Source organism: Oncorhynchus tshawytscha, linkage group LG09 (genome assembly GCF_018296145.1).
Source record: "Oncorhynchus tshawytscha isolate Ot180627B linkage group LG09, Otsh_v2.0, whole genome shotgun sequence".
Classification (NCBI taxonomy): Eukaryota; Metazoa; Chordata; class Actinopteri; order Salmoniformes; family Salmonidae; genus Oncorhynchus; species Oncorhynchus tshawytscha.
In genome coordinates, this window is record NC_056437.1 from 18,174,925 (window position 1) to 18,245,887 (window position 70,963).

General features: G+C 46.1%; 4 protein-coding genes and 1 long non-coding RNA gene across 7 annotated transcripts in view; 3 read left to right on the forward strand and 2 right to left on the reverse strand.

The window, feature by feature from the left end:
- The window catches only part of LOC112257493 (serine/threonine-protein phosphatase 2B catalytic subunit gamma isoform-like), a 12,381-nt gene extending 8,665 nt beyond the window's left edge, over nt 1-3,716 (reverse strand). For 2 of the 3 annotated variants that reach the window (XM_042326651.1, XM_042326650.1), the window contains exon 1: nt 3,116-3,716. In XM_042326651.1, the coding sequence (XP_042182585.1) occupies nt 3,116-3,176 (61 nt within the window). In that variant the 5' untranslated portion in view covers nt 3,177-3,716. The remainder of the gene's footprint in view (nt 1-3,115) is intronic. The other variant, XM_042326649.1, reaches the window with a different exon arrangement.
- Nucleotides 3,717-25,991: 22,275 nt separating this feature from the next.
- LOC112257495 lies at nt 25,992-27,403 on the forward strand. The gene is made up of 2 exons (XR_006084044.1): nt 25,992-26,271; nt 26,383-27,403. It is a non-coding gene; the product is annotated as an uncharacterized LOC112257495 (long non-coding RNA).
- A 587-nt stretch (nt 27,404-27,990) lies between these two features.
- LOC112257494 (dentin sialophosphoprotein) lies at nt 27,991-32,795 on the reverse strand. Its single transcript, XM_024431103.1, has 7 exons — nt 32,659-32,795; nt 30,071-30,184; nt 29,902-29,964; nt 29,707-29,760; nt 29,496-29,570; nt 28,915-29,226; nt 27,991-28,791 (listed from the first exon to the last, which is right to left on the reverse strand). The coding sequence occupies exons 2-7, from the start codon at nt 30,167-30,169 to the stop codon at nt 28,321-28,323; spliced, it is 1,074 nt and encodes a 357-aa protein (XP_024286871.1). The 5' UTR covers nt 30,170-30,184; nt 32,659-32,795; the 3' UTR covers nt 27,991-28,320.
- A 19,964-nt stretch (nt 32,796-52,759) lies between these two features.
- LOC112242568 (coiled-coil domain-containing protein 8-like) lies at nt 52,760-54,443 on the forward strand. Its single transcript, XM_042327911.1, has 3 exons — nt 52,760-52,908; nt 52,999-53,054; nt 53,150-54,443. The coding sequence occupies exons 1-3, from the start codon at nt 52,880-52,882 to the stop codon at nt 54,055-54,057; spliced, it is 993 nt and encodes a 330-aa protein (XP_042183845.1). The 5' UTR covers nt 52,760-52,879; the 3' UTR covers nt 54,058-54,443.
- A 7,625-nt stretch (nt 54,444-62,068) lies between these two features.
- Nucleotides 62,069-62,954, forward strand: LOC121847300 (coiled-coil domain-containing protein 8-like). The gene is made up of 3 exons (XM_042327912.1): nt 62,069-62,215; nt 62,306-62,361; nt 62,457-62,954. Exons 1-3 carry the CDS (start codon nt 62,187-62,189, stop codon nt 62,924-62,926), a joined length of 555 nt encoding a protein of 184 aa, XP_042183846.1. The 5' UTR covers nt 62,069-62,186; the 3' UTR covers nt 62,927-62,954.
- The last annotated feature ends 8,009 nt before the right edge of the window (nt 62,955-70,963 follow it).

Genomic DNA, 70,963 nt, shown 5'->3' on the forward strand with positions numbered 1-70,963 from the left:
TCTGACAAAATTAATGGATTCTATTGTAATACCAATTTATCATCACCTCCATGCTGCCACTGTTTGGGTACACAGAGAAGGCGTCTCTTTTAATAAACCTGATTGGCCTAAAAAGCAGTTTGTTAAATGGTTGAAAGTAATAAGATTACATTTTGGCCTATTCTAATTTGATGTAGGGAATGGGATATAAATAAGTTGTTTTTGTGACCAGTAGGCCTAATTGGTTAGTGTAAATTACAAACAAAACAATTGGGGGGAAAATGTGTGAATCTTCTAGTGGTTTAGATCTGCCTTGGTAGGCTTCCACACGGACTCATTTCTCTTCAAAAGTTGGCAAAACAACATTTGGTGCAACAGGCCTAGGCCTATACAAAATTAAGCAAGCACAGGCATGCTAGATCTATTGAATGTACAGTTGGCCCAGAACAGAGCAGCGCAGCTGGCCCTTAAATGTACACGGAGGGCTAATATCAAGAACATGCATGTCAAACTCTCCTGACAAAGTTGAGAGATTGACTGCATTACTACTTGTCTTTGTGACAGGTATTGACATGTTAAAAGAGCCGAACTGTCTGTTCAAACATCTAACACAAAGCTAATCCCCAAGTCCAGAACAGAGGCAGGGAAACGCACAGTACTACATACAACTCTATTCCACATCAAGTAACTCAAGTTAGCAGTAAAATTCCACACACACAAAAAAAAGACAACGCGGACTGTGGACACACATTGTATTGTTGTAATATTTTACATATTATATTCTAAATGTGTAATGGTGGAACAGTGTAAATTTGTACAGTGCACAATGTCTTGTCTGATGTAGACTATTGTTTTGTTTGGACCCCGGGAAGAGTAGCGGCTGCTTTGGCAGCATCTGATGGGGATACCAATAAAATACTAAATGAGGGTAATGTCTACCGGTAATGTCAGCAGATGAACCTAATTTGACTTGTCACACAATTGACATGCCATTAAATGTTTTTTCCATTTCATTTCATGTTTACTATGTCAGCTAAAAGCTGACTTACAGTAACACATACAATAAACAGATTTAAATGAATAAGATACAACCAAATCTAAATGTCAGGGAGTTGAGACAAGAATGGAGGTTGACCGATCTGAACGGTGGAGGGAGGAGGGAGGGAAAGGGGTGTATCTTGGTCAGTGACAGCCACAGCGAGGGGTGTATCTTGGTCAGTGACAGCCACAGTGAGGGGAATATCTTGGTCAGTGACAGCCACAGCGAGGGGAATATCTTGGTCAGTGACAGCCACAGCGAGGGGAGTATCTTGTTCAGTGACAGCCACAGCGAGGGGTGTATCTTGGTCAGTGACTGCCACAGAGAGGGGAGTATCTTGGTCAGTGACAACCACAGCGAGGGGTGTATCTTGGTCAGTGACTGCCACAGCGAGGGGAGTATCTTGGTCAGTGACAGCCACAGCGAGGGGTGTATCTTGGTCAGTGACTGCCACAGAGAGGGGAGTATCTTGGTCTGTGACAGCCACAGCGAGGGGAGTATCTTGGTCAGTGACAGCCACAGCGAGGGGTGTATCTTGGTCAGTGACAGCCACAGCGAGGGGTGCATCTTGGTCAGTGACAGCCACAGCGAGCGGAGTATTTTGGTCAGTGACAGCCACAGCGAGGGGTGTATCTTGGTCAGTGACAGCCACAGCGAGGGGAGTATTTTGGTCACAGTTGCAGCCAGGGAGGTCAGTGGGCATAGAGTCAAGCTGTAGGCCTATGTATGAGTGAGTGTGTGCGTGTTTAGCCCAGTGCTGTCTGTAGGATGGTTAACCTGGCGGCATCAGAGAGGCAGGTTTAATGACCTCAGCAGCTTGATGCTCCTAACCCACTGAGCCTGTCACACACTCACACACACACACGTTGGGTCCACAACAAAGTATATTGTCTTAAAGAACAAGGTCATCACAGTTCTTGGAGCTCCTCAATCCTACTTGGTCCTCTTCACTCCCTGTGGAGCGTAAGGCCTTACCCTCAGTCCTGTGTTGTTTTCATAACATAGACCAGGGTTACAGTTAGATCAGGCAGCATACAGTAAGCCTACCTGTTACCATTCATAAATACCTGCTACAGTGTAGACAGAGCAGTGGCTATGCACTGTTAGGCTTGCCATTTACATGCTGCACAAGTCCATTACAAATTTCAAATAGAAGCTGATATTTCAAAAGCAAATGTTGCAAGTTGGTAGCAATACCCCCCACACCCTAATAGGCCACCCAGGTTGTAAATCAAAAGACCCACTCCATGCCACTCAATCCACTGACAGTCATTCAGCATATGCCGCAGGGGCCCTGGTTGTGTGTGTATGCTGTGGTATAACCCACCAGTGCGCGTACACACGCACGCACGCACGCACACACACACACACACACACACATCAAGAGGTTGATGGCATCATGGGGAGGACAGGATCGTGGTAATGGCTGGAGCGGAATTGGTGGAATGGTACCAAATACATTAAACATATGGGTTCCATGTGTTTGATGCCATTCCATTTGTTCCCTTACAGACATTATTATGAGCCGTCCTCCCCTCAGCAGCCTCCACTGACACATACACTCTCTCGCCTCACTGGTCTACTGACCCAGACACACATCAAACAGACAGACAGTTGAGAACACACACGCTTATTTCAGTTCAGTCAGTGTGACAGTCAGATAAAACTAAAAATATAATCTAGGTAGGAGTCTCAAAAACATCTGACTTTCTAGCTAGTTTGTTACAACACGATTGATGGCAAAATCGAAGTTATTTGAAGTAAAATATTTATTAGCTTGATATTATACTTTATTCTCTCACGACGTGACATCCGAGTGCTGCAGACTAGCAACCGAACTAGGGAAGCTAGCTTGTAAATGAACAAACCATTAACATGATCCCACTTGTTCCAAGCAAGCCAAATACGATGAGCACCTGAACGATCTAAGTAGCTTGCTAACGTTAGTTGGCACGAAGCATCTTGTCCGTATCGGTGCATCTACAGCCAATCAAGCTAGTTAGCTTGATCGCTAGCTAGCGGTTTTCATCGCGAATTAGCTGCTAGCCAACTTCCAGGAACCACTTGCTGAATTAATAGATACAATTGCATAGCTACCTTTAATGGGCCGATCGGTGGTGGACAGTTTGGTTGGTGTTTGGTCTTTCGTCACCGACATCTCGGCGTATCTGCCCCAGGAGGAACCAGTTAGCTAATGATGTGAATTCCAAGGCGTAGCTAGCAGGCTAGCTAGTGAAATGAACTAGCCGTGCTAGCTAGCTACCTCCAACAGCACCTCTGGATCCGCAGCCGTCCTCTCCGGCAGGGGGTTAGCAGACTAGGGAAGTGCAGATCAACTGGGCAGGAACGTAATTTAGCTAGCTAGATGTGGGGAGGGAGGGAGGGGGGGGGATCACTTTAACCACTAAATGAAAGCTTTCTTCCTGCCTTGTCGAGCCAGAGGTAGCTAGTAAACCAACTGCTGTCAAATTATCTGTCAAATGAACAGACTGCTCCGGTCCAGGAAAAGGTTTCAAACCGATCTCTGTTTTCTCTGGTTTACACACCGCAGCTCAATTCATGTCTTAATTTCATCTGCTTCTTCTTGGCTGTACCTAATCTGATCCAGGCCTCTAGTTTTGGGTTTTAGTCGTGATCAAATATATCGTCCAGACTGCTGTAGGATTACTGTAGCAATCCACCACAAACGGATTTCCTACAACATGGCTGTGTCTGTCAAACGCATGGTATTGTGGGTAGTGTAGTATTATTGTCATGGCCCGACACCTGTGGGACACACCTGTCCACAAAACTGTCTGCTTGTCGGCCGCCTATACAGACACATAAACACACACACATTTTTATCTCAATAGCCACAAATATACTGTTTCCTTGAGGTCAAGACCCTTGGTGCACACTGTTGAGTCTGTTGAACCTTTATTTAACTAGGCATGTCAGTTAAGAACACATTCTTATTTACAATGACAACCTACTAAAAGGCCAAAGGCCTCCTGCGGGTATGGGGGATGGGATTAAAAATAAAAAATAAAAATATAGGACAAAACACACATCACAACAAGAAAGACACCACAACACTACATAAAGAGAGACCTAAGACAACATAACATGGCAGCACCACAACATGACAACAACATGGTATCAACATAACATGGCAGCAGCACAACATGGAAGCAGCACAAAACATGGTACAACAGTTTGTCTTTTAGTTAATGTACTTTTTGAACACTAGATGTCAATAGCCACTAGTGATATACAGTAACAGTGAAATGTACATTGTCAAAAGTATGTGGACACCACTTCAAATTAGTGGATTCGGCTATTTCAGCCTCACCCATTGCTGACAGTTGTATAAAAATCGAGAACACAGCCATGCAATCTCCATAGACAAACACAGACAGTAGAATGGCCCGAACTGAAGAGCTCAGAGACTTTCAACGAATCTGGGGTGTCTGTCCTGTATTTGAGGGATGTGGGAGGGATCGGGAGACATTTGTTGCCACCTTTCCAGCAAGTCAGTTTGTCAAATGTCTGCCCTGCTAGAGCTGCCCTGGTCAGCTGTAAGTGCTATAATTGTGAATTGGAAATGTCTAGGAGCAACAACGGCTCAACCGCAAAGTAGTAGGCCACACAAGCTCACAGAACGGGACTGCCACGTAACGCGTAAAAATCGTCTGTCCTTGGTTGCAACACTCACTACCAAGATCGAAACTGCATCTGGAAGCAACATCAACATAATGACTGTTAATCGGGAGATTCAGTAAATGGGTTTCCATGGCCAAGCAACCACACACAAGCCTAAGATCAAGAGTTGGCTGGAGGGGTGTAAAGCTTGCCACCATTGGACTCTGGAGAAGTGGAAGCACATTCTCTGGAGTGATGAATCACACCTCATCTGGCAGTCCGATGGACTAATCTGTGTTTGGCGGATGCCAGCAGAACGCTACCTGCCTGAATACATAGTGCCAACTTTAAAGTTTGGTGGAGGGGGAATAATGGTCTGGGGCTTATTTTCATGGTTCGGGCTAAGCCCCTTAGTTCAAGTGAAGGGAAATCTTAACACATATCGGCCACACAATGCACAGTACCCCTTGTGTAAGGAGGCGGATGCAGGAATTAGCAAAATACTGACCTCTCTGCTGAACAGGGGGGGGTTGTTGTCACCTGTACACCATCACCTTGCAACACACCAATTTGACCTGTTAGAAAATAATCTAGTGAATGCAGAACGGTACAAGATCTTAGAGCTGTTAACGATGCAGTGTACGCCAGGGCTCCAGTTGTGCCCAACCCAGACACTATCCTTTCTTCTGTCCGGACAGATTCAAATTGGTTTACAATTGTTGATTTGGCTAATGCGTTTTTTATCATTCCTGTGGACCCAGATTCTCAGTATTGGTTTGCGTTTTTCTTTCAAAGACAAGATTATGTTGAAAAGCCCGACAATTTTTGCGGATGAATTGGGTGCCAACTTGCTGTCATTTGTCCCCTAAATGGAATACACTTGTTCAGTATGTTGATGACCTCCTTCTTTGCTCTCCTGACAGAGAATCATGTGAAATTGATACTGTTGCACTGCTAAATATTCTAGCTGATAAGGCCTCTAAAAACAAATTGCAATATGTTCAACAGACTGTTAAATATTTGGGACACGTTATCACACCAGGGGGCAGAAGCTTGGCTACAGACAGGGTTAAAGTTATTTTACAAGTTCCAAAACCAAATCCCAAAGAACAGGTGTTGTCACTGCTAGGAATGGCTGGCTATTGTAGAGTTTGGTTAATTGATTACGCTGAAGTTGTCCAACCTCTCTTTGATCTCATTCATTTGAAACCCATGGCCACGGGGGATCAGACTGAGTGGACTAAAGATGACGAAGAAGTGCTAATTCGGCTGAAACAGGCACTCTCGTCGTCGCCTTGTTTGGGGTTACCTGATCACTCCAAACCTTTCCATTTGTTCATTTCAGAAAATAAAGGATTTATGTCATCAGTACTGACAAACTGTGGGTGGTAAAATGAGACATGTTGGTTTCTACTGGAAATGGCTCCATACTGTTGCGCGTGCACTGCTCCCTTGCCTCCGCTATGTGGCGGCTGCAATGGAGGCAGTATTGGCCTGTGCTGATATTGTAGATATGTGGCCCTTAAAGAACTGCTTGAGGCAGTACTCCTACCTTCCACACTTGCTATTTGTAAATGTGCAGCTCATACTAAACACTGATGCATTACCCCTGTCACCCCTATTTCCTTTAATGCTATCTCTCTGCTACAACAAGGGGCTGAGCAAGCAGAAAAGAGATATTGGCAGCCAGCATGCATGTGTAACCCCTTTGATGGTGTCTGGAAGGGCCCAACGAGCCTCCATGTACTCCCTCAAGTGGCTTTTCCCAACCTTGCAAAATTGTCACATGGTTTGGACCATGTGTCAAAAGGGGGGGGTGTGTATATACAGTTGAAGTCGGACGTTTACATACACTTAGGTTAAGACTTGTTTTTCAACCACTACACAAATTTCTTGTTAACAAAATATAGTTTTGGCAAGTCGGTTAGGAGATCTACTTTGTACATGACACAATTAATTTTTCCAACAATTGTTTACAGACAGATTATTTCACTTGTAACTCACTGTATCACAATTCCAGTGGGTCAGAAGTGTACATACACTAAGTTGACTGTACCTTTAAACAGCTTGGAAAATTCCAGGAAATGATGTCATGGCTATAGAAGCTTCTGATAGGCTAATTGACATAATTTGAGTCAATTGGAGGTGTACCTGTGGATGTATTTCAAGGCCTACCTTCAAACTCAGTGTCTCTTTGCCTGAAATCATGGAAAAATCCAAATAAATCAGCCAAGACCTCAGGAAAAAAAAGTCTGGTTCATCCTTGGGAGCAATTTCCAAACGGCTGAAGGTACAACGTTCATCTGTACACACAATAGTACGCAAGTATAAACACCTTGGGACCACGCAACCGTCATACCACTCGGGAAGGAGATGCGTTCTGTCTCCTAGAGATTAACATACTTTGGTGCGAAAAGTGCAAATCAATCCCAGAACAACAGCAAAGGACCTTGTGAAGATTCTGGAGGAAAAAGGTACAAAAGTATCTATATCCACAGTAAAGAGTCCAATATCGACATAACCTGAAAGGCTGCTCAGCAAAGAAGAAGCCACTGCTCCAAAATCACCATAAAAAAAGCCAGACCACGGTTTGTAACTGCACATGGGGACAAAAATGGTACTTTTTGGAGAAATGTCCTCTGGTCTGATGAAACAAAAATAGAACTGTTTGGCCATAATGATCATCGTTATGTTTGGAGGAAAAAGGGGGATGCTTGCAAGCTGAAGAACACCATCCCAACCGTGAAGCACGGGGGTGGCAGCATCATGTTGTGGGGGTGCTTTGCTGCAGGAGGGACTGATGCACTTCACAAAATAGATGGCATCATGAGGGATGAAAATGATGTGGATATATTGAAGCAACATCTCAAGACATCATGTCATGTTATCACACTATTACTGTGTCTGATATGTGTATGAAAAGAAAGGGAAAATCTGTCCAAGTTAAAGCTTGGTCGCAAATGGGTCTTCCAAGTGGACAACAACCCCAAGCATACTCCCAAAGTTGTGGCAAAATGGCTTAAGGACAGCAAAGTCAAGGTATTGGAGTGGCCATCACAAAGCTCTGACCTCAATCTCATAGAAAATCTGTGGGAAGAACTGAAAAAGTGTGTGCGAGCAAGGAGGCCTACAAACCTGACTCAGTTACACCAGCTCTGTCAGGAGGAATGGGCCAAAATTCACCCAATTTATTGTGGGAAGATTGTGGAATGCTACCCAAAACATTCGTCCCAAGTTAAACAATTTAAAGGCAATGCTACCAAATACTAATTGAATGTAAACTTCTGACTCACTGGGAATGTGATGAAAGAAATGAAAGCTGAAAAATCATTCTCTCTACTGTTATTCTGACATTTCACATTCTTAAAATAAAGTGGTGATCCTAGCTGACCTAAAACAGGGAATTTTTACTGGGATTAAATGTCAGGAATTGTGAAAAACTGAGTTTAAATGTATTTGGCTAAGGTGTATTTAAACTTCCGACTTCAACTGTATGTTAATAGATATTGACATACATTTGGGTTTACAAATTTTGCTGACATTTTTTGTAAACAATGTTTCATTGTATAATGTCGGAAGACCTGCACCCATGCCTATTTCAGCTCACCCCACACCTGAGATGCCTTTCAGTCACTTGATGATGGATTTTATCGAACTCTTGCCCTGCCAAGGTAAGTACTTACAGGAAGGCAGATGAAGTTGGACAACACGCCAGTGAAGCAGGCCCAGTTTACCTTGACCGGTGGGGACGACCAGATGGTAAAGTATATGATAGAGCTAAACAAAACTCTGAAGTCTATTTATACACAGGTGCCGAGCTACCCTGCCCAATCCAAAGGGAGGACAGCTGCATAACATCTCCCTTGTCGACTGGATCGTGGTTAAGGATCTGAGATGAAAGCACTGGCACCAACCTCGGTGGAGGAGACCATACCAAGTGCTGCTGACCTCTCCGACTGCGGTCAGGATCGCTGAAAGGGACAACTGGATCCACGGATCCCACTGTCTGAAGGTGGGCAACCCTGAGGACGATCAGATCTGAGGTGATGGCGCAAATCACACTTTTCATACTGGGTCTGCTGCTGCTCTGTTCAACAGGACAGATTGGTGTCAGAAGTGCGATGGTAGGGTTGAGTGGTAATGAACATTTTGACAATTCATCAGCTCACCCACATGACCCTACTTTGCATGAACTTTGAACTCTTATTCACTAAAGAAGTGATACCTCCTGGCCGTTGCGTTAGCAACCGCAGCTGTAAACGTGGGCTAAGAAAGGATGGACAAAGGATCTGTTCTAACAAACTACACGATACTACCAAGTAGCCAGTTCACCACCAGAGACACTCTTCAAAGGACAAGGAAGATCTCTGTTGGGCAACACGGCCAGCATCTATGACCAACCTACCGAAGCGCAGCTCAGAGTAAATATATATTGCATTCTCCTTTTTCAAATGGGCGGTAATTATAAGACACTGTATTTACGATAGCATAGCTTCTCCCTTTGTTCCTCAGTCTTCCCGCTCTTTTACTCAAACCCAACCCCCTTTCCTTTGTGTAACCAGCTGTCATGTTGGCTCCGTCCACCAGGGACGTTTTCTGTATGACATAATATCCATTCTGTGTTTATGTAATTCTGTGTAATTATTTAAGTTATTTAAGTTAAGAACAAATTCTTATTTTCAATGACGGCCTAGGAACAGTGGGTTAACTGCCTAATCATGAGAAGACACTGGAAGTTAGAACTGTATGTGATGTATGAAGGGTTGAAGGTTTTAAACTCAGTCTCACAACGGATGAGACTTACATGGTAGAATTTGTGGAGTACAGGATATTATGCCTTGAGAAGCTTGCTGCATTTAAAACGGATTAAATTATTGTTAAGGAATTAACAACAGGGAGGAGTGTAATGGGACATTGTAATTGTATGTGTCCACATAATTGAGAATGTGACTAACCTTGTGAAATTGTGTGAAACTGTCCTATTATCTCCTATTCTTGGGAGTATCATCCTGTGTTGCAAACCAGCCTGCACCTGCGTCCAATGTTTGGTAACAGAATGACGGCACAAACAGCACAAACCACTTTATTCAGTGTAAATTACACCTTCTGAAGGCTCAGATGGCGTCAACAGAGATGGTTGCCTCGCTTCGAGTCCTTAGGAAACTATGCTGTATTTTGTTTTTTTAATGTTTTGTTTCTTACTTTGTTAGCCCAGAAAATCTTAAGCGTTACTACATACAGCCGTGAAGAACTATTAGATAAAAGAGCGACGTCAACCTACCAGCAATACAACTTTCCCGAAGCGGATTCTTTTTTCGGACCACCACCCAGGACATTGAATCTAGTCCCAGAGGCTGACACAAAACAACGTTGCCGCAGAAGAGGTAGTCGGAGCGGCCTTAAGTCAGACTTCAAAGGCATGCGCACCAATCACAGCTTCCGAGTATATTACTCGCCAATGTCCAGTCTCTAGACAACAATGTGAATGAAATTAAGGCAAGGGTTGCCTTCCAGAGAGACATCAGAGATTGTAACATTCTCTGTTTCATGGAAACATGGCTCACTCGGGATATGTTGTCGCTACAGCCACCGGGTTTCTTCATGCAGCGTGCCGACAGAAATAAACATCTCTCTGAGAAGAAGGACAGGGGTGTATGCTTCATGATTAATGACTATCATAACATACAGGAACTCAATTATTTCTGTTCACATGACCTAGAATTCTTTACAATCAAATGCCGACCATATTAACTCCCAAGAGTATTCTCGTCAGTTATCGTCACAGCTGTGTATATCCCCCCTCAAGCAGATACCACGACGGCCATCAATGAACTTTCCTGGATTCTATGTTGTCACGAGTCCGACCGAGGGTGGCTTCCCTTCCCGGTCGGGTGGCGGTCGTCGTCACCGGCCTATTAGCTGCCACTGATTGTCTTTCCTCCCCCTCCTTGTATGTTTATTGGTAGCCCCTGTTTGTGATGATTAGTTGAGCTTCTTTAGACAGCCAGCCCGCCTGTTTGTTGTGCGGGATTAATTATTGTAACCTTCGGCTCTGTAGTAGAGGAACGTGTTTGTTCCTGGTCGTGAATTTTCAGTTGTACATTTTTCATTCCCTGTGTTTGGGGCCGTTATTATTGTGAGCACCCTGTGGTGCGTTAGTGCATTAAAGAGCACAGTATTGCACTCTCTGTCTCCTGCGTCTGACTCCACACCCACGACACCCGGAGCATTACATATGTAAACTGGAAACCATATATCCTGAGGCAGCATTTATTGTAGCTGGGGATTTTAACAAAGCAAATTTGAGAACAAGGCTACCTAAATTCTATCAACGTATCAATTGCAGCACTTGCGCGGGCAATACACTGGACCACTACTACTCTAACTTCCGCAATCCTGCCGTCCTATAGGCAGAAACTCAAACAGAATGTACCCATAACTAGAACTATTCAACACTGGTCTGACCAATCGGAATCCACGCTTCAAGATTGTTTTGAGCACGCTGACTGGGAAATGTTCCCGGCAGGCTTAGAGAATAATATCGATCTATACAATTGTGCAATTGGGTCCTGGACAATTGGGCAATTGGGTCCTGGACTTTCAGTTGGTGAAGGTAGGAAACAACATCTCCACTTTGCTGACCCTCAACACTGGGGCCCCACAAGGTTGCGTGCTCAGCCTCCTCCTGTACTCCCTGTTCACCCATGACTGCGTGGCAATGCACACCTCCAACTCAATCATCAAGTTTGCAGGTGACACAACAGTAGTGGACTTGATTACCAACAACAACGAGACAGCCTACAGGGAGGAGGTGAGGGCACTCAGAGTGTGATGTCAGGAAAACAACCTCTCACTCAACGTCAACAAAGCAAAGGAGATGATCGTGGACTTCCGGAAACAGCAGAGGGAGCACTCCCCTATCCACATCGACGGGACAGTAGAGGAGAAGATGGAAAGTTTTAAGTTGCTCGGTGTACACATCACAGACAAGCTGAAATGGTCCACCCACACAGACAGGGTGGTGAAGGCACAACAGCGCCTATTCAACCTCAGGACGCTGAAGAAATTTGGATTGTCACCTAAAACCTGACAAACTTTTACAAATGCACAATTGAGAGCATCCTGTCTGGTTGTATCACCGCCTGGTATGGCAACTGCACCACCCTCAACCGCAAGGTTTTCCAGAGGGTGGTGCGGTCTGCACAACGCATCACCGGGGGCAAATTACCTGCCCTCCATGACACCTACAGCACCCAATGTCACAGGAAGGCCAAAAATATCATATAGGACAACCCCGAGCCACTGTCTGTTCACCCTGCTACCATCCAGAAGGCGAGGTCAGAACAGGTGCATCAAGGTGGGACTGAGAGACTGAAAAACAATATTTATCGCAAGGCCATCAGACTGTTAAACAGCCATCACTAACTTAGAGAGGCTACTGCCAACATACAGACTCAAATCATTGGCCACTATAATAAATAGGTCTCTAGTCACTTTAAATTATGCCACTTTAATAATGTTTACATATCTTACAGTATATACATATGAGATGAGTAATGTATCTTATACCATCTATTGCATCTTGCCTATGCCGCTCGGCCACCGTTCCATATATTTATATGTACATATTCTTATTCCATCCCTTTAGATTTGTGTGTATTAGGTAGCTGCTGTGGAATTGTTAGATATTACTGCACTATCTGAACTAGAATCACAAGCATTTCTCTACACTCGCATTAACATTAAGTCAGACTTAAGGGTAGCCTAGTGGTTAGAGCGTTGGACTAGTAGCCGGAAGGTTGCAAGTTCAAACTGAGCTGACAAAGTACAAATCTGTCGTTCTGCCCCTGAACAGGCAGTTAACCCACTGTTCCTAGGCCGTCATTGAAAATAAGAATTTGTTCTTAACTGACTTGCCTGGTTAAATAAAGGTAAAATAAATAAAAATCTGCTAACCATATGTATGTGACCAATAATATTTGATTTGAGGTAGTTCTGTCTGGTAGTGTAATTCTGACATACGTGATTCTGATTATCATTCAAACAGGTAGTCTTACAATAAGGAGTGTTATTCTACTGATGTGTCTTGTGAGCTTCTGTCTGCTGCCCCGGTAACTGCCTGATTTAAAAGGATACAACACATTTATCAAAATGGTACATCACCTGAACATCAGCTCTGATACAGCCAATTACTTTCTCTCACCGTACAATAGGTGGACCACAAAACAAGTGGAGTGGAAGAACCTGTCAATCTTTGGGTGAGTGTCTGTGATTTGCTTCGAATACATATGTGCTTTGAATATTTCTCTGCTTGTGCTACGTTGACAGCATACAACGTAATAATGACAATATCCATGATGTTTCTAGCATGTTTCCTGCTAAATTACAGGACTGTTTTGCTAGCACAGACTGGAATATGTTCCGGGATTCTTCCGATGGCATTGAGTACACCCCATCAGTCACTGGCTTCATCAATAAGTGCATCGAGGATGTCATCCCCACAGTGACTGTGCGTACATACCCCAACCAGAAGCCATGGATTACAGGCAACATTCGCACTGACCTAAAGGGTAGAGCTGCTGCTTTCAAGGAGCGGGACTCTAACCCGGAAGCGTATAAGAAATCCTGCTAAGACGAACCATCAATCAGGCAAAGTGCAAATACAGGACTAAGATTTTAATTGCACTATTCCGGCTCTGACGCTCGTTGGATATGGCAGGGCCTGAAAACTATTACAGAATACAAAGGGAGGCACAGCCAAGAACTGCCCAGTGACACGAGCCTACCAGACAAATCTAAATCAATTCTATGCTCGCTTCGAAGCAAGCAACACACATTTTCTATAGGATTGAGGTCAGGGCTTTGTGAAGGCCACTCCAATACCTTAACTTTGTTGTCCTTAAGCCATTTTGCCACAACTTTGGGAGTATGCTTGGGTCATTGTCCATTTGGAAGACCCATTTGCGACCAAGCTTTAACTTCCTGACTGATGTCTTGAGATGTTGCTTCAATATATCCACATCATTTTCATCCCTCATGATGCCATATATTTTGTGAAGTGCACCAGTCCCTCCTGCAGCAAAGCACCCCCACAACATGATGCTGCCACCTGTGCTTCACGGTTGGGATGGTGTTCTTCAGCTTGCAAGCCTCCCCCTTTTTCCTCCAAACATATGGCCTAACAGTTCTATTTTTGTTTCACCAGACCAGAGGACATTTCTCTAAAAAGTATGATATTTGTCCCCATGTTCAGTTGCAAATCGTGGTTTGGCTTTTTTATGGCGGTTTTGGAGCAGCGGCTTCTTCCTTGCTGAGCGGCCTTTCAGGTTATGTCGATGTAGGACTTGTTTTACTGTGAATATAGATACTTTTGTACCCGTTTCCTCAAGCATCTTCACAAGGTCCTTTGCTGTTGTTCTGGGATTGATTTGACACTTTTCGCACCAAAGTACGTTCATCTCTAGAAGACCGAATGCGTCTCCTTCCTGACCAGTATGACTGCTGTGTGGTCCCATGGTGTTTCTACTTGTGTACTATTGTTTGTACAGATCAACATGGTACCTTCAGGCGTTTGGAAATTGCTCCCAAGGATGAACCATACTTGTGGAGGTCTACAATTTTTTTCTGAGGTCTTGGCGGATTTCTTTTGATTTGCCCATGATGTCAAGTAAAGACTCACTGAGTTTGAAGGTTGGCCTTGAAATACATCCACAGGTACACCTCCAATTGACTCATACTATGTCAATCAGCCTATCAGAAGCTTCTAAAGCCATGACATAATTTTCTGGAATTTTCCAAGCTGTTTAAAGGTACAGTCAACTTAGTGTATGTACACTTCTGACCCACTGGAATTGTGATACAGTGAGTTACAAGTGAAATAATCTGTCTGTAAACAATTGTTGGAAAAATTGCTTTTCATGCACAAAGTAGATCTCCTAACTGACTTGCCAAAACTATAGTTTGTTAACAAGACATTTGTGGAGAGGTTGAAAAACAAGTTTTAATGACTCCATGTAAACTTCTGACTTCAACGGTATATACGTAGCCTCGCTACTGTTATTTTCACTGTCATTTTTTTCTTTACTTATCTATTATCCACCTAATACCTATTTTTTTACTCTTAAATAACACTGTTGGTTAGGGGCTTGTAAATCAAATCAAATTTTATTTGTCACATACACATGGTTAGCAGATGTTAATGCGAGTGTAGCGAAATGCTTGTGCTGCTAGTTCTGACAATGCAGTAATAACCAACGAGTAATCTAGCTAACAATTCCAAAACTACTACCGTATACACACAAGTGTAAAGGGATAAAGAATATGTACATAAAGATATATGAATGAGTGATGGTACAGAGCGGCATAGGCAAGATACAGTAGATGGTATTGAGTGCAGTATATACATATGAGATGAGTATGTAAACAAAGTGGCATAGTTTAAAGTGGCTAGTGATACATGTATTACATAAAGATGCAGTAGATGATATAGAGTACAGTATATACGTATACATATGAGAAATAATGTAGGGTATGTAAACATTATATTAAGTAGCATTGTTTAAAGTGGTTAGTGATATATTTTACATCAATTCCCATTATTTAAGTGGCTGGAGTTGAGTCAGTGTGTTGGCAGCAGCCACTCAATGTTAGTGGTGGCTGTTTAACAGTCTGATGGCCTTGAGATAGAAGCTGTTTTTCAGTCTCTCGGTCCCAGCTTTGATGCACCTGTACTGACCTCGCCATCTGGATGATAGCGGGGTGAACAGGCAGTGGCTCGGGTGGTTGTTGTCCTTGATGACATCGGGTGGTGTAGGTGTCATGGAGGGCAGGTAGTTTGCCCCCGGTGATGCGTTGTGCAGACCTCACTACCCTCTGGAGAGCCTTACGGTTGTGGGCGGAGCAGTTGCCGTACCAGGCGGTGATACAGCCCGACAGGATGCTCTCGATTGTGCATCTGTAGAAGTTTGAGTGCTTTTGGTGGCAAGCCGAATTTCTTCAGCCTCCTGAGGTTGAAGAGGCGCTGCTGCGCCTTCTTCACGATGCTGTCTGTGTGGGTGGACCAATTCAGTTTGTCTGTGATGTGTACGCCGAGGAACTTAACTTACTACCCTCTCCACTACTGTTCCATCGATGTGGATAGGGGGGTGTTCCCTCTGCTGTTTCCTGAAGTCCACAATCATCTCCTTAGTTTTGTTGACGTTGAGTGTGAGGTTATTTTCCTGACACCACACTCCGAGGGCCCTCACCTCCTCCCTGTAGGCTGTCTCGTCGTTGTTGGTAATCAAGCCTACCACTGTTGTGTCGTCCGCAAACTTGATGATTGAGTTGGAGGCGTGCGTGGCCACGCAGTCGTGGGTGAACAGCGAGTACAGGAGAGGGCTCAGAACGCACCCTTTTGGGGCCCCAGTGTTGAGGATCAGCGGGGTGGAGATGTTGTTACCTAACCTCACCACCTGGGGGCGGCCCGTCAGGAAGTCCAGTACCCAGTTGCACAGGGCGGGGTCGAGACCCAGGGTCTCGAGCTTGATGACGAGTTTGGAGGGTACTATGGTGTTAAATGCTGAGCTGTAGTCGATGAACAGCATTCTCACATAGGTATTCCTCGTGTCCAGATGGGTTAGGGCAGTGTGCAATGTGGTTGAGATTGCATGGTCTGTGGACCTATTTGGGCGGTAAGCAAATTGGAGTGGGTCTAGGGTGTCAGGTAGGGTGGAGGTGATATGGTCCTTGACTAGTCTCTCAAAGCACTTCATGATGACTGAAGTGAGTGCTACGGGGCGGTAGTTGTTTAGCTCAGTTACCTTAGCTTTCTTTGGAACAGGAACAATGGTGGCCCTCTTGAAGCATGTGGGAACAGCAGACTGGGATAGGGATTGATTGAATATGTCCGTAAACACACCAGCCAGCTGGTCTGCGCATGCTCTGAGGGTGCAGCTGGGAATGCCGTCTGGGCCTGCAGCCTTGCGAGGGTTAACACGTTTAAATGTTTTACCATCAATCCACGGTTTCTGGTTTGGGAATGTTTTAATCGTTGCTATGGGAACGACATCTTCAACGCACGTTCTAATGAACTCGCTCACCGAATCAGCGTATTCATCAATGTTGTTGTTTGACGCAATACAAAACATATCCCAGTCCACGTGATGGAAGCAGTCTTGGAGCTTGGAATCAGATTGGTCGGACCAGCGTTGAACAGACCTCAGCATGGGAGCTTCTTGTTTTAGTTTCTGTCTGTAGGCAGGGAGCAACAAAATGGAGTCGTGGTCAGCTTTTCTGAAAGGAGGGCGGGGGAGGGCCTTATATGCATCGCGGAAGTTAGAATAGCAATGATCCAAGGTTTTACCAGCCCTGGTTGCGCAATCGATATGCTGATACAATTTAGGTTGTCTTGTTTTCAGATTAGCCTTGTTAAAATCCCCAGCTACAATGAATGCAGCCTCAGGATGTGTGGATTCCAGTTTGCAAAGAGTCAAATAAAGTTTGTTCAGAGCCATCGATGTGTCTGCTTGGGGGGGAATATATACGGCTGTGATTATAATCGAAGAGAATTCCCTTGGTAGATAATGCGGTCGACATTTGATTGTGAGGAATTCTAAATCAGGTGAACAGAAGGACTTGAGTTCTTGTATGTTGTTGTGACCACACCACGTCTCGTTAACCATAAAGCATACACCCCCGCCCCTCTTCTTACCAGAAAGATGTTTGTTTCTGTCGGCGCGATGCGTGGAGAAACCAGCTGGCTGCACAGTCTCCGATAGCGTCTCTCGAGTGAGCCATGTTTCCGTGAAGAAAAGAACGTTACAGTCCCTGATGTCCCTCTGGAATGCTACCCTTGCTCGGATTTCATCAACCTTGTTGTCAAGAGACTGGACATTGGCGAGTAGTATGCTAGGGAGTGGCGCACGATGTGCCCGTCTCCGGAGCCTGACCAGAAGACCGCTTCGTTTGCCTCTTTTACGACGTCGTTTTGGGTCGCAGGCTGGGATCCATTCCGTTGTCCTGGGTGAAAGGCAGAACACAGGGTCCGCTTCGCGAAAGTCATATTCTTGGTCGTACTGATGGTGAGTTGACGCTGCTCTTATGTTCAGTAGTTCTTCTCGACTGTATGTAATGAAACCTAAGATGACCTGGGGTACCAATGTAAGAAATAACACGTAAAAAAACAAAAAACTGCAGAGTTTCCTAGGAACGCGAAGCGAGGCGGCCATCTCTGTCGGCGCCGGAAATATAACACGATTAGATGTTCTATGTCCACGACAACATGTAAGTAAGCATTTCACTGTATACCTGTTGTATTTGGCGCATGTGACAAATAAACTTTGATTTGATTTATGGCCTTTGTGGTGGTAAATAGACGGCTACGAATAATATAGATGAGATCTCTCTTGGTAGATAAGCTGTAGACCACATTATCTAACGTACTCTACCTTAGGCCAGCCATACCTCGAGACTTCTTTAATATTAGACATCATGCACCAGCTGTTATTGACAAATAGAGACACACCCCTGCTCCTCGTCTTACCAGAAGTAGCTTCTCTGTCCTGCCGATGCAGGGAAAATCCTGCCAGCTCTATATTATCCGTGTCGTTGTTCAGCCACCACTCGGTGAAACATAAGATATTACAGTTTTTAATGTCCTGTTGGTAGTATAATCTTGATCGTAGGTCATACATTTTATTTTCCAATGATTGCATGTTGGCCAATAGAAAGGTTAGCAGTGGGGGTTTACTCACTAGCCTACGAATTCTCAGTTGGCAGCCAGACCTCGCTCCCTTTGTCTTTTCTTCACACAAATGACAGGGATTTGGTCCCGTTCCCGAGAAAGCAGTATATCCTTCACGTCACTCTAGTTAAAGGGGAATTCTTGTTCCACTTCGAGGTGAGTAATCGCTGTTCTGATGACTAGAAGTTATTTTCGGTCATAAGAGAGCAACATTATGTACAAAATAAGTTACAAACAATGCAAAAAAAGAACAAAATAGCACAGTTAGTTAGGAGCCTGTAAAACGTCAGCTATCATCAGTCTTAACCCATTAGGCGTCAACCCATATGACCTGTACCCATCCAGTCTTAACCCATTAGGCGTCAATCCATACAGCCCGAACCCATCCAGTCTTAACCCATTAGGCGTCAACCCATATGACCTGAACCCATCCAGTCTTAACCCATTAGGCGTCAACCCATACAGCCTGAATCCATCCAGTCTTAACCCATTAGGCGTCAACCCATACAGCCTGAACCCATCCAGTCTTAAACCCATTAGGCGTCAACCCATACGGCCTGAACCCATCCAGTCTTAACCCATTAGGCGTCAACCCATACGACCTGAACCCATTAATGTCTTAACCCATTAGGCGTCAACCCATACGACCTGAACCCATCCAGTCTTAACCCATTAGGCGTCAACCCATACGGCCTGAACCCATTAATGTCTTAACCCATTAGGCGTCAACCCATACGGCCTAAACCCATCCAGTCTTAACCAATTAGGCGTCAACCCATACGGCCTGAACCCATCCAGTCTTAACCCATTAGGCACTAACCCATATGGCTTGAATCCATACACCATTAACCCATACAACTTGAACCCCTATAGCTATAACCCCTATGGTTATAACCCTTTTAGCCGTCTTCGCAACACTATGGGAGCCCCTGTGTACACAGACTATCCTTACCTCAGTGGCACCAATATGCCTCCCTTTGTCATTAACCTTGGATCTGTTAAGAGAGAGAATTTGTGTAGTATCGCTGAAGAAACACACGGTCCCAAGGGATTAGTGTTCACTCTGTAGTGCTGATTTTTTGTTCTGTTGTAAGGCCCTCAAGGCAATAACCCTGAATCTCTGAGTTTTGTATTCTCCAAATATATAGAAGAAGAGTAATCAGTGAAATAAAATGTGTATGAAATTCAAATCTATCTGCCTCATTTCAGTGTATGATTTTGTTATGCTATACACTGTGCATCTCTGTGTTACTGTGTTTCATCGTGTGTAACAAGAACATCTAGTCACTGAGCATCAATATTACACTGTTACACCTGAGGCTTATCAAAATACCACACTGTGAACCACCCTGGATTCAACAGTCAGGTTGGGAAAGAGTGAACTTGTTAGTCAATTTGTCTGACAAAATAAAATTGCTCAACCAACCATGATTCTTCATTAGATTAGTTCGATATTTTACCGTTCACCCTTTAAAGGCCCAACGCAGTCATGACATGATTTTCCTGTGTTTTATATACATTTCCACATGATGAGTTTGGAATAAAACTGTGAAATTGTAAAAATGATCAATTAAATGTTGGTCTAAGAGCTCCCACTGGGCACGCACTGGTTGAATCGTTGTTTCAACGTAATTTTTGTCAACCTATTGGGAAGTGGAATCTAGGTGGAAAACACATTTGGATTTGCAAAAAATCATCAACGAGTACTGTTTCCATCTCATTTCCACCAGCATTGTAAACACTGAAATTAGGGTAAAACTTCAATATAAATACCTGACTAACAGGTTGTTACATAAATCTAATTTCACCATAATGATCAGAACTACACTACTGTTCAAAAGTTTGGGATCACTTAGAAATGTCCTTGTTTTTTGAAAGAAAAGCACTTTTTTTTGTCCATTAAAATAACATCAAATTGATCAGTGTCGACATTGTTAATGTTGTAAATGACCAGCTGGAAACGAAAGATGTTTTCATGGAATATCTACATAGGCCTACAGTGGCCCATTATCAGCAACCATCACTCCTGTGTTCCAATAACACGTTGTGTTAGCTAATCCAAGTTTATCATTTTAAAAGGCTAACTGATCATTAGAAAACCTGTTTGCAATTATGTTAGCACTGGAGGCTTCATTAAATAGTACCTGCAAAACACGGAAAATGGACACAATTGCATTTTATTGATGGCAATTTGAATGCACAGAGATATCGTGACGAGATCCTTAGGACCATTGTTGTGCCATTCATCCACCACCAACACCTCAAGTTTCAGCAGGATAATACATGGCCCATGTCGCAAGGATCTGTACACAATTCCTGGAAGTTGAAAAAGTCCCAGTTCTCCCATTGCTTGCATACTCACCAGACGTCACCCATTGAGCATGTTTGGGATGCTATGGATCGACGTGTACGACAGCGCGTTCCAGTTCCCACCAATATCCAGCAACTTCACACAGCCATTGAAGAGGAGTCGGACAACATTCCACAGGCCACAATCAACAGCCTGATTAACACTATGGGAAGGAGATGTGTCGCTGCATGAGGCAAATGGTGGTCACACCAGATACAGACTGGTTTTCTGATCCACACCCCTACCTTTTGTTTAAGGTATCTGTGACCAACAGATGCATATCTGTATTGCCAGTCATGTGAAATCCATAGACTAGGGACTAATGAATTGATTTCAATTGATTGATCTCCTAATCTCAACTGTAACTCAGTGAAATCTTTCAAATTGTTGCATGTTACATTTTATATTTTTGTTCAGTGTATAGTCAACTGTACCAAACATTAGGAACACCTGCTCTTTCCATGACATAGACTGACCAGCTGAATCCAGGTGAAAGCTATAATCCTTTATTAATGTCACCTGTTAAATCCACTTCAATCAGTGTAGATGAAGGGGAGGAGGCAGGTTAAATAAGGATTTTTAAGCCTTGAGAAAATTGAGACATGGAATGTGTATGTGTGCCATTCATATGGTGAATGGGCAAGTGTTGTTGTGGAAATTCTTACACAGGGACACTCAAAGTTAATCTTAAATGAATCATTGGATATCCTGTCTAGGACTGGGGTTCCGCTAGCAAATACAAATCAACAGAAATCTCATAAATCAAATTTCTCAAACATACAAGAATTAGGCACCATTTCAAAGATACAATTCTCGTTAATCCAGCCACAGTGTCTGATTTCAAAAATACTTTACAGCGAAAGCTCCACAAACGATTATGTTAGGTCACCACCAACTCACAGAAAATCCCAGCCATTTTTCCAGCCAAAGAGAGGAGTCACAAAAAGCACAAATAGAGATAAAATAAGTATAGAATCAATCTTTAGGATGTTTATATCATAAATGTTCAATAATGCTCCAACCCGAGAATTCCATTGTCTGTAGAAAAGCAATGGAACGAGAGATACCTCTCATGTGAAATGCGCGTGACTGAGAACGAGGCCGCTGCCAGACCCCTTAGTCAAACAGCTCTCATCCGGCCCCCCTTCACAGGAGAAGCCTGAAACAACGTTCTAAAGACGGTTGACATCGAGTGGAAGCCTTAGGAAGTGCAAAATAACCCATATCCCACTGTGAATTCGATAGGGGCTGAGTTCAAAAACTACAAACTTCAGATTTCCCACTTCCTGTTTGGATTGTTTCTCAGGTTTTTGCATGCCATATGAGTTCTGTTATACTCACAGACATCATTCAAACAGTTTTAGAAACATCAGAGTGTTTTCTATCCAATACTAACAATAACATGCATATATTAGCATCTGGGACTGAGTAGGAGTTCATAGGAGTAGGCAGTCCACTCTGGGCACGCTATTCATCCAAAAGTGAAAATGCTGCCCCCTATCCCAAAGAAGTTATTGTCAGCGCACTGGAGAGGTTCCAACCAACTCAATGCACCATAGTACACATGTCAATCAGGAGCTCTGCCTGGGTAGTCCCAGCAGTTGTCTTATATATGGCTATACACAGACACGTTCTATTTGCATGATTTAGCATATTTCATTAATCATTACCGTTTTGTTTCATTCATGTGACAGACCAATACTGGTTCATAACATGTGACAGACCAATATCTCACGAGGCTTCTTCTCTCAAAGCTGAAACATTGAAACTGAGATATCTTTCGTTTGTTATCAAAACAATGACTGGGCGTACTGCCAAATTGCAGCTACTGATAGTGAGGATTTGTACAGTCAGCCACTTGCATGAACACAGAAATCGGTTTATAGAACAGAACATGAATAGAACACAGAAAATAGTTATAAGAAAAGCACAAACATTAAAATTCCATTACAGTGCCTTTGAACGGGGTATGGTAGTAGGTGGCAGATGCACCGGTTTGAGTGTCAAGAACTGGGTTTTTCACGCTCAACAGTTTCCTGTGTGTATCAATAATGGTCTACCACCCAAAGGACATCCAGCCAATTGACACAACTGTGAGAAGCACTGGAGTCAACATGGTCCAGTGTCCCTGTGGAGCGCTTTCAACACCTTGTAGAGTCTATGCCCTGACCAGTTGAGGCTGTTCGGAGGACAAAAGGGGTTGCAACTCAATATTAATAAGGTATATTGGGTGGATGTTGAACTCAATAGGGTATATTGGGTGGATGTTGAATTGCATATTTGATTAGACATGTTGTTTGACCTTGTTTCAATGTTGATAGTAAAATGGTATTTTTGAATATACGTTGTTGTTTCAATGTCGTTCCATCAACCTAAATGAAGAGGTATATTGAAATAAAATGTGAAACCACAGTCCATTGATTCCTGCCTGAACAGTGACTCCTACTGGTATATTAGGTGTAATGCACTTCAGCGAAAACTAGTCTACCATCTTGCTCCCGGTTTCCCAAAAGCTTATTACATCTAAGTTAACAACCTGGTAGTCAGGTTAAGTCATTCTATTTAAACCCTAATTTCAGTGTTTACAGAGCTGGTTTAAATTAGATGAAAACAGTACTGGTTGATGACTTTTATCTAATCCAAATGTATTTTCCACATAAATAACAATAGGTAGACAAATGATGTTGAAACGATATTGATTCAACCAGTGTATGCCCAGTGGCTGTCAGCCTGTTTTGGTGGGATTGGCCCATTGGCCTTCATCATGCGCTAAATTAGTTAATATTTATAGCAACTATGACTGGACTTAATTGACCATTAGCCATTCAGTCATCAGTCTCAATACAGGTTTTTTTAATGGTTGACATTATACTGACAAGGCATGTCTACGCTTGTAGAATCACAAAACATGTGCTTGTTCTAACAGGGAATTCCCATTACAAAGGTGCGCACACTATACCTACCTCAGCGGCACCAACATGCCCCCTTTCGTCATCATTCAACAAGCTTGAGTCCGGGGAGAAACTCTACTAAATGCTGATGATTGGTTCAGTGAAACACAGGGGTAGTGTCCCAGGAGATGTACAGTATACACTTTGTTGTGCTGATATTTTATTCGTCTGTATCTCGTTTATTCTAACTGTTACTTGATACTCAGCTGTTTGTGTTGTGTTGTAAGATCACCACGGCAACACCACTGACTTTATATGTTCCGGATATAAAGGACTATGTAATCAGTGAAATAAAATAAGTATGTATCAAAATATATCAGCCTCATTAAAATGAATGATTTTGTTATGCTATACATTTGTGTATGTGTGTCTGTATCATAATCTAAAACCACCAAGCATCAACAGCATTACCCTGTGGCCTAATATTGTGTTGATCTTAACGTCTTCAGGTACCTCAGTGTACACATCACTAAGGAATTAACATGTTCCACACACACCTGTACACAACCATGTTATTTTGAATCATTATTGTTATTCACTGTGTATTTATTTATTGTTTCATTATTTCTATTTTATATTTATTTTTAACTCTGCATTGTAGGATTTAATTTGATTTAACTAGGCAAGTCAGTTAAGAACAAATTCTTATTTGCAATGACGGCCTACACTGGCCAAACCTGGACGACACTGGGCCAATTGTGCACCGCCCTATGGGACTATCAATCACGGCCGGTTGTGATACAGCCTGGAATCAAACCAGGGTGTCTGTAGTGACACCTCAAGCACTGAGATGCAGTGCCTTAGACTGCTGCACCACTCTGGAGCCCAAAGTAAGCATTTGACTCTTAGTCTACACCTGCTGTTTATGAAACATGTGACAAAGAAAATTTGATTTGAACATGCCAGTAGTTGTTTGTTCTGATTTCATTCTTGATTAGATGTACTCCAGATTTCAACCCACAGACCAAATAAAAACAAGGCAACAGTTAACATGGCGTCCCCCTCAATGCAGCAGCCCCCTTGGGCCAATAAGTGTAATTTTGTAAAGGCATTATTGCTATGGCAAGAGGCATCATTCAGTCAAGTTTCCTCAAAATCGGGCTAGTGCTGTCTGAGATATTTGTGTGACTAAAGGCTCTGCATGGTCAGTCTGACATCTACAATGCCCGTGCAGCATTTACGGTGATACGGCCTTTGCAGAAGTTAGGGCATTCATGCTTCTTGCGCTTTATGGAGCAGCGTAGAGCTGTTGAGCAGAGCGTGGAAGGACGTTGTCAAGGAAGTGAGTTAGCTTTTATACAGGACCTCCTGCCCCTACCTACAGTCAACCAATCATGCCAATGCGGAACTATATAGAGCCCTCCGCATTGTTACTAAATATGGGAGGTGCACGGCGATGCAGTACGGAGCTCAGTTTGGCCTCTGCATTCCTCTGGATGCTCCGTAATTGTGTCACATCCTCCATATGGCGCCTCCGACTACATTTTCAGATCAAGCATAAATTGGCTTTAATTTGGCTTTAATGTAGGAACGAACAGATGGAGACAGATCCACAGTCCCCTCTCTGATTTCATCGTGAGGGACAACAAAATGGAGGAGAATATTGTGGTGTGCTTACTACATTACTATACTGAGTATCAAATTGGATGCAACAGTCAGGCTGGGCAAGATTAAACTTGTTAGACAATCTTTCAAAATCTAATTGCTCAACCATCCATGATTCAAAATGACATGAGTGAGGTTTTAACTTGTAGTGAATTAAAAGATACAGGACAGCTACCTAACTTCCTCCTTTGGTTGCAATACAAATTATGATCATGTTGCCATTTTCAGGATTTGTTTTTCTTCCAGAAACTATGAGTGTACTTATTTGACCATTAGTCATTCAGTCATTAGTCTCTATCAGCAACAGTTTCATTTAATTATAGTTGACAGGAAATGATGGTTGACAGGAAATGACAAGGCATGTCTACACTTCTATTCCATTATGTTGGCTAATCGTTGCTTAATCTTGTGGTTTAAATAATTATCTGCACTAGTTTGAGCTAGTTCAGAATCTGCAGACTGGAACCTGACTAAACCAATAGTTGAAACAAGGTTAAATGAAATCCCTCCGGCCATTAGTATTGTTTTAGCAAAGATTATTTCCTGCTAGTGACAGACATGTAGCAGCGTTTTCCTTTTTCAGTTTTTGTTTCAATACAATGGACCTCTTCAACATAGGGGGGTCTAGATGATTCATTGTTTTGTTTACACTGGAATTATTTAAGTTTTCCTCAGAGAGGAATATTTTCAGTGATGAAATGACAGACATGTGTTACACACAGTCAGAAAGCCTATCCTATCAGGCCCAGTAATCCTCCTGCAACATTCCTAGGATTAGATAACTGCCCAGCCCTTGGTTCATTTACTGACACCCTCTATATTAGCACCAGCCCTGGATGTCTGTCTATGGTCTCCTCCACAGTAGGCTCAGACAGGACAGGAGCTGTAATCAGAGAGAAATCTTTGATTTTGTTTATTTTTTCAATCAGAAATCAAAAAAGAGATGGAGCTACTGAGGCCTGCAATTCTTATTGTCTTTATCTCAACAGCAATCGCAAAACCAGTAAGTGGATGAACATTTTATATATTTTAAATATATTTTGCCATAATTAGTAGCAGTAATGGCTATCGTTACAGTATTTTCAGGTGATGATGTGCTTTGTTCACTCCACAGTTCAACAGGCCTGGACACCACAATGGTCCACAGTTCAACAGGCCTGGACACCATAATGGTCCACAGTTCAACAGGCCTGGACACCACAATGGTCCACAGTTCAACAGGCCTGGACACCACAATGGTCCACAGTTCAACAGGCCTGGACACCACAATGTTCCACAGTTCAACAGGCCTGGACACCACAATGTTCCACAGTTCAACAGGCCTGGATACCACAATGTTCCACAGTTCAACAGGCCTGGACACCACAATGTTCCACGAATCCACGAGTCCTCAGAATCTGATGAATCAAGAATGACACCAGGACCAACTGCTCCAACCACAGTGAACCCTCCCACTCCTGCCATGTCAACTATCCCACCAGTGACAGAAATGTCCACGAATGGGCCAATTGTCAGTGAAATGACACCGTCACCAGGGAACGTTACTGCACGTGTCACTGAGGACATTACAACTCCCACTCCAGCAACTCCCCCTTCACCAACTAGAGGAGACAACTAATAATGAGAGAATTCATGAGAATGCTTTATTATAATTATTCAAGAGTTTATAAATCATTGCTTTTTTTAGGTCATAATCTGTTTACAGTACCTGCATTATATGAAATATCTTTCTTGGCATTTTATATTTGTTTTTTATGCAGCAGCATTTATAGGTAATGTTATCGATAGCTTCATAATAACCCTATCAGAAGCCCTGTAATCTTTACTAGTTCAACATATGGTGGTAGTTACGGGTGTTTGGATGTCTGTGAACTAGGTGATCATAATCTGCTGGGTGTGATATAAACAACTGTGAATGTTTGATTGATTGATTGATGTTGCTGTGTTATGCTCCAGTATGTCTCTTTACACACAGTATGTAGTGACTTGCTCTTTGGAGTTTTAGGCTGGTTATCTGTAAAGTACATTGAGACAACTGCTGATTTACAAAAGGGCTTAATAACATACATTTGATTGATTGATTGATATTTGTTGTGAACTTGTGTACTCAATAAAGAGATAGAAAAATACTTAAATTGAGAAAAGATGTCTCTTAATTGATTATATTTTTGATTACTGTTATCAAGTTTTAGTTATGGGTATGATCAGTCATAATAGATTGTTAGTGTATTAGTGTACTGTATGCTTGGAAAAGAGTGAGTTCACTGAGATCGAGCGTGACATTAACAGTGGGATTTTGACAGTGATTTCATCCATTCCTACAGCGCCATCTTGTGGTTATTTTCTGCACTACACCACCAAGGGATTATGGCACAGCTTGAGTTATGTGTGAACTCCAGCTTCCTCCTGACAGAGACAACACCTCATCAGACAATTGAGTAAGGAATGTTACGTTGAGAAAAACAACCTATGAACAACTTCATTTGAAGGTTCAAAATGTAATTTTTTCCAGTACTATTTTACATCCAGCATGTTTACTGTGACAGGGCCTTTGTTCATATTTGAGCTCATAACGACACTGAATGATGGTTTGTGATGGATTGTGGTTTCTCTGGTGAACACCACTGTGAATCTCCCTGGAGTCTCTACATGCTACGCACAGAGCTCAATGGCTCAGCAGACACAACAACGTATACACGTGAAATAACAGACCCACTATGAGTTTTATGGAAAAAAAGAATGCATGTATTTAGGACTGATACAACGTTATACATTATTACAGTAAAAATGGGACAAACAACATGTAGTGTAAATAATTGTGCAATTGAACAAAATTGATTGTTCTATATGTCATGATGAGATAGCTAGTATGAATCTTATCATGTATTATTGTTGTACTGTATCAGACCCTAAGGGACCTGAGTTGTGCTTATATGTTTTCTGTTATTCTCTCCGTTCTGACCTCTCCTCCTAAGGCAGGGTCATAGAGCACCTTCCAGGTCCTGGTAGCATTCTTCACTGTCGACAGCAGCAGGATGAGAGAGACATGCCTTTACTTGGCAGTGATGACGACGGGAGCATCGGTAGTGATGGTAGCCACTGTGGCTGCCTCCTCAGCCGAGTCACTGTCACTGTCATGGCTCTCGCTGCTCTCTGCTGAGTCGCTGTCACTGTCATGGCTCTCGTTACTCTCTGCTGAGTCGCTGTCTGCTGCCCCAGGCCTGGCTGTAGCTTCCTCACTACTGTTGCTGCTGTCAGTCTCATTACTGGCGCTGGTGCTGGTGCTCTCGCTAGTACCATCGCTGCTAGCGCTACTGGTGCGCTCACTGGTGGCATCACTCTCCAGGCTCTTGGCCTTCTGGCTCTCTGTGCTCTCAGAGGGGGTCCTGTCCTGGCTGGCTACGTCGACATGCGCCTTGCGCATGCTGGACTCCTCGGCTTTCCCACTGGAGGCGTCCAGAACCTGGCTCTCCACGTCAGGGGTGCTGGTGTCCTCCTCCATCAAATCATGCACCTGCAGGGCCTGGAGGGGGAGAGAGAGAGGTGGTGGAAGGATGTTTAGACCAACTTCCAAAACCAAATGGAAGGAAATAATGCCTATGAGTTTGAAATGGAGAATTTTAACACAGAGGAGAAACAAATTTACCTTGAACACTGTCATCGTCTTCTCAATCTCGTTTCCGAGCCCGGTGTCATAGATGGACACCTTTTTGCCAGCATACATGCCCTCATCCATCTTTCCATAGGATTTGTAAGGAGAGGGTCCCTTCTCGATGTTGTTAGTATCTACATAGATGATAGACTTCTTGTAGTCGCTGGGGTAAGCCATGCTGTCTCCACGTCCGTCATCGTAAATGGGGGCCTCAGTGGTAGCCATTGTGGGCTCTACGGTGGGCTCAGCTGTTGCAGGGGCAGCGGTGGTGTCTGCCTCCTCTGACTCACTGGACTCGTCTGTGTCCTGAAAACACACCACAACACCTTTAGTTTTACATATATCTTATAAGAGGTTAAAGTTCGAATAAGAGCTTGGTGAAACGCTCCTGTCTGTCAACATGAGCTAGATGTCTTCATTGAACTACAAGCTATAGTCTCAGTGTGGCTATAGTCTCAGTGTGGCCCTGTAAACTTATTGGAGCCATAACTACATATGCATCTATAAATAAAAAAGTGACTCAATATATCCTACATATAAGCTGTCAGTAGTTTTATACATAGTGCACTACTCACATCGCTGTCTGCGCTGTCTGCGCTGTCTGCACTGTCTGTACTGTCTGATGTTGGGTCTGAAGTTGGATCAGCTCCCTGGAGAATAGAAAAACAGGATCAATCAATGTATCAATTAACATCCATCAAAAGCACAGATATGGTTGTCTCTATCAGGGGTAAGATTTATTTAGCATCTTATGCTTCTTTATGCTACAACATAATTATGTTTTACCTCGGTTTCATCTTTGTCGGAGCTCTCCTCTGATGTTGTAGCGGTATCTACATTCTTAAAGAAAACCTCAGCATTAAAAAGAGTCCAATAAAAATCGACATATTAATGTAGTTTTCCCTACAGGGCAAATGTATACATTTCAATGCCAACACAACAACAGATGATAAAGGAATGTTTGCTGAAAGAGGCTCTTACCTGTACAGGGGCCACCTCAGTAAGTTCTGCTGGGGCTATCCCAAGCACTGGAGCTGGTTTCACCTGAAACATGAACAGGAATTTAAGTTGATACCAATGTACACATCTGTCTCTCTCTCTGACTCTTTTCAATATATACTGTATGTTCTCATATAAAAGGAACACTCACCAGTTCTTCTGAGCTCTCTGAACTGTTGCTGGGCGACCGTATCGCCGGGCGACCGAGGGCCGTTGCAAAGAGCAGGACGAAAACAATTGCAGCCTTCATTGTCACGAGGTGTATCTAAAAAAATTATAATCATGAAAAAATAAAGAATCATGAAAGCCACCAAAATGATGAGAACTGGAAATACAAACTCTGTTGAAAGCTGTACACTGTGTAGGCTACATTTAACACCTTTTTAAATGTGAAAATGTGATACATTATTTTTTCAATTTGTAAAGTCTTTTTGTCTGTAATGTCTTTTTTGTTATGTGTCTGACCCCAGGAAGACTAGCTGTCGCCATTGGCGTCGGGTAATGGGTATCCTAATAAAAGCATCAATTACAGCAGAAATGCCCGGATGGGAGGCAATTAGACTGATTTTACATGAAAAGTGCCTGTGAAGTCCTGCCTTGTAATGTTTAAACCCTTAAAGCCTGGATTACTATACAGGGAGAACACCAACCATGGGCCCTTATGAGTCTCTGCCATAGCTAAGTGGAAGGACTCTGTTGGAAGTGCACTCCTTTTAAAGTCCCTAACCGTTGGCAGACAAAATGGGCTTCCCTCCCAACTAATGACATCCAGCCTAGCCTACAATGAGACAGCCTATAGGGAGGAGGTCAAAGACCTGGCAGTGTGGTGCCAGGACAACAACCGCTCCCTCATCGTGATCAAGACAAAGGAGATTATTGTGGACTACAGGAAAAGGAGGACCGAGCACACCCCCATTCTCATCGACGGGGCTGTAGTGGAACAGGTTGAGAGCTTCAAGTTCCTTGGTGTCCACATCACCAACAAACTATGATGGTTCAAACACACTAAGACAGTCGTGAAGAGGGCACGACAAAACCTATTCCCCCTCAGGAGAATAGGTTCTACAGTTCAAAAGGTTCTACAGCTGCACCATCGAGAGCATCCTGACTGGTTGCATCACTGCCTGGTATGGCAACTGCTCGGCCTCCTACCGCAAGGCACAACAGAGGGTAGTGCATATGGCCAGTACATCACTGGGACCAAGCTTCCTGCCATCCAGGACCTCTATACCAGGTGGTGTCAGAGGAAGGCCCTAAAAATGGAGCGCCAAGTCGAGGTCTAAAAGGCTCCTTAACTGCTTCTACCCCCAAAACATAAGACTCCTGAACAGGTAATCAAAGGGCTACCCAGACCCCTCTTTAACACTGCTGCTACTCTCTGTTTATAATCTATGCATAGTCATTTTAACCCTACCTACATGTACATATTACCTAAATTACTTCGACTAACCGGTGCCCCCGCACACTGACTCTGTACCGGTACCCCCTGTATATAGCCTTGCTTGTTATTTTACTGCAGCTGTTTAATTATTTGTTACTTTTATGTTCTATTTTTTACTTAACACTTTAAAAAAAAATCTTAACTTCATAAAGCATTGTTGGTTAAGGGCTTGTACGTAAGCATTTCACTGTAAGGTCTACACCTGTTGGTTAAGGGCTTGTAAGTAAGCATTTCACTGTAAGGTCTACACCTGTTGTAAGTAAGCATTTCACTGTAAGGTCTACACCTGTTTTATTCGCCACAAGGAACAAATAACATTTGACTTGATTCTTTTTTTTAATGCATGATCGTCTCCCTTGTTTTCCAGCTCAACTACTCTCAGCTAGAACAACATTACATCAAGTATAACTCTGAGCAGGCAGTCTTTTAGCTATACCTATAATGATCGCTGCATAGTGTATAATTCCCCATGTTAAAAGTGGAAGTTTGGAAGACCACAGTTGGTCCAGGGAGGCAGGGAACATGATGAACGTCCCTCAGCTTTATTTTGAAAGCTAACTCTACTTTTTTCATTAGATCCTTGGGTACTAGAATAGAAATCTGCTCTAGAATAAATCTGTTCCAGAATAAATCTGTTCTAGAATAAATGTGTTCTAGAATAGAAATCTGAAGTGTGACGGAGGCGAGAGAAACAACAACGTGTGATGTTGAGAGGATGTTGAGTGTAGATGAGATCTGACTTCAGAAGTAACTAATCCAGCCTGTCAGTTTTGCTGTTATTATTATTTCTCCTCACAGCAGCCCTTTAAAGGCTGTGGCTTTGTCTTGGAACAGACTGTACGAGTCAGTTAGCTGAGAACAAATTAGCTGTGGATTTGTGAGATGAGGCCACAGCTTCCTCTTCCAGCTGTCATGCTCACATTCATCACTCCAACACTATAAAACCTAGTTTATGATTTATTTCACTCTATCAGGTTCAAGCAAAGGCACATACATATCTGGTGTATAGAGAGAATGTGTAATAACACAAACGAATTGTTACACCAGACTAGTGAGCTCTATTTCTTTTTCATTACTATTACTAACCAGAATATTGCGTGTATTCTGTTGTACATAAAAAAAGTGCAACACATTGAAGCATTGACTGTGTAGGATGATAGATTATAAGTGCTGAAGAGTGTCTCCCAGATTTCTTAAAATTGTGAAAATAATTGATATTTGAGTTACACAAAATATAGGAGAGGATTATAGAAAGTAAGCACCAACATCTATACAAGTAAAAGCCTTTTTTTTTTTACCTTGACTTGTTCTTCAGAGAATCCACAGGATAACTCTAGAGTAGTTAGTCAGGAGGATGAGAGCTGCTCACTATTCTCTTGGATGCCAAAGGAGGAACAGCACAGTTCAGTTTGGATGTGAATGGATGCTGCTGAAGGGAGGCTGCTGGTTGGCTTATAAACCCGGCTGCATCCAGCTCCAGCCAATAGCAGCAGGGCTAGATGTGTCTTGTGATGTTTACCACTTCTGGCCCACCTCTCCTCTCCCACTCTTCCTGTGGTTTTTGTGGCCACTCAATGCAAACATTCACCAATCGACAAGACAGGGAGAAAAAAAGGAGGGAAAAAATCCCTCATATCCTGTATTGTTAGAAATAAACTGTGGACACGAGCCCTGTGAAATTGAGATACATGACAGTACTTACAGTCATTTGATAGAAAACACAAAATTAAGACATTTTGGCTTTATTACTGATGAAGAATTGTGTAGTAGATGAACCATGATTGAAGTACCAAAACATTACTGTTGGTTTGTAAGGTAATCCTCCTTACATAATCACTAAGCCAAAGTTAAAGAAGAGCCAAGGTTAAGGAAGAGATGAATGTGTTTATTTCTTATTTTATTAGGATCCCCATTAGCTGTTGTTATTGCAGTGCCCTCGTGAAAAGTACTACTGAATTACTACACAAAACCCGTTTGTGCAGTAGTGACTATCTAGAGGCACGTAGGAATTGTGCAGTGAATGTGTAGTTTATGCACTACTCAAGATACACAAGTAGGGTTTTGTAGTGTTCGGTAAGAAAACAGTAGTGTTTCCAGTAATAATCAGGTAGAGATTTTTACTACAGTACTTGATGTTGGTAGCAAGTAAATAGTCAAAACACTACAGCTTTACTACACAGGCATTTCAATAGTAATCAGTTAGAGATTTTACTACTTGATTGACTAGTAAGGATAGAGGGAACAATGAATTGAGCTAAATACAGACAAGTCCTTGATGAGAACCTGCTTCAGAATGCAAACAACCTTAGACTTGGGGTGAAGATTTACGTTATAACAGGACATTGACCCCAAGCATACAGCTAAAGCAATGCTGGAATGTCTTCAGAACAAGAATGTGAGTGGGCCAGCCTTGAGTGGCCCAGCCAAAGCCCAGACTTGAGTGGCCCAGCCAAAGCCCAGCCTTGAGTGGCCCAGCCAAAGCCCAGCCTTGAGTGGCCCAGCCAAAGCCCAGCCTTGAGTGGCCCAGCCAAAGCCCAGCCTTGAGTGGCCCAGCCAAAGCCCAGCCTTGAGTGGCCCAGCCAAAGCCCAGCCTTGAGTGGCCCAGCCCCAGCCTTGAGTGGCCCAGCCCCAGCCTTGAGTGGCCCAGCCAAAGCCCAGCCTTGAGTGGCCCAGCCAAAGCCCAGCCTTGAGTGGCCCAGCCAAAGCCCAGCCTTGAGTGGCCCAGCCAAAGCCCAGCCTTGAGTGGCCCAGCCAAAGCCCAGACTTGAGTGGCCCAGCCAAAGCCCAGCCTTGAGTGGCCCAGCCAAAGCCCAGACTTGAGTGGCCCAGCCAAAGCCCAGCCTTGAGTGGCCCAGCCAAAGCCCAGCCTTGAGTGGCCCAGCCAAAGCCCAGCCTTGAAGCCAAAGCCCAGCCTTGAGTGGCCCAGCCAAAGCCCAGCCTTGAGTGGCCCAGCCAAAGCCCAGCCTTGAGTGGCCCAGCCAAAGCCCAGCCTTGAGTGGCCCAGCCAAAGCCCAGCCTTGAGTGAGTGGCCCAGCCAAAGCCCAGCCTTGAGTGGCCCAGCCAAAGCCCAGCCTTGAGTGGCCCAGCCAAAGCCCAGCCTTGAGTGGCCCAGCCAAAGCCCAGCCTTGAGTGGCCCAGCCAAAGCCCAGCCTTGAGTGGCCCAGCCAAAGCCCAGCCTTGAGTGGCCCAGCCAAAGCCCAGACTTGAGTGGCCCAGCCAAAGCCCAGCCTTGAGTGGCCCAGCCAAAGCCCAGCCTTGAGTGGCCCAGCCAAAGCCCAGCCTTGAGTGGCCCAGCCAAAGCCCAGCCTTGAGTGGCCCAGCCAAAGCCCAGCCTTGAGTGGCCCAGTGGCCCAGCCAAAGCCCAGACTTGAGTGGCCCAGCCAAAGCCCAGACTTGAGTGGCCCAGCCAAAGCCCAGACTTGAGTGGCCCAGCCAAAGCCCAGCCTTGAGTGGCCCAGCCAAAGCCCAGACTTGAGTGGCCCAGCCAAAGCCCAGACTTGAGTGGCCCAGCCAAAGCCCAGACTTGAATCCCATTGAAAATCTGTGGAAGATTTCGGTTCACCGCCACTCACCATCTAATTTAACAGAGTTGAAGAAAATCTGCACAGAGTATGTAAGAATATCCCCAAATCCAGATGTGCAAAGCTGATACAGACATACCCAAGCTGTAATCGCTTAAGGTGCCTCTACAAAATATTGACCCAGGGGTGTGAATACTTATGTAAATTAGATATTTCTGTATTTAATTTTCAATACGTTTGCTAAAATGTAGAAAAACATGTTTTCACTTTGTCATTATTTGGGTATTGTGTGTAGATTGGCGAGAGAAAAAAAATCGATTTCATCAATTTTGAATTCAGGCTGTAACACAAAAGAAATGTAATAAGTCAAGGGGTAAGAATCCTTTCTGAAGGCACTGTATATTGTATGGAGAGTACAAGGAGATGGAGTCATCCTTTTGCGGAGGAGAACTTCCAGACACCAATGTATTCTCTGAATTCTAGAACATACTTTTCCTAAAAGTTGGAGAGCATTGAAATAAACAACCCATTAAAGTAGTAGGTATGAAATTAAGGTAGAGTCCCTGATTGGTTTCTTTGTCAAACTATCTGTCCTCCTTGCAGAACGAAGAGAGTGAGGAAATACATGCATTTTCATACAGAGCTAAAAAAAACAGAGGGGAACACAGAACAGAGACAGACGTGGAGAAAACAATCACAGACAGCACCAGTAGCTAGTTCAAGTGTTTGTCGCAAATGTGGGAAATCCCCTTTCCACAGATGGAAAGATTGCCCAGCAGAGGATGCGGAATGCAGGAAATGTCACAGGAGAAGACACTTTTCAGCTGTCTGTCGATTAAAGAAAATGCATGAGGCTTCAGAGGAGGTACAGCAGGACAGCATCTTTCTGGGAGAAGTAAAGGGAAACAATACTGGCTGGCATTCAGACATTAAACTCAATGGGGAGGTTGTGTCATTTAAACTAGACACTGGGGCAGCAGTGACAGCTATCCCAACTAGGCTGTATAGCTATAGCGGAGATGGCCCTTTGCTTTCTACAAACAAAAAACTGTACGGGCCCAGTAATAACATTTTACCAGTGGTAGGGCACTTGGTGATTAAACTGGAGTGTAAAGACAAAAGTGCCATCCAGCCTGTCTTCGTCATTGACTCTCTAGCCAGACCGTTGCTGGGGCTGCCAGCAATAGAAGCATTGCAACTCATTGAGTGAGTGAGCTAACTGGAGGACCCATGTGAGGTTTTCAAAAAGAAATTCCCAAAAGTGTTTTCTGAGACATTGCTACATGTTGTAGCATTGCTACATCTGCTATAGTACTTTACATGCAATCCACTATAGCTTGATTTCTTAATGTATATAATAATAAAATAGCCTCCAGTGGCTTCGCATGTTCAGTGGAATGGTTCAGGGTGTATTCATCTCTGACTAAGTGGAGCAAAAATGTTTTAAACAGGAAGACAAGGCACAACACCAGACATGTACAGTGAAACTCCCAGACAGACGCCTGGAATTGTTGAGAGTGGATGCATCAAGTCGAGACATGCTGCATTTGTTACGTTTTTCACCTTGTTTGTGTTCATGTCACAACAGTTCAATCTTGAGATTGTGTCTGGAATTCTCATTGAGATGTTTTTACGTGTGTCTGATCAAATCAACCAGTGGTTCAACAGAAACTGAACATCAAGACACCTCTAACACCCCTATAGCACCATAAGATTACAGACTTTCTTCCCTTTCTGTCTGAACCAATCATTACCTCAACACCTACAGTACCTTGAGGCTCTAATGCAGGGATGGGCAACTTTGACGGGGTGAGAGCCACAACAAAAACGGAACTCATCATAAGGGGCCGCAGTGGCTCATGTTTTGCGAGCAAAACATTTTATGACAGCGAAGAGAAAACATTTCAGTTTTAAAGTTAATTTTCTGCAATTCTCCACATTTTTTCATGAGGTGTAGAGAAAATGTTGCCATTATAAAGTAAGTTTGCTGCAATTCTACACATTCCAAAATTGTTATAACTCAATTCCTGCAATTCTACACATTTTGCCATAGGGTGGAGGCAACTTTTTGCCATTTTTAATGTGATAACTGATGACCTCGTCAGTAATTTGACCATGATTGACTGCTGATGCACAACCACATTTTGAAATTGCACCTTGTGTATTCTCATATTCTAACTTTCAGTAAGGTGAGTCTCCCCCCCCCAAAAAAAATCTATTTATTTTTTAGGTCAAATTGGTCCGCGGGCCTACAAAATGGGGGCGGACCACCAGTTGCCCATCCCTGCTCTAGTGCTTTAACTTTAACATTTGTATCAACAAATAATGATATTCAAATGAAGTGATTCCAACCGCAACCACAAAAAATGACATGAAAATGTTAAAACTGCAACATAATATGATGACACACAAGGCAAATTATTATCTGATTAACTACACAGTATAGACAACGCTGCGTGTGTGTGTGTGTGTGTGTGTGTGTGTGTGTGTGTGTGTGTGTGTGTGTGTGTGTGTGTGTGTGTGTGTGTGTGTGATAGTGTATAAGAGAGAGATAGTGTGAGAGAGATATTTGTTTTAAATTTTTTATTATTTCACCTTTATTTAACCAGGTAGGCTAGTTGAGAACAAGTTCTCATTTACAACTGCGACCTGGCCAAGATAAAGCATAGCAGTGTGAACAGACAACACAGAGTTACACATGGAGTAAACAATTAACAAGTCAATAACACAGTAGAAAAAAAAGAAAAAAAAGAGAGTCTATATACATTGTGTGCAAAAGGTATGAGGAGGTAGGCGAATAATTACAATTTAGCAGATTAACACTGGAGTGATAAATGGGATGAGGTAGGTAAATGGGGGTGAGGTAGGTAAATTGGGTGGGCTATTTACCGATAGACTATGTACAGCTGCAGCGATCGGTTAGCTGCTCAGATAGCAGATGTTTGAAGTTGGTGAGGGAGATAAAAGTCTCCAACTTCAGCGATTTTTGCAATTCGTTCCAGTCACAGGCAGCAGAGAACTAGAACGAAAGGCGGCCAAATGAGGTGTTGGCTTTAGGGATGATCAGTGAGATACACCTGCTGGAGCGCGTGCTACGGGTGGGTGTTGCCATCGTGACCAGTGAACTGAGATAAGGCGGAGCTTTCCCTAGCATGGACTTGTAGATGATCTGGAGCCAGTGGGTCTGGCGACGAATATGTAGCGAGGGCCAGCTGACTAGAGCATACAGGTCGCAGTGGTGGGTGGTATAAGGTGCTGAGAGAGAGAGAGATAGTGTGTGTGTGAGAGAGAGAGAGAGAGAGAGAGAGAGAGAGAGAGAGAGAGAGAGATGAGAGAGAGAGAGAGAGAGAATGAGAGAGAGAGAGAGAGGGGAGAGAGAGAGAGGGAGAGAGAGAGAGAATGAGAGAGAGAGATAGTGTGTGTGTGTGAGAGAGAGAGAGAGAGAGAGAGAAAGTGTGTGTGAGAGAGACAGAGAGAGAATTGACAACCAAACAAACCAAAACAAAGGCAAAGTCTTCTCATGCTTTGTTGATTTCAAAAAAGCCTTCGACTCAATTTGACATGAGGGTCTGCTATACAAACTGATGGAAAGTGGTGTTGGGGGTAAAACATACGACATTATAAAATCCATGTACACAAACAACAAGTGTGCGGTTAAAATTGGCAAAAAACACACACATTTCTTCACACAGGGTCGTGGGGTTAGACAGTGTTGCAGCTTAAGCCCCACCCTCTTCAACATATATATCAACAAATTGGCGCGGGCACTAGAAAAGTCTGCAGCACCCAGCCTCCCCCTACTAGAATCCGAAGTCAAATGTTCTGCTGTTTGCTGATGATCTGGTGCTTCTGTCACCAACCAAGGAGGGCCTACAGCAGCACCTAGATCTTATGCACAGATTCTGTCAGACCTGGGCCCTGACAGTAAATCTCAGTAAGACCAAAATAATGGTGTTCCAAAAAAGGTCCAGTCACCAGGACCACAAATACAAATTCCATCTAGACACTGTTGCCCTAGAGCACACAAAAAACTATACATACCTTGGTCTAAACATCAGCGCCACAGGTAACTTCCACAAAGCTGTGAACGATCTGAGAGACAAGGCAAGAAGGGCATTCTATGACATCAAAAGGAACATAAATTTCAACATACCAATTAGGATTTGGCTAAAAATACTTGAATCAGTCATAGAGCCCATTGCCCTTTATGGTTGTGAGGTCTGGGGTCTGCTCACCAACCAAGACTTCACAAAATGGGACAAACACCAAATTGAGACTCTGCACGCAGAATTCTGCAAAAATATCCTCCGTGTACAACGTAGAACACCAAATAATACATGCAGAGCAGAATTAGGCCGATACCCACTAATGATCAAAATCCAGAAAAGAGCCGTTAAATTCTATAACCACCTAAAAGGAAGCGATTCCCAAACCTTCCACAACAAAGCCATCACCTACAGAGAGATGAACCTGGAGAAGAGTCCCCTAAGCAAGCTGGTCCTGGGGCTCTGTTCACAAACAAAAACACACCCTACAGAGCCCCAGGACAGCAGCACAATTAGACCCAACCAAATCATGAGAAAACAAAAAGATAATGACTTGACACATTGGAAAGAATTAACAAAAAAACAGAGCAAACTAGAATGCTATTTGGCCCTACACAGAGAGTACACAGCGGCAGAATACCTGACCACTGTGACTGACCCAAAATTAAGGAAAGCTTTGACTATGTACAGACTCAGTGAGCATAGCCTTGCTATTGAGAAAGGCCGCCGTAGGCAGACATGGCTCTCAAGAGAAGACAGGCTATGTGCACACTGCCCACAAAATGAGGTGGAAACTGAGCTGCACTTCCTAACCTCCTGCCCAATGTATGACCATATTAGAGAAACATATTTCCCTCAGATTACACAGATCCACAAAGAATTCGAAAACAAATCCAATTTAGAAAAACTCCCATATCTACTGGGTGAAATTCCACAGTGTGCCATCACAGCAGCAAGATTTGTGACCTGTTGCCACAAGAAAAGGGCAACCAGTGAAGAACACACACCATTGTAAATACAACCCATATTTATGCTTATTTATTTTATCTTGTGTCCTTTACCATTTGTACATTGTTAAAACACTGTATATATAATATGACATTTGTAATGTCTTTATCGTTTTGAAACTTCTGTATGTGTAATGTTTACTGTTAATTTTTATTGTTTATTTCACTTTATATATTATCTACCTCACTTGCTTTGGCAATGTTAACACATGTTTCCCATGCCAATAAAGCCCCTTGAATTGAATTTAATTGAATTGAGAGAGAGAGAGAGAGAGAGAGAGAGAGAGAGAGAGAGATAGTGTGTGTGTGAGAGAGAGAGAGATAGTGTGTGTGAGAGAGACAGAGAGAGAGAGAGAGAGAGAGAGAGAGAGAGAGAGAGAGAGAGAGAGAGAGAGAGAGAGAGAGAGAGAGAGAGAGTGTGTGAGAGAGAGACAGAGAGAGAGAGAGAGAGAGAGAGAGAGAGAGAGAGAGAGAGAGAGGATATCACATCACTGGACCACCCAGCCCTTATTCTTTATATCCTTTGTGGAAAGTCTGCAGTAGAACTAGGAGATCCACTTTTACAGTCTCCTCAGAGCATGTTAAGGACCTTATTCTAATCCTAGTCTGGTCAATGCAGCACTGGCGGTTTGGCTGCCTTAAAGCAAAGCTGAAATCAGGGAAAACACATGGCTCCAATTGAGCCATGATCCACAGCATTAGTTTATGAAGCTGATGTAATTCATTGAAGTGGAACCCATGTACAACAAAATGCACCTTAGGCCCGGTGGTCATTTAGTTTGGAAATATTATTTAAACTCATTGTATCATACATGCATTATGCAGATTGTGTAGTGTTTTAATGGAATATTGAATTAAGCCATCAACTTTCGTTATCGTAAAAAACTGCACAAGAGTGTTCATAGTTGGTAGCAAAGATCAGATGTGGTCTCGTTCGGGCTGATTCACAGAGAGGGATGATCCCGCTGTAGACCTAAAGCCTGTAAATGTGGTATTGCACTAACTGTTATACAGTGGAAGAACCCAGTACAGGCCAAGTAGTCATTAACGGTTTGTGTGTGTGTGTGTGTGTGTGTGTGTGTGTGTGTGTGTGTGTGTGTGCTTGTGAGTGTTACTATATGTCAGTCTGTGTCATACCGCAGGTGAGACATATTAACCACATAATGTCTTCATAATGTCTCCATAAGCCCCCATAGGTTTATAGAAGTGTTTGGGTAGTGGGTAGAGTTTTTACAAATTCATATATCTACAGTGTAACATACTGAAAGACAGGAGATCATATTACTTTACATAACATTTATGTTACTAATTGTGTTAAACTGGTCAGTGGGACTGCACCAAGGGAAAGGCTATTATTATCTTTACCCTCCAACCAAAAATGGGTAGTTAGGATGTCCCCAGAAGGTCACGAAATGGTCACCTAAAGTGGTCAGGACGTTGTGGCATGGTCTCTTGGAGATTTTGTCTAGTTTTTTTGGATGTTCTTAGGACTTTGTGTCAAGGTCCCGTGGAATTTTATTTTTTTGTGACAAACTAGGAACTGGAAAAAACCTTCAGGGGACCATGACACAATGTCCTGACCACTTTAGGCAACCGGGTAACTTACAGGGAACTAGACAAAGGTCCTCCAAAGAATGTTCTCTTGGGGCCATCATGCGACGTCCCCTTGACCATCATGAAACGTCTCCTTGTGGTCATTAAATGTTCTACGGATAATGTTCTATCAGAACCAAATAAGAACTTTTCATAAACTTTTGTAATGAACATCAAAATATCTTATTATAACGTTATGCTGCGACCAAACCGGGACCTGTACTGAACGTCCTTTTATGGTCCTGAAGTTAACGTCAGGTTTTAATGTTCCTAGAACGTTCTTAGAACATCAGTGGGATAACGTCTTACTGAAACTCTTAAAGAGACCTACTGGGAACATTGCCTCGTGCCCTTGAGTCTGTACTCAGTTCTTTATGCAAGTGGTAGAGAGTGAATGAAGTCAATGGCAATGTGTCTGAGATAGAGGTCTTTTCCCTAACCTAGACTAAGTATATTCCAAACAACGGGCAATTTCTTGTCAATTTATGTTTGGAGAGAAATGAGATTAAGGACAAGTGTGATCTGCATACCAGCTCTGCACTTACTCAAGGTCAAGCCCTGTCGCACACATCGGATTCTATGTCCTGTTGGACAACATTTGTTGTCGACTGTAGAATAACAGTTGCTCTGTTCTGATTATTTGTGCGAAGTCAGTATACAGTTATTTGGGTAAATAACTAGAGAAATATATTGTGCAGTATATGAGACTTCAACTTTATATGTTTGGTGTTCCCTCTCAGAAGACACTCAAAGGTTTTACTGATGCAATACAAACAGAAAGCACAATAAGAATAATACAATGAATCATGTGGAAACCCTGTAAAACAGAGGAGCCATAGTTCTTGCCTTTAGATGACTATCTGCGCTCAATTTGACTTTGTATGGGACAGAACCAGCACCCAAAAACAAATCATTTGAGACATTCGTTTTTATAAATGTTTATACTCGGAACAAGACGTAAAATGATTGAAAAGTTCTTCAAGTTAGTCACGTATTACTTTGAAAAACGTTTTAATTTATGATTTTGGATTGGAGAAAAACTATAAAAATGGTGGCACCATTTTTCAGTTAGCCCACACACCATAGAACCGGAAAGTGTCTAGAATCTTGTTGTTCTTCAGCCTCCGCAAGGAAATCTGGAAATCTTGACAGAAAAAGTGCGATATTGTAATGCAAAAACAACAGGTCTGTTATTGTGAACGTCATGAATGTACTGTACTAGTCTGAGGTAGCCGAACATCTTAGGTCATTGTTTTCTATGATCCCACATACAGTTTCTGGTTGAGACAGGCCTCACACACAGCTCAGATTGTGTCTTCATGTCTGCAATATTCTTGGTTTCCACCCACAGTTTCCACAGTGACTGGACTGCCATTCTTCCTGTCTCTGGTTTTGCCCTACAGTGTGCTTCACTTCCTGGAACCCAGGATGTGGTTCCATGGTGTCACTAATCTGGAGTCAGACCAGTCACCATCAGCCCACCTCTTCAGCTGACTAGATGTATTTGTGGACTTTTAATTTTTATTGGAGAATGAGTAACATCCTGAAAAATACTAATTTGACCTTTAACTGTCAATGTCATTGTTGGCTGTACTGTCTTCTTGTAGTCTATTGATGGTCTACTGCAGTGTTTCCCAACTCCAGTCCTCCAGCACCCACAACAGTACACATTTTTATTGTAGTCCCAGACAAGCACACCTGATTCAACTTATCAACTAATGATCAAGCCCTCAATGAGTTGAATCAGGTGAGTTTGTCTGGGGCTACAACAAACATGTGTGGTATTGAGTGAAACACTGGTTAAACGTACACCCAATCTTTTTCTCTGTCTTATACCTACAGATGTAGGATCTTGATTTGAGACAGTATGCTACAGTAGGAAAATAATTGTGCAGCAACAGGAAATTATAATTATTATGTAGATTATAATTAATGGACATTTTTGGGGTTGATAAAATGTTTCGTAAGGGGAAAATCAAGTCTGATATTTCTAGGTGTAAATTACAAACTTCAGAAGGCTTTTTAAACCTCAAACACACTACACGTTTTACATTTCCTGCTTTGCAGGAAAGTTCTCCTGCAACAGGGTTATCAAATTAAGATCCTACATCTGTAATGCAGATTCAGCATAACTTTTAAACAGAATTTAGGGTCTGCATCAACTCTTCAAATAATATTGTTTCCCCCTTACCGGCAGAGAGAGAGAAAACTCACCCACTCCTTAACAGTACTAACCACCATGCAGTAGGAAAATCGAGTGCAATAGGACAAACTTTCACTGTCTTGGATTGGGTTCAGGATTGTTGGGACATTCTTGCTGTAATTGAAGTTGATGAATACGTTTGTAAAATTGATAAGACTGTTCTTTATGAAGATTGTAATAAAAACCGAAACCGAAGTGTTAGGATACCTAATGTAGGCCTATAACTGTCATTGATGGATAAGGAATGAAAATACACATATTGATTTTGTGAGATTGATTTTGATTGACTGACGATATTAATAAAAATAGACATGTCGTTTTTTGTAGTTAATGTTTAGGCAATAGTTGGAATTGCAATAGATGGTGTAACATGGCAGGTTATGATAAGCAAAGTATTGGTCTGGATTATTCTTGTATACAATTGATGTATCAGTGTGTATTATTTAGTCATTAAGGTTGGATTTGATAGGTGAAAATTGTCTGTTAATTGAATGATTAGAATATTCCGCCCTGAAACATATGATTGTATGGAATTGATTAGAATGTATGAAATCATAATCAATAAATGTGTATTCCTAGTCAGAATTAGGGTAAAACAATATGCCTTTATGGTATTTCAAACAGACTGTCTGAGCTTGGTGCCGACCTGACTAGAGATTTGGGAGAGAACGGGGAGTACGTCTCAAGAACAAAGTCACCATCTCTGTCGGCTGGGAAGTGAGACAGACAGTGTGTGCATAGCAGGACATGTGTGTGTGTATGTTTGTGTGTACGTGTGTGCGTATGTTTGTGTTCACGTGTGTGCGTAGCAGGACATATGTGTGCGTATGTTTGTGTGCACGTGTGTGCGTAGCAGGACATGTGTGTGTGTATGTTTGTGTGCACGTGTGTGCGTATGTTTGTGTATATGTGTGTGCGTGTGTTTGTGTGTATGTGTGTTCGTATGTTTGTGTGTATGTGTGTGCGTATGTTTTTGTGTATGTGTGTGCGTATGTTTGTGTGTATGTGTGGGTGTGAGAAGTCAGTATAAAATTAATTGATTTGTATTCTTGACTTCAGAACGTTCCCATGAATAAACATTTCACTTTGGTAGACTGGGCCTCTGTCTGTTTTCGTTTCTATCAGTATCTTACAAATCCTTATATAACAGACTGAGGGTAACATAATTTAATTGGTAAATGAATAGGAGTATAGAATTCTCCTGACAGTTGATGAATAAATATGTTCTCATGTGCACAGTACACAATGGTTATACTCAAGAGAGAAAAACACTTGTAATATGTTTCGTTTGGTGTGTCTTTCAGGTTCGGTTTATTGTTTACGTTAGTATGTGTATATAATATATGTTATTCTAGCTCATTCAGGGTGAGGCCCAGTTGCAGAGCCATTCATTTGGACTCAGTTCTACTACAGCAAGTGATGCACTAGCATGGTAACTCTACTCTTCTCCCAAACCACATGGCCACTGTAGGATGACATGCATATGGTCATGCGGAAGTAGTAACATACATAATGCTAAGATTCTCTACTATATATAGTATAAGATGCTACTGGAAAGAGAAGTTGTCACAACTCATTCAAAACAAGTTGATGGGTGAAAAGAACATGACTAAATCAGAATTGTGTCATCTTGCTGAATGCAGCAATTATTTGACCAGATGAAAAATGTCTTAATATCACATACACACATTATACCACTACCATTTATTTTCTCATTTCGTTTAGAGACAATTGTATGGTCTTAAAGTACACTATGACAGTTTGAGTGCAGTATGATTTGGGAAGACTGAGGGATTAGATCAATCCAGGCTAAAGTCTAAGTGTTAATCCAGCTCATGTGGACCTGAAGGGCTCAAACATTAAAACAAACTTCTTTATTTCACCACCACATAATCAGGCATTGTGTGGGTGCAGGAAAAACAAGCCGAGTTGCTAGTCATGCCTCACTGACATAACAGTTCCTACCTGAGGTTAGATATCTTGACTCGTCTGTAATAAAAATACTAGGTTCATGTTATATCAATACATGTGATTGGGTTAATGAGTGTGATCAGTGGTGGGGCAAACTAAAAAAAAAAAGTTTCAGATGCATGCCAGCAAAGCCACTACACAACACTAAACAATACACTATAACGGTGACAAACGGTGCCTACAAACTGTTAAGGACCCAACAGCCGTCACAAAACCTTACCACTGCTACACCCGGCTATCAGCGGAGCCCTGTCTGGCAGCAAAATAGTTCATTCAGCCTCATTTACTGCCTTTAAAAAAAACATAGCTGACTTGCTTAAACAAATGTGGTTTCTACTGACAATTGAGATGTACAAACTATGGCATAAATGGATGACGAGCAGATTAGAGGCAATCTGTAATTTCGATTAAGACATTAATGAGCGAGCTAGGACGTAGTCAATATAACTATTTGTTCAGCACTTTGAAATGTACGGCGACAGAATTCAGAACATGGGCCATTCTTACAGTGTTCTCCCTGTACACCAAGCCAGAACTATAGGATAAATAAAGGGGGGCATACAAGCAGACAAGGAAAGCTCTTACGATTATCGATGATTGCATTTCTCTAAAACAGGCTCTAGGCTAAATGTGCACACCAAGTCAGAACAGTAGGTAATCTAAACTTTCATTGTATTACCACGACTACCGGCAAAACAGTTCGTCTTTCATTTACCCACGTCGGTATAACCACTGAGGAGATGGCACGTGGGTACCTGCTTCTATAAACCAATGAGGAGATGGGAGAGGCAGGACTTGTAGCGTGATCTACATCAGAAATAGGAATGAGTTCTATTTTAGCCCTTGGCGTCACAGATGCTCGTTGGCGCCTGCGAGCAGTGTGGGTGCAATAATTGAATTACAAGGATTTCTAAATGTATTTTGCCACGCTCGAGCACGCGATGTGTCCGGTCTGGTCAGCATGTCAGGCACAAACATCCGGTTATCTGGGCCCCCCCAGGGTTCGGCTGGGACCTCTGCGCCTCCCAGACCTGTTTCCCCATACCCCAGCTGAGTGCCGTCGCCAGGCACGAGGTGGGAAGGATGGTCTCGGGCAATGAATAATGGTTGAATAATCCAACAGGGGCAGGAAAAAGACAGGTCATGGCAGGCAGGGGTCAATAATCTAGAGGTGGGGCATAGGTACAGGTCGGCAGGCAGGCTCAGGTTCGAGCACAGTGGTCAGGCAGACGGACTCAGAGTCAGGACAGGCAAGGGTCAAAACCAGGGAGAAAAAAAGAGATACTGGGAAAATCAGGTCGCTGAGACACAAAAATGCTTGTTGACTTGACAAACAAGATGGAACTAGCAACAGACAAACAGAGAACACAGGTCTAAATACACAGGGGATAATGGGGAAGATGGGCGACCCCAGAGGGGGGTGGAGACAATCACAAAGACAGGTGAAACAGATCAGGGTGTGACATTAACAAGCTCCCTGGTAAAACAAGTTGTGAAGATTGCTCCTACATTGTTCACTTGGACAAACTAAGTAGAGGGAAAGAGTGGTAAAATTGTGGTAAAATAAAAAAAAATGCTGTCTAGGTTCAACTCTTGCTTGTTATGTAACCTTGATCTTGAGTTTGTTTGTAGATGCTCTGTCAACTCTATCAAACATATCCCACAATAAAAAACATCCTATATCTGAAAATAAAACATTTGTCGAGACACTACTATCATGTCTCCAAACTTGTCAATTAAGGCTTAAATGTAGAAGACATCCATCTGGTATTTCTGTCTCCTAGGATGGCCAGTTGTGGTCAGACAGACACCAGTGTTAAGATGCTTTGGGTATATTCAGTGAACCCATGTTGTGGAGAGGAGAGAAAGCGCCATCACGTGAATATCATCATTCAGTTCCCTCATCTGTCTCTATCCATTTTTGACTTTGTCAATTTCCAGAGAGTTTTGCTTCAGAAAGATTCCTTAGCCACCTGTAAAGAGACTGATTTTTGTCTGAGCAGCATCAAATAGATAGAAGGTTTGTTTGTTTGGGGAAGTATAGCCTAGTTCTGTATACCAAATACCTCATGACATCCCTCAGATTGACCATTGTGGCTGAGACACACAAGACTGGTTGCAGACAGACAGACAGACAAAGAAACAAAGAGACAGAGACACACAGATTTGGTCACCACTGCTTCTGTTTGGGAATTCCACCTCTGTTGTGTTATTAGGTTATTTTGGGTTGCAGCAAGGAGGCCTTAGCAGGAAAAGTTCATTCAAAGTCATTACTGGTCAGAATAACAATACTATTGTTTTAACAATACAATACGTTCACTGCTGTGAAATGAACAGACACACATTTCTAAACAGTAGTTAAAGGTAGACTCATATCACGTACATGCAGAAAGTAAACTGCATAGTGGGTCAATTTCCACAACAACTAAGAGCATTGAAGCTCAAGGCTCAACCTGTCCTCTGTTTTGGTACCCTGGCTACCACGCTGTAACAGTGTGAAGCCAACCCTTGCACATGTGCAGATACTGTGTGTGGCTGTTTGAGAGAGAAAGCCTTGCATCTCACTCATCTTAATATCTCTGGTGCTCGTGGCAGCGTCATTTATATTAATCCATACAACATTTTCTACTGTTTTACTCCAACTCAATCATACATTTTTAATGAACACGGTTTATATTTGACCATGCAATAAAAAGCAGTAAATGTGGATTTTCATTAGGGGAAAACTGATCAGAATAGGAGATCCTGGCTAGCCCTGTGACCACCAGATAAGCTTGCATCCTGAGAAACACTGGACAGTAATAGACATTACTAGCTAGTCTGGACTGTATCACTCTCCACCAGTGGAACAACTGATGCACCATAACAGGAAGTCTTCAGTATATGCAGGGCCTGTTCTAGCATTTTGGCAGCCCTAAGAGAGATTTGGTTGGGGACCCCTCACAACGCCCAGTTGGTAATTTGGCCATGATTACTACAAGGTTTAGATAGCTGACTAGACTAACTTACCTAGCAATGTAAAGAAATGTTTGCTCACATGGGCTGATTGAGTGACTGCCAGCGACTGACATAACTGCCAGTGACTGAGGAAAACTGCTGATGCACTACCAAATTTTTTAATTGCAATTTGTGTATTCTACTATTCTAAACCTCAACAGTACGTTGAGACCCGACTGAGTTCCTAACAAACTAGCAGCTATGGGGCCCCCTAGCAGCCACAGGTGGCCGCTTATATTGCTTATTGGCTGGGCCGACCCTGAGTTTATGGCTGAAAATTGACATTGAGTTTGAATGTAATCTTCTTTTCTTATGGGGGGGGATTTGTGAAAATTAATGTGTGGAAATGGTGAGATCCCAACTCAGCAGTGAAAAGTGATAACTTAGTTATTTTGACTGTCACAGTATGTCTTTTGTACTGTAGACTGGGGTTTTAAATCAAATCAAATCAAATCAAATTTTATTTGTCACATACACATGGTTAGCAGATGTTAATGCGAGTGTAGCGAAATGCTTGTGCTTCTAGTTCCGACAATGCAGTAATAACGAGCAGGTAATCTAACTAACAATTCCAAAAAAAAAAAAACTACTGTCATACACAGTGTAAGGGGATAAAGAATATGTACATAAGGATATTAGTTATTAGGATATTAGGGTTTTAGTTTACATGCTGGAACCTGAGCTGTTTTACTGTAAACCTGAGCTGTTTTATTGTAAACCTGTTTTACTGTAAATAAGTGTAAAGATGCAGCATTAACACTGGCTTATCTATCTGCAGGGGTTTGCAGTCAGGAGCACTGCAGAGTCAGCAGGTTAAGACGTGCCGTTGACTGACTGACTGACTGACTGACTGACTGACTGACTGGGCCGCTTGCTTCAGTGAGTCACTTTGAAATGTCACAATGCGGTCTCACATGGTCATTAGTCAGATGACTCTTTTCATGTCACTAGTTAACATAATCTTAAATAGGGAAAACAGACACAACTGACCCCCTGCTGCTATGTATGGAGCTGCAGTATACGATGACAGGCCATGACTCTGACTCTGGAGCATCTTGTTAATGACAGTGGAAAATAGCAACAATGTTTCATAGCAGGATGACTCTAGACTCCTGTGGCATAACGTGGCTTAATTCAAGTGTGTTCTTAACACATCGCTGCAGTGGCTACACGGTATGTGTCTGTCTGTATGGAAAAATCCTCCCTTATAAAACATTATTTTTTCAAACGATGTGTGTTTCTGTCTGTCAAAGGGCCTCTCGGTCGCTTAGTCTGTCTCAAAACAAATTACCCAATATATAAAAGTAGGCTTGTGACAGTTTAGTTGGAAATCTTGTATTTTTTCAAGGAATTGAGCAAGGAGATGTAAACAGTCTTGAAGTGACACCCACACAGGCAGTATAGTGTTTTATGAGTGTCAACAGGGACAGGGACAGGTCTGGGTCCCGTAAAGGGCATTTAGTTATAGTGTATCCATGCATGACCTTTAGCCCAAACAGACCATAAGGCCACTTCCACTGACCAACACAGACCTAGGCCTACACACAAGGAAAACAGAGTGCTCAAAACAGGATGGAGAAAATGGCAATCTTAAGGTGAAACAATTGTATTGGAGCAAATGCATCAAATGCCATCTCTGAACATTGATGTAGTGTCCTTGATGGGTGGTTGTCTTCCGTATAATAATGAGCTATGTGAATAAATTAAACCAATACACTCCCTAAAGAGTACAAATATTTCAAAATGCTTACGTCAAGAAAGGTTATGTTTATGCATAGACCCCAACAACTCAACACTCAACTCAGTCTTTCCTTGAGACGACGGCTGCACAAGGTATATTGTGTCACCAGAGCAGGATGGATCTCCTGGTTCCCCTGGTTCCCCTGGCACCTCTGGCTGCCCTGGCTCCTCTGGCTCCCCTGGTTCCCCTGGCTCCTCTGGCTCCCCTGGTCACCCTGGCTCCCCTAGCTCCTCTGGCACCCCTGGCTTCTCTGGCACCCCTAGCTCCTCTGGCCCCCTGGCACCTCTGGCTCCCCTGGTTCCCCTGGCACCTCTGGCTGCCCTGGCTCCTCTGGCTCCCCTGGTTCCCCTGGCACCTCTGGCTGCCCTGGCTCCTCTGGCTCCCCTGGTTCCCCTGGCACCTCTGGCTGCCCTGGCTCCTCAGGTCCCCCTAGCTCCTCTGGCCCCCTGGCTCCTCTGGCCCCCTGGTCCCCCTGGCACTCCTGGCTCCTCTGTCTCCCCTGGTCCCCCTGGCTCTCCTAGCTCCTCTGGCTCCCCTGGTCCCCCTGGCTCCTCTGGCTCTCCTGGCTCATCTGGCTCCACTGGTCCCCCTGGCTCTCCTGGCTCTTCTGGCTATCCTGGCTCCCCTGGCTCTCCTGGCTCCTCTGGCCCCCTGGCTCCTCTGGCTCTCCTGGCTCTCCTGCTGGCTCCTCTGGCCCCCCTGGCTCCCCTGGCTCCTCTGGATCCCCTGGCCTGCTCTGGGCATCATTAGTCTGTCTGCAGTCAGGAACAGCCTGGCGGTCTGGGCCGTGGGCTGCAACAGGGCCTGGGACTATACCTACATCGGCCGCATTACTACCTAGTGGTTATAGAGCAATGGACTGGGAACCAGACTCCAGTCAAACCCTGAGGTTTCTGTTGTTGTATCCAATAGTGAAGCACTCACTGACCCTATGCTATGTTTTTAAAATTTTATTTAACCTATATTTAACAAGGCAAGTCAGTTAAGAACACATTCTTATTTACAATGACGGCCTACCAAAGGCAAAAGGCCTCCTGAGGGGATGGGGGCCTGAGATAAAAAATAAGAAATGTATATAATATAAATATAGGACAAAACACACATCACAACAAGAGAGACAACACATCACTACATAAAGAGAGACCTAAAACAACAACATAGCAAGACAGCAACATATGACAACATGGAATGGTAGCAACACAACAAGGTAGCAGCACAAAACATGGTACAAACATTATTGGGCACAGACAACAGCACAAAGGGCAAGAAGGTAGAGACAACAATACATCACACAAAGCAGCCACAACTGTCAGTAAGATTGTCCATGATTAAGTCTTTGAATGAAGAGATTGAGATAAAACTGTCCAGTTTGAGTGTTTGTTGCAGCCTGTTCCAGTCGCTAGCTGCAGCGAACTGAAAAGACGAGCGACCCAGGGATGTGTGTGCTTTTGGGACATTTAACAGAATGTGACTGGCAGAACGGGTGTTCTATGTGGAGGATGAGGGCTGCAGTAGATATATCAGATACGGGGTGAGTGAGGCCTAAGAGGGTTTTATAAATAAGCATCAACCAGTGGGTCTTGCGATGGGTATACAGAGATGATCAGTTTACAGAGGAGTATAGAGTGCAGTGATGTGTCCTATAAGGAGCATTGGTGGCAAATCTGATGGCTAAATGGTAAAGAACATCTAGCCGCTCGAGAGCACCCTTACCTGCCGATCTATAAATTATGTCTCCGTAATCTAGCATGGGTAGGATGGTCATCTGAATCAGGGTTAGTTTGGCAGCTGGGGTGAAAGAGGAGTGATTACGACAGAGGAAACCAAGTCTAGATGTAACTTTAGCCTGCAGTTTTGATATGTGCAGAGAGAAGGAAAGTGCACCGTCTAGCCATACTCCCAAGTACTTGTATGAGGTTGCATTAGTTGTACATTAGTAGAACAAAGATATACTAGATGGTAGGTAAGACTGAAACATGATTTGCAACCTAATTTTCAACCATTTTGGTCACACACACTCCTAAATATTTTTGCTGTAATCTGTACATTTGATTTGGTAGCACCAGTGAGACTAGAAAAATATTCACTCAATGGCAGGGTAGGGAAGCGAACCAGGGTGAAAGGCAAACACACTATTCATCGCGCCAATATGGTTAAAACTGTCGGATTGGTCCATGATGTGTAAACTCCACCCTCCAGCACACCAGTGCACACCAGCTGAATGAAATCAAGAGCACCTAATCGCAATTGGGAAATTGAACCAATTGAAATGAAGTTCATTGGTTGACAGCTGTACATAATTAGCCATTCAGGTAAGAAGGGTCTGGGATTCCTTTATGAGGTGCAACCAAAACAGCTGTTAAACATTGCAACAGGGATATTCTGGCAGGGTGTCTGTGTAGCATTAGTTCTGAATACGGTTGTGGTTTTGATCACTAAAATGGCTGTGACTTTTGGACTCTCTTTGAGGTTAGTTTTTCAATGTATTCATCTGATTGGTTTACCTTGTCTTAAAGTGTTCACTGGATATTGATGTTTACCTGTCTGAATGTTTTGTAGTGTTTCTTGGCTTTGTTGCCTGCTAATTGGAGGGATAAAGTGTTTTCCACTTCAAGGTGCGTTTTGGTTTACACTACTTCAGTTAAAATCACAGTCTAGTTCCAATGGCTTAAGGCTGGCATTTTACCACAATGTTTTCTTTGTTTCCTAGGTGGTGCTTATGGGCATCCTGCCTGCACTGGACCTGAACCAACTGGATCCCAAGCAAGTGTGGTGTCTGGTCCAAATGCTAAAGCTACTGGCTACAATACCCTGGCAAGTGTGATGCAGGGTCCAAATGCCACAGCTGAAGCAACTGCTAAACATACCTCTGCAGTAGCGGCTGCCGGCCCGCGCGCCTCTGCTGAAGCAACTGCCAGCCATACCTCTGCAGAAGCGGCTGGCCCCCGCGCCTCAGCTGAAGCAACTGCCAGCCATACCAATGCAGTAGCGGCTGCCGGCCCCCGCGCCTCTGCTGAAGCAACTGCCAACCATGCCTCGTCAGAAGCGGCTGGCCCCCGCGCCTCTGCTGAAGCAACTGCCAAACAAAGCTCTGCAGAAGCGGCCGCCGGCCCCCGCGCCTCTGCTGAAGCAACTGCCAACCATGCCTCGTCAGAAGCGGCCGGCCCCCGCGCCTCAGCTGAAGCAACTGCCAGCCATACATCTGCAGTAGCGGCCGCCGGCCCGCGCGCCTCTGCTGAAGCAACTGCCAAACATACCTCTGCAGAAGCAGCTGGACCCCGCGCCTCTGCTGAAGCAACTGCCAAACATACCTCTGCAGAAGCGGCTGGCCCCCGCGCCTCTGCTGAAGCAACTGCCAAACATACCTCTGCAGAATCGGCTGGCCCCCGCGCCTCAGCTGAAGCAACTGCCAGCCATACCTCTGCAGTAGCGGCTGGACCCCGCGCCCCTGCTGAAGCAACTGCCAACCATGCCTCTGCAGAAGTGGCTGGCCCCCGTGCCTCTGCTGAAGCAACTGCCAAACAAAGCTCTGCAGAAGCGGCCGCCGGCCCCGCGCCTCTGCTGAAGCAACTGCCAACCATGCCTCGTCAGAAGCGGCTGGCCCCGCGCCTCAGCTGAAGCAACTGCCAGCCATACATCTGCAGTAGCGGCCGCCGGCCCGCGCGCCTCTGCTGAAGCAACTGCCAAACATACCTCTGCAGAAGCAGCTGGACCCCGCGCCTCTGCTGAAGCAACTGCCAAACATACCTCTGCAGAATCGGCTGGCCCCGCGCCTCAGCTAAAGCAACTGCCAGCCATACCTCTGCAGTAGCGGCTGGACCCCGCGCCTCTGCTGAAGCAACTGCCAAACATACCTCTGCAGTAGCGGCTGGCCCCGCGCCTCAGCTGAAGCAACTGCCAGCCATACCTCTGCAGTAGCGGCTGGCCCCCGCGCCTCAGCTGAAGCAACTGCCAGCCATACCTCTGCAGAAGCGCCTGGCCCCCGCGCCTCAGCTGAAGCAACTGCCAGCCATACCTCTGCAGTATCGCCTGGCCCCGCGCCTCAGCTGAAGCAACTGCCAAACATACCTCTGCAGTAGCGCCTGGCCCCGCGCCTCTGCTGAAGCAACTGCCAAACAAAGCTCTGCAGAAGCGCCGCCGGCCCCGCCTCTGCTGAAGCAACTGCCAGCCATACCTCTGCAGAAGCGGCTGGCCCCCGCGCCTCAGCTGAAGCAACTGCCAAACATACCTCTGCAGTAGCGGCCACCGGCCCCCGCGCCTCTGAAGCAACTGCCAAACATACCTCTGCAGTAGCGGCTGGCCCCGCGCCTCAGCTGAAGCAACTGCCAGCCATACCTCTGCAGAAGCAGCTGGACCCCGCGCCTCTGCTGAAGCAACTGCCAAACATACCTCTGCAGAAGCGGCTGGCCCCCGCGCCTCAGCTGAAGCAACTGCCAAACATACCTCTGCAGAAGCGGCCGGCCTTGTACAGACGGCCCGACCCCTTAACAAGCTAGATAGGAGATCATAATTTGGTTTGCACAACTCCTTAATCGTCTTTCCCCTGTTACTGTGCCTCCATTCGAAGAAAAGGGCAAAGGTAACTGAGGTGAGGAATTGTGCAAACTAATGCACTTGTTTGAAATGAGGATCTCCTTCATTTGCTCATCGTTATGCAAATTGTTTACAGGGGTGAACACTACAATGGTATGATTTTTTTTTTTAAATTTCAAAACCATACGACTAAAATTTACATCTGATTTGGTCACTATTGCTGACACTTAGGTTGTACGGTTTTGTCCTGGTGTTCCTGCTACTCTTGCATGATTTGTTCAATAAACAATTTGACTTCCCAAATGCTTTGTCTTTTAAATGTGGGTTTCTCTTCTGCCTACCATATGTTTGCTGATTAGGGACAGACTGGGTCTGGAGAAAAAGGGATTGTGGTTCACACCACTTGTGTAAACAGCTTTGTTTCTGGTAGTTGAGGAAAGGTTGACTGCATTTCTTGTTTTAATTCCTCATTGTTTGCATAGTCAACATACACACTTACCCCACCAAACATGCCACCAGGGGTCTTTTCACAGTCTCCAAATTAAAAGCACAGTGTTAGAGCCATGATTGGCTGGAACTCCCTTCCATATACCGCAAGAGAACAGCAAACCGGGTTTTAAAAAAACAAGGCAACACTTCACGGCACAACGCCTCTCCCCCATGTGACCTACTGGTTGTGTGTATGTGTAATGGCTGCACAAAGCATTAACATATGTAAATTGCCAAGTGTTTTTTTTTTTTTCGTGTCAGACCCCAGTAAGACTAGCTGTCGCCATTGACATCGGCTACTGGGGATCCTAAAATATATATTCAACTACCTTTAGCATTTGAAAAGCTGAAATAAACTACAAAACACTTCTACCCAGGTCTGACCTCCACAGGACACTGGGTGTGAAATGCTTCATTGCAAACTCTTTCCTCAACAGTACAGAATCAATATAAAAGAAGCAGAGGGGAGCGACTGCAAATCAGCACAGTCCATTTGTATGTTCCCATGGTAGCAAGCATCTCCAATCCAAAATTAAATCTAGAATGGGCTTCCTATTTCACAACAAACCCATCCCTCGCTCATGCTGCCAAACACCCTTGTAAAACTATCCACCAATCATCGACTTCGGCGATATCATTTACAAAATAGCCTCAAACTCTCAAATTGGATGCAGTCTATCACAGTGCCATCTGTTTTGTCACCAAAGCCCCATATACTTTCCACCACTGCGAACTGTATTCTCTCGTTGGCTGGCCCTCGCTTCATACTCATCGCCAAACCCACTGGCTCCAGGTCATCTTCAAGTCTTTGCTAGGTAAAGCCCCGCCTTATCTCAGTTCACTGGTCACTATAGCAGCACCCAACCGCAGCACGCGCTTCAGCAGGTATATTTCACTGGTAACCCCCAAAGCCAATTCCTCCTTTGGCCAAGTTTCATTCCAGTTCTCTGCTGCCAATGACTGGAACAAACTGCAAAAATCGCTGGACACTTATCTCCCTCACTAACTTCAAGCACCAGCTGTCAGAGCAGCTCACAAATCATTGCACCTGTACATAGCCCATCTGTAAATAACCCATCCCCATACTGTATTCATTTATTTATTTTGCTCCTTTGCACCCCAGCATCTCTACTTGCACATTCATCTTCTGCACATCTATCACTCCAGTGTTTAATTGCTATATTGTAATTACCTCGCCACTATGGCCTATTTTATTGCCTTACCTTTTTTATTTTTTATTATTTCACCTTTATTTAACCAGGTAGGCTAGTTGAGAACAAGTTCTCATTTGCAACTGCGACCTGGCCAAGATAAAGCATAGCAGTGTGAACAGACAACACAGAGTTACACATGGAGTCGCCTCCTTTATCTTACCTCATTTGCACACATTGTATATATATATTTATTTTTCTACCGTATTATTCTGTATGTTTGTTTATTCCATGTGTAACTCTGTGTTGTTGTATGTGTCGAACTGCTTTGCAGTTTTAAATGAGATCTTGTTCTCAACTAGCCTACCTGGTTAAATAAAGGTTTAATTAAAAACTAAAAACAAAAACTAGCCTAACTGATCTGACGGCACATGTTATGTTAACAATAACACTGAAAATATCAAAAAAGAAGGACCAAGCGTCTTCAACAGAGGGGATCAAGCTGATTCTAAACCATTTTACAGAGGCCAGTTCATGAAGGAAGGCTTGCTCATTAAAGTTTTTTAGCAAGCGTCTATGACAAATCAGGACAGGTCGTTTCACAATCAAATTGTTTGGGGACAGATTTTGTGGAGACAACTGAGCACTGAAGATGATCCTTGGAAAAGATGACCACTCCCCCACCTTTAGAAGATCTGTTTTCTGAGGGTTGAGAGATTGACTGCCGACCCTCAGAGATTGACTGCCGACACTCAGAGATTGACTGCCGACCCTCAGAGATTGACTGCCGACACTCAGAGATTGACTGCAGACACTGTTCGGAGGTGCTAAATACTAATCGGCAGGCAAACATTAGACAATCCTACCGGTGTGTCTGAACCATAATGGATATTACCATCTCTGTCCAAATATCTGTACATAAAACTGCTCAAATGTGAGGTGCAGCAGAGGAGCTATAGGAGGATGGGCTTATTTTCATGGGCTTGAATGGAATTGATGGAACAGAGTTTCCAATATGTTTGATATGTTTGACTCCGTTCCATTGATTCCATTACAGCCATTACAATCAGCCTGTCCTCCTCTAGCTCCTCCCACTAGCCTCCTCTGGTGTGGCATGTTGGAACATTCTGAATAGGCCTACCACCGTGTGCACATTCATGCACTTAAAATGTGAAGAAATAATAGTTTTTCAACATTTGGATCCTAACATTCTGATCTGTTCCATCAGCCTTATGAATTGATACAGCATATACCTCCACTATACTACTTTGATACACATCAGTGGGGATTAAGAATTGAGTACACGAAATGTCCATTGAAAACAAAGTGGTACACCTGCTTATAGCCTCCATTACACCACTAACTGTACGAAGGGTGCTCCTCCCTCACTGCTTTTGCCTTTTCACATCACCTTCCGTAGACCGGTGCACTGCGGTTCAGGTTAGTAGAACTCCCTCATAGGCTGCATTACAAAGGCATCCCAATTCTGATATTTTTTCACTAATTAGTCTTTTGACCAATCAGCTCTAAAAAGATCTGATGTGAAAAGATCTGATGTGATTGCTCAAAACACTAATACTTGGAAAAATTATTAGAATTGGGCTCCTGTGTAACACAGCAATAAGTCAGTTTCTACAGCTAAATTGAGGCAACGCAACAACCAATGGTTGCGTGCCACATCATCAACTGTGTCATCCACTGACATATGATGTGGTTAGTTGATACTTAAAATACCTATCAAGGCGATGTAAGACCTGGCTCTCCTGGCTCCCCTGGCTCCCCTGGTCCCCTGGCTCCTCTGGTCCCCCTAGCTCCTCTGGTCCCCCTAGCTCCTCTGCCCCCTGGCTCCTCTGGCCCCCTGGCTCCCCTAGCTCCTCTGGCTCCCCTGGCTCCTCTGGCTCCCCTGGCTCCCTGGCTCCCCTGGCTCCTCTGGCTCCTCTGGCTCCCTGGTCCCCCTGGCTCTCCTGGCTCCCCTCCCTCTGTCTCCCCTGGTCCCCCTGGCTCTCCTGGCTCCCCTGGCTCCTCTGGTCCCCCTTGCTCCTCTGGCCCCCTGGCTCCTCTGGCCCCCTGGTCCCCCTCCTCCTGGCTCCTCTGTCTCCCCTGGTCCCCTGGCTCTCCTAGCTCCTCTGGCTCCCCTGGTCCCCCTGGCTCCTCTGGCTCTCCTGGCTCATCTGGCTCTGGTCCCCCTGGCTCTCCTGGCTCTTCTGGCTATCCTGGCTCCCCTGGCTCTCCTGGCTCTTCTGGCCCCCTGGCTCCTCTGGCTCTCCTGGCTCTCCTGCTGGCTCCTCTGGCCCCCTGGCTCCCCTGGCTCCTCTGGATCCCCTGGCCCTGGCTCCTCTGGCTCCCTGGTCCCCCTGGCTCTCTGGCTCCCCTGGTTCCCCTGGCTCTCCTGGTTCCCCTGACCTGCTCTGGCTCCCTGGCTCCCCCCCCTGGCTCCCCTGGCTCCTCTGTCTCCCCTGGTCCCCCTGGCTCTCCTGGCCCCTCTGGCTCCCCTGGTCCCCCTGGCTCTCCTCCCCTGGTCTCCCTGGCTCCTCTGGTCCCCCTAGCTCCTCTGGCCCCCTGGCTCCTCTGGCCCCCTGGCTCCCCTAGCTCCTCTGGCTCCCCTGGCTCCTCTGGCTCCCCTGGCTCCCCTGGCTCCTCTGGCTCCCCTGGTCCCCCTGGCTCTCCTGGCTCCCCTGGCTCCTCTGGTCCCCCTAGCTCCTCTGGCCCCCTGGCTCCTCTGGCCCCCTTGTCCCCCTGGCTCTCCTGGCTCCTCTGTCTCCCCTGGTCCCCCTGGCTCTCCTGGCTCCTCTGGCTCCCCTGGTCCCCCTGGCTCCTCTAGCTCTCCTGGCTCCTCTGGCTCTCCTGGCTCATCTGGCTCCACTGGTCCCCCTGGCTCTCCTGGCTCTTCTGGCTATCCTGGCTCCCCTGGCTCTCCTGGCTCCTCTGGCCCCCTGACTCCTCTGGCTCTCCTGGCTCTCCTGCTGGCTCCTCTGGCTCCCCTGGTCCCCCTGGCTCTCCTGGCTCCCCTGGTTCCCCTGGCTCCTCTGGCCCCCTGGCTCCTCTGGCTCTCCTGGCTCCTCTGGCTCCCCTGGCTCTCCTGGCTCTCCTGGCTCCTCTGGCTGCCCTGGCTCCTCTGGCTCCCCTGGCACCTCTGGCTGCCCTGGCTCCTCTGGCTCCCCTGGTTCCCCTGGCACCTCTGGCTGCCCTGGCTCCTCTGGCTCCCCTGGTCCCCCTGGCTCCCCTAGCTCCTCTGGCTCCCCTGGCTCCCCTGGCTCCTCTGGCTCCCCTGGCTCCTCTGGCTCCTCTGGCTCCTCTTGCTCCCCTGGTCCCCCTGGCTCTCCTGGCTCCCCTGGCTCCTCTGTCTCCCCTGGTCCCCCTGGCTCTCCTGGTTCCCCTGACCTGCTCTGGCTCCCTGGCTCCCGTGGTCCCCCTGGCTCCCCTGGCTCCTCTGTCTCCCCTGGTCCCCCTGGCTCTCCTGGCCCCTCTGGCTCCCCTGGTCCCCCTGGCTCTCCTGGCTCCCCTGGTCTCCCTGGCTCCTCTGGTCCCCCTAGCTCCTCTGGCCCCCTGGCTCCTCTGGCCACCCTGGCTCCCCTAGCTCCTCTGGCTCCCCTGGCTCCTCTGGCTCCCCTGGCTAACCTGGCTCCTCTGGCTCCCCTGGTCCCCCTGGCTCTCCTGGCTCCCCTGGCTCCTCTGGTCCCCCTAGCTCCTCTGGCACCCCTGGCTCCTCTGGCCCCCTTGTCCCCCTGGCTCTCCTGGCTCCTCTGTCTCCCCTGTCCCCCTCCTCCTGGTCCCTGGCTCCCCTCCCCCTGACTCTCCTGGCTCCTCTGGCTCCCCTGGCTCTCCTGGCTTCCCTGGCTCTCCTGGCTCCTCTGGCTCTCCTGGCTCTCCTGCTGGCTCCTCTGGCCAGGAACAGCCTGGAACAGCCTGGCGGTCTGGGCCGTGGGCTGCAACAGGGCCTGGGACTATACCTACATCGGCCGCATTACTACCTAGTGGTTATAGAGCAATGGACTGGGAACCAGACTCCAGTCAAACCCTGAGGTTTCTGTTGTTGTATCCAATAGTGAAGCACTCACTGACCCTATGCTATGTTTTTAAATTTTATTTAACCTATATTTAACAAGGCAAGTCAGTTAAGAACACATTCTTATTTACAATGACGGCCTACCAAAAGGCAAAAGGCCTCCTGAGGGGATGGGGGCCTGAGATAAAAAATAAGAAATGTATATAATATAAATATAGGACAAAACACACATCACAACAAGAGAGACAACACATCACTACATAAAGAGAGACCTAAAACAACAACATAGCAAGACAGCAACATATGACAACATGGAATGGTAGCAACACAACAAGGTAGCAGCACAAAACATGGTACAAACATTATTGGGCACAGACAACAGCACAAAGGGCAAGAAGGTAGAGACAACAATACATCACACAAAGCAGCCACAACTGTCAGTAAGATTGTCCATGATTAAGTCTTTGAATGAAGAGATTGAGATAAAACTGTCCAGTTTGAGTGTTTGTTGCAGCCTGTTCCAGTCGCTAGCTGCAGCGAACTGAAAAGACGAGCGACCCAGGGATGTGTGTGCTTTTGGGACATTTAACAGAATGTGACTGGCAGAACGGGTGTTCTATGTGGAGGATGAGGGCTGCAGTAGATATATCAGATACGGGGTGAGTGAGGCCTAAGAGGGTTTTATAAATAAGCATCAACCAGTGGGTCTTGCAATGGGTATACAGAGATGATCAGTTTACAGGGGAGTATAGAGTGCAGTGATGTGTCCTATAAGGAGCATTGGTGGCAAATCTGATGGCTAAATGGTAAAGAACATCTAGCCGCTCGAGAGCACCCTTACCTGCCGATCTATAAATTATGTCTCCGTAATCTAGCATGGGTAGGATGGTCATCTGAATCAGGGTTAGTTTGGCAGCTGGGGTGAAAGAGGAGTGATTACGACAGAGGAAACCAAGTCTAGATGTAACTTTAGCCTGCAGTTTTGATATGTGCAGAGAGAAGGAAAGTGCACCGTCTAGCCATACTCCCAAGTACTTGTATGAGGTTGCATTAGTTGTACATTAGTAGAACAAAGATATACTAGATGGTAGGTAAGACTGAAACATGATTTGCAACCTAATTTTCAACCATTTTGGTCACACACACTCCTAAATATTTTTGCTGTAATCTGTACATTTGATTTGGTAGCACCAGTGAGACTAGAAAAATATTCACTCAATGGCAGGGTAGGGAAGCGAACCAGGGTGAAAGGCAAACACACTATTCATCGCGCCAATATGGTTAAAACTGTCGGATTGGTCCATGATGTGTAAACTCCACCCTCCAGCACACCAGTGCACACCAGCTGAATGAAATCAAGAGCACCTAATCGCAATTGGGAAATTGAACCAATTGAAATGAAGTTCATTGGTTGACAGCTGTACATAATTAGCCATTCAGGTAAGAAGGGTCTGGGATTCCTTTATGAGGTGCAACCAAAACAGCTGTTAAACATTGCAACAGGGATATTCTGGCAGGGTGTCTGTGTAGCATTAGTTCTGAATACGGTTGTGGTTTTGATCACTAAAATGGCTGTGACTTTTGGACTCTCTTTGAGGTTAGTTTTTCAATGTATTCATCTGATTGGTTTACCTTGTCTTAAAGTGTTCACTGGATATTGATGTTTACCTGTCTGAATGTTTTGTAGTGTTTCTTGGCTTTGTTGCCTGCTAATTGGAGGGATAAAGTGTTTTCCACTTCAAGGTGCGTTTTGGTTTACACTACTTCAGTTAAAATCACAGTCTAGTTCCAATGGCTTAAGGCTGGCATTTTACCACAATGTTTTCTTTGTTTCCTAGGTGGTGCTTATGGGCATCCTGCCTGCACTGGACCTGAACCAACTGGATCCCAAGCAAGTGTGGTGTCTGGTCCAAATGCTAAAGCTACTGGCTACAATACCCTGGCAAGTGTGATGCAGGGTCCAAATGCCACAGCTGAAGCAACTGCTAAACATACCTCTGCAGTAGCGGCTGCCGGCCCGCGCGCCTCTGCTGAAGCAACTGCCAGCCATACCTCTGCAGAAGCGGCTGGCCCCCGCGCCTCAGCTGAAGCAACTGCCAGCCATACCAATGCAGTAGCGGCTGCCGGCCCCCGCGCCTCTGCTGAAGCAACTGCCAACCATGCCTCGTCAGAAGCGGCTGGCCCCCGCGCCTCTGCTGAAGCAACTGCCAAACAAAGCTCTGCAGAAGCGGCCGCCGGCCCCGCGCCTCTGCTGAAGCAACTGCCAACCATGCCTCGTCAGAAGCGGCCGGCCCCGCGCCTCAGCTGAAGCAACTGCCAGCCATACATCTGCAGTAGCGGCCGCCGCCCGCGCGCCTCTGCTGAAGCAACTGCCAAACATACCTCTGCAGAAGCAGCTGGACCCCGCGCCTCTGCTGAAGCAACTGCCAAACATACCTCTGCAGAAGCAGCTGGACCCCGCGCCTCTGCTGAAGCAACTGCCAAACATACCTCTGCAGAATCGGCTGGCCCCGCGCCTCAGCTGAAGCAACTGCCAGCCAGTACCTCTGCAGCTGAAGCGCCAACCATGCCGGAAGCCCCCCCGCGCCTCTGAAGCAACTGCCAAACATACCTCTGCAGAAGCGGCTGGCTGGCCCCGCGCCTCTGCTGAAGCAACTGCCAACCATGCCTCAGCTGAAGCAACTGCCAGCCATACTGCTCTGCAGCGCCTCTGCTGCCAAACATACCTCTGCAGAATCGGCTGGCCCCCGCGCCTCAGCTGAAGCAACTGCCAGCCATACCTCTGCAGTAGCGCCTGGCCCCCGCGCCTCTGAAGCAACTGCCAAACATACCTCTGCAGTAGCGCCTGGCCCCCGCGCCTCTGCTGAAGCAACTGCCAAACAAAGCTCTGCAGAAGCGGCTGGCCCCGCGCCTCTGCTGAAGCAACTGCCAGCCATACCTCTGCAGAAGCGGCTGGCCCCCGCGCCTCAGCTGAAGCAACTGCCAAACATACCTCTGCAGTAGCGCCACCGGCCCCCGCGCCTGCTGAAGCAACTGCCAAACATACCTCTGCAGTAGCGGCTGGCCCCCGCGCCTCTGCTGAAGCAACTGCCAGCCATACCTCTGCAGAAGCAGCTGGACCCCATACCTCTGCGCCTCTGCTGAAGCAACTGCCAAACATACCTCTGCAGTAGCGGCTGGCCCCCGCGCCTCAGCTGAAGCAACTGCCAAACATACCTCTGCAGAAGCGGCCGGCCTTGTACAGACGGCCCGACCCCTTAACAAGCTAGATAGGGAGATCATAATTTGGTTTGCACAACTCCTTAATCGTCTTTCCCCTGTTACTGTGCCTCCATTCGAAGAAAAGGGCAAAGGTAACTGAGGTGAGGAATTGTGCAAACTAATGCACTTGTTTGAAATGAGGATCTCCTTCATTTGCTCATCGTTATGCAAATTGTTTACAGGGGTGAACACTACAATGGTATGATTTTTTTTTTTAAATTTCAAAACCATACGACTAAAATTTACATCTGATTTGGTCACTATTGCTGACACTTAGGTTGTACGGTTTTGTCCTGGTGTTCCTGCTACTCTTGCATGATTTGTTCAATAAACAATTTGACTTCCCAAATGCTTTGTCTTTTAAATGTGGGTTTCTCTTCTGCCTACCATATGTTTGCTGATTAGGGACAGACTGGGTCTGGAGAAAAGGGATTGTGGCTCACACCACTTGTGTAAACAGCTTTGTTTCTGGTAGTTGAGGAAAGGTTGACTGCATTTCTTGTTTTAATTCCTCATTGTTTGCATAGTCAACATACACACTTACCCCACCAAACATGCCACCAGGGGTCTTTTCACAGTCTCCAAATTAAAAGCACAGTGTTAGAGCCATGATTGGCTGGAACTCCCTTCCATATACCGCAAGAGAACAGCAAACCGGGTTTTAAAAAAACAAGGCAACACTTCACGGCACAACGCCTCTCCCCATGTGACCTACTGGTTGTGTGTATGTGTAATGGCTGCACAAAGCATTAACATATGTAAATTGCCAAGTGTTTTTTTTTTTTTTTAAGTGTCAGACCCCAGTAAGACTAGCTGTCGCCATTGACATCGGCTACTGGGGATCCTAAAATATATATTCAACTACCTTTAGCATTTGAAAAGCTGAAATAAACTACAAAACACTTCTACCCAGGTCTGACCTCCACAGGACACTGGGTGTGAAATGCTTCATTGCAAACTCTTTCCTCAACAGTACAGAATCAATATAAAAGAAGCAGAGGGGAGCGACTGCAAATCAGCACAGTCCATTTGTATGTTCCCATGGTAGCAAGCATCTCCAATCCAAAATTAAATCTAGAATGGGCTTCCTATTTCACAACAAACCCATCCCTCGCTCATGCTGCCAAACACCCTTGTAAAACTATCCACCAATCATCGACTTCGGCGATATCATTTACAAAATAGCCTCAAACTCTCAAATTGGATGCAGTCTATCACAGTGCCATCTGTTTTGTCACCAAAGCCCCATATACTTTCCACCACTGCGAACTGTATTCTCTCGTTGGCTGGCCCTCGCTTCATACTCATCGCCAAACCCACTGGCTCCAGGTCATCTTCAAGTCTTTGCTAGGTAAAGCCCCGCCTTATCTCAGTTCACTGGTCACTATAGCAGCACCCAACCGCAGCACGCGCTTCAGCAGGTATATTTCACTGGTAACCCCCAAAGCCAATTCCTCCTTTGGCCAAGTTTCATTCCAGTTCTCTGCTGCCAATGACTGGAACAAACTGCAAAAATCGCTGGACACTTATCTCCCTCACTAACTTCAAGCACCAGCTGTCAGAGCAGCTCACAAATCATTGCACCTGTACATAGCCCATCTGTAAATAACCCATCCCCATACTGTATTCATTTATTTATTTTGCTCCTTTGCACCCCAGCATCTCTACTTGCACATTCATCTTCTGCACATCTATCACTCCAGTGTTTAATTGCTATATTGTAATTACCTCGCCACTATGGCCTATTTTATTGCCTTACCTTTTTTATTTTTTATTATTTCACCTTTATTTAACCAGGTAGGCTAGTTGAGAACAAGTTCTCATTTGCAACTGCGACCTGGCCAAGATAAAGCATAGCAGTGTGAACAGACAACACAGAGTTACACATGGAGTCGCCTCCTTTATCTTACCTCATTTGCACACATTGTATATATATATTTATTTTTTCTACCGTATTATTCTGTATGTTTGTTTATTCCATGTGTAACTCTGTGTTGTTGTATGTGTCGAACTGCTTTGCAGTTTTAAATGAGATCTTGTTCTCAACTAGCCTACCTGGTTAAATAAAGGTTTAATTAAAAACTAAAAACAAAAACTAGCCTAACTGATCTGACGGCACATGTTATGTTAACAATAACACTGAAAATATCAAAAAAGAAGGACCAAGCGTCTTCAACAGAGGGGATCAAGCTGATTCTAAACCATTTTACAGAGGCCAGTTCATGAAGGAAGGCTTGCTCATTAAAGTTTTTTAGCAAGCGTCTATGACAAATCAGGACAGGTCGTTTCACAATCAAATTGTTTGGGGACAGATTTTGTGGAGACAACTGAGCACTGAAGATGATCCTTGGAAAAGATGACCACTCCCCCACCTTTAGAAGATCTGTTTTCTGAGGGTTGAGAGATTGACTGCCGACCCTCAGAGATTGACTGCCGACACTCAGAGATTGACTGCCGACCCTCAGAGATTGACTGCCGACACTCAGAGATTGACTGCAGACACTGTTCGGAGGTGCTAAATACTAATCGGCAGGCAAACATTAGACAATCCTACCGGTGTGTCTGAACCATAATGGATATTACCATCTCTGTCCAAATATCTGTACATAAAACTGCTCAAATGTGAGGTGCAGCAGAGGAGCTATAGGAGGATGGGCTTATTTTCATGGGCTTGAATGGAATTGATGGAACAGAGTTTCCAATATGTTTGATATGTTTGACTCCGTTCCATTGATTCCATTACAGCCATTACAATCAGCCTGTCCTCCTCTAGCTCCTCCCACTAGCCTCCTCTGGTGTGGCATGTTGGAACATTCTGAATAGGCCTACCACCGTGTGCACATTCATGCACTTAAAATGTGAAGAAATAATAGTTTTTCAACATTTGGATCCTAACATTCTGATCTGTTCCATCAGCCTTATGAATTGATACAGCATATACCTCCACTATACTACTTTGATACACATCAGTGGGGATTAAGAATTGAGTACACGAAATGTCCATTGAAAACAAAGTGGTACACCTGCTTATAGCCTCCATTACACCACTAACTGTACGAAGGGTGCTCCTCCCTCACTGCTTTTGCCTTTTCACATCACCTTCCGTAGACCGGTGCACTGCGGTTCAGGTTAGTAGAACTCCCTCATAGGCTGCATTACAAAGGCATCCCAATTCTGATATTTTTTCACTAATTAGTCTTTTGACCAATCAGCTCTAAAAAGATCTGATGTGAAAAGATCTGATGTGATTGCTCAAAACACTAATACTTGGAAAAATTATTAGAATTGGGCTCCCTGTGTAACACAGCAATAAGTCAGTTTCTACAGCTAAATTCAGGCAACGCAACAACCAATGGTTGCGTGCCACATCATCAACTGTGTCATCCACTGACATATGATGTGGTTAGTTGATACTTAAAATACCTATCAAGGCGATGTAAGACCTGGCTCTCCTGGCTCCCCTGGCTCCCCTGGTCCCCCTGGCTCCTCTGGTCCCCCTAGCTCCTCTGGTCCCCCTAGCTCCTCTGGCCCCCTGGCTCCTCTGGCCCCCTGGCTCCCCTAGCTCCTCTGGCTCCCCTGGCTCCTCTGGCTCCCCTGGCTCCTCTGGCTCCCCTGGCTCCTCTGGCTCCTCTGGCTCCCCTGGTCCCCCTGGCTCTCCTGGCTCCCCTGGCTCCTCTGTCTCCCCTGGTCCCCCTGGCTCTCCTGGCTCCCCTGGCTCCTCTGGTCCCCCTTGCTCCTCTGGCCCCCTGGCTCCTCTGGCCCCCTGGTCCCCCTGGCACTCCTGGCTCCTCTGTCTCCCCTGGTCCCCCTGGCTCTCCTAGCTCCTCTGGCTCCCCTGGTCCCCCTGGCTCCTCTGGCTCTCCTGGCTCATCTGGCTCCACTGGTCCCCCTGGCTCTCCTGGCTCTTCTGGCTATCCTGGCTCCCCTGGCTCTCCTGGCTCTTCTGGCCCCCTGGCTCCTCTGGCTCTCCTGGCTCTCCTGCTGGCTCCTCTGGCCCCCTGGCTCCCATGGCTCCTCTGGATCCCCTGGCTCTCCTGGCTCCTCTGTCTCCCCTGGTCCCCCTGGCTCTCCTGGCTCCCCTGGCTCCTCTGGTCCCCCTTGCTCCTCTGGCCCCCTGGCTCCTCTGGCCCCCTGGTCCCCCTGGCACTCCTGGCTCCTCTGTCTCCCTGGTCCCCCTGGCTCTCCTAGCTCCTCTGGCTCCCCTGGTCCCCCTGGCTCCTCTGGCTCTCCTGGCTCATCTGGCTCCACTGGTCCCCCTGGCTCTCCTGGCTCCTGGCTATCCTGGCTCCCTGGCTCTCCTGGCTCTTCTGGCCCCCTGGCTCCTCTGGCTCTCCTGGCTCTCCTGGGCTCCTCTGGCCCCCTGGCTCCCATGGCTCCTCTGGCTCCCCTGGCTCTCCTGGCTCCTCTGGCTCCCCTGGTCCCCCTGGCTCTCCTGGCTCCCCTGGTTCCCCTGGCTCCTCTGGCCCCCTGGCTCCTCTGGCTCTCCTGGCTCCTCTGGCTCCCCTGGCTCTCCTGGCTCTCCTGGCTCCTCTGGCTGCCCTGGCTCCTGGCTCCCCCTCTGGCTGCCCTGGCTCCTCTGGCTCCCTGGTTCCCCTGGCACCTCTGGCTGCCCTGGCTCCCCTGGTCCCCCTGGCTCCCCTGGCTCCTCTGGCTCCCCTGGCTCCCCTGGCCCCTGGCTCCCCTGGCTCCTCTGGCTCCTCTGGCTCCTCTGGCTCCTCTGGCTCCCCTGGTCCCCCTGGCTCTCCTGGCTCCCCTGGCTCCTCTGTCTCCCCTGGTCCCCCTGGCTCTCCTGGTTCCCCTGACCTGCTCTGGCTCCCTGGCTCCCGTGGTCCCCCTGGCTCCCCTGGCTCATCTGTCTCCCCTGGTCCCCCTGGCTCTCCTGCTCTCCTGGCCCCTCTGGCTCCCCTGGTCCCCCTGGCTCTCCTGGCTCCCCTGGCTCTCCTGGTCCCCCTGGCTCCTCTGGTTCCCCTAGCTCCTCTGGCCCCCTGGCTCCTCTGCCCCCTGGCTCCCCTAGCTCCTCTGGCTCCCCTGGCTCCTCTGGCTCCCCTGGCTCCTCTGGCTCCCTGGTCCCCTGGCTCTCCTGGCTCCCCTGGCTCTCCTGGTTCCCCTGACCTGCTCTGGCTCCCTGGCTCCCGTGGTCCCCCTGGCTCCCTGGCTCCTCTGTCTCCCCTGGTCCCCCTGGCTCTCCTGGCCCCTCTGGCTCCCCTGGTCCCCCTGGCTCTCCTGGCTCCCCTGGTCTCCCTGGCTCCTCTGGTCCCCCTAGCTCCTCTGGCCCCCTGGCTCCTCTGGCCCCCTGGCTCCCCTAGCTCCTCTGTCTCCCCTGGCTCCTCTGGCTCCCCTGGCTCCCCTGGCTCCTCTGGCTCCCCTGGTCCCCCTGGCTCTCCTGGCTCCCCTGGCTCCTCTGGTCCCCCTAGCTCCTCTGGCCCCCTGGCTCCTCTGGCCCCCTTGTCCCCCTGGCTCTCCTGGCTCCTCTGTCTCCCCTGGTCCCCTGGCTCTCCTGGCTCCTCTGGCTCCCCTGGTCCCCCTGGCTCCTCTGGCTCTCCTGGCTCCTCTGGCTCTCCTGGCTCATCTGGCTCCACTGGTCCCCCTGGCTCTCCTGGCTCTTCTGGCTATCCTGGCTCCCCTGGCTCTCCTGGCTCCTCTGGCCCCCTGACTCCTCTGGCTCTCCTGGCTCTCCTGCTGGCTCCTCTGGCCCCCTGGCTCCCCTGGCTCCTCTGGATCCCCTGGCTCTCCTGTCTCCTCTGGCTCCCCTGGTCCCCCTGGCTCTCCTGGCTCCCCTGGTTCCCTGGCTCCTCTGGCCCCCTGGCTCCTCTGGCTCTCCTGGCTCCTCTGGCTCCCCTGGCTCTCCTGGCTCTCCTGGCTCCTCTGGCTGCCCTGGCTCCTCTGGCTCCCCTGGCACCTCTGGCTGCCCTGGCTCCTCTGGCTCCCCTGGTTCCCCTGGCACCTCTGGCTGCCCTGGCTCCTCTGGCTCCCCTGGTCCCCCTGGCTCCCCTAGCTCCTCTGGCTCCCCTGGCTCCTCTGGCTCCTCTGGCTCCTCTTGCTCCCCTGGTCCCCCTGGCTCTCCTGGCTCCCCTGGCTCCCCTGGTCCCCCCCCTGGCTCTCCTGGTTCCCCTGACCTGCTCTGGCTCCCTGGCTCCCGTGGACCCCTGGCTCCCCTGGGTCCTCTGTCTCCCCTGGTCCCCCTGGCTCTCCTGGCCCCTCTGGCTCCCCTGGTCCCCCTGGCTCTCCTGGCTCCCCTGGTCTCCCTGGCTCCTTTGGTCCCCTAGCTCCTCTGGCCCCCTGGCTCCCTGGCCCCCCTGGTCCCCTGGCACTCCTGGCTCCTCTGGCCCCCTGGTACCCCTGGCACTCCTGGCTCCTCTGTCTCCCTGGTCCCCCTGGCTCTCCTAGCTCCTCTGGCTCCCCTGGTCCCCCTGGCTCCTCTGGCTCTCCTGGCTCATCTGGCTCCACTGGTCCCCCTGGCTCTCCTGGCTCTTCTGGCTATCCTGGCTCCCCTGGCTCTCCTGGCTCCTCTGGCCCCCTGGCTCCTCTGGCTCTCCTGGCTCTCCTGCTGGCTCCTCTGGCCCCCTGGCTCCCCTGGCTCCTCTGGATCCCCTGGCTCTCCTGTCTCCTCTGGCTCCCCTGGTCCCCCTGGCTCTCCTGGTTCCCCTGGCTCCTCTGGCCCCCTGGCTCCTCTGGCTCTCCTGGCTCCTCTGGCCCCCTGGCTCTCCTGGCTCTCCTGGCTCCTCTGGCTGCCCTGGCTCCTCTGGCTCCCCTGGCACCTCTGGCTGCCCTGGCTCCTCTGGCTCCCCTGGTTCCCCTGGCACCTCTGGCTGCCCTGGCTCCTCTGGCTCCCCTGGCCCCCTGGCTCCCCTAGCTCCTCTGGCTCCCCTGGCTCCCCTGGCTCCTCTGGCTCCCCTGGCTCCTCTGGCTCCTCTGGCTCCTCTGGCTCCCCTGGTCACCCTGGCTCTCCTGGCTCCCCTGGCTCCTCTGTCTCCCCTGGTCCCCCTGGCTCTCCTGGTTCCCCTGACCTGCTCTGGCTCCCTGGCTCCTGTGGTCCCCCTGGCTCCCCTGGCTCCTCTGTCTCCCCTGGTCCCCTGGCTCTCCT

Coding starts and splice junctions, on each gene's coding strand:
- LOC112242568 (XM_042327911.1), top strand. CDS start 52,880: ATGGCTGTGACTTTTGGACTCTCTTTGAG. Junction 52,909..52,998: donor ACTTTTGGACTCTCTTTGAG/GTTAGTTTTTCA, acceptor AATGTTTTGTAG/TGTTTCTTGGCTTTGTTGCC. Junction 53,055..53,149: donor AAAGTGTTTTCCACTTCAAG/GTGCGTTTTGGT, acceptor TTTGTTTCCTAG/GTGGTGCTTATGGGCATCCT.
- LOC112257494 (XM_024431103.1), bottom strand. CDS start 30,169: ATGAAGGCTGCAATTGTTTTCGTCCTGCTCTTTGCAACGGCCCTCGGT. Junction 29,761..29,901: donor CTGAGGTGGCCCCTGTACAG/GTAAGAGCCTCT, acceptor GTTTTCTTTAAG/AATGTAGATACCGCTACAAC. Junction 29,571..29,706: donor CCGACAAAGATGAAACCGAG/GTAAAACATAAT, acceptor TCTATTCTCCAG/GGAGCTGATCCAACTTCAGA.
- LOC121847300 (XM_042327912.1), top strand. CDS start 62,187: ATGGCTGTGACTTTTGGACTCTCTTTGAG. Junction 62,216..62,305: donor ACTTTTGGACTCTCTTTGAG/GTTAGTTTTTCA, acceptor AATGTTTTGTAG/TGTTTCTTGGCTTTGTTGCC. Junction 62,362..62,456: donor AAAGTGTTTTCCACTTCAAG/GTGCGTTTTGGT, acceptor TTTGTTTCCTAG/GTGGTGCTTATGGGCATCCT.